The sequence below is a fragment of the Jaculus jaculus genome, chromosome 4 (genome assembly GCF_020740685.1).
Source record: "Jaculus jaculus isolate mJacJac1 chromosome 4, mJacJac1.mat.Y.cur, whole genome shotgun sequence".
In the NCBI taxonomy this organism is placed as follows: domain Eukaryota; kingdom Metazoa; phylum Chordata; class Mammalia; order Rodentia; family Dipodidae; genus Jaculus; species Jaculus jaculus.
This window is the reverse complement of record NC_059105.1, coordinates 144,584,023-144,656,111: the sequence shown is the minus strand read 5'-3', so window position 1 is coordinate 144,656,111 and position 72,089 is coordinate 144,584,023. Positions and strand designations below refer to the sequence as shown.

General features: G+C 37.5%; 1 pseudogene; it reads left to right on the top strand.

Moving 5' to 3' along the window:
* The first annotated feature begins 39,450 nt into the window (after positions 1-39,450).
* Positions 39,451-41,054, top strand: LOC101612970 (annotated as a pseudogene).
* The last annotated feature ends 31,035 nt before the right edge of the window (positions 41,055-72,089 follow it).

Here is a 72,089-nt window from a genome sequence, read left to right as displayed (position 1 = left end):
CTTCCTTCATCCTCTTAAATTCTATCTCTCACCTAATGCAATCTGTAAATATTACCTTCTTTGTGGGCGTCAATTCTTTGAATTCATAAAACAAGAATCTGGAAGGCTTCTAGCTCAGTTGGCATTTTGCATGACTGATGTCTTTTCCTGCCTCCTGCCTCCTGCATATTGCTCAACCAAGGATAGAAATGAGACTCCAGTGGTCTCAAGGCACTCCAAATCTCACTTGTCACTATCATCATAAAATCATTGACTCCATTGAAAACATTATAGATTCTTAATACTCAAAAACTTATAAAGTTCTATTTTCATAACATATGTTGGAGGTTCTACTTACACAGCATATCTGTTAGACTCGGTATATTTTTATGCATATTGACAAATGAGAAAGGGTATTTTAACCTGCATTACATACCCAGTAATTGGTAATCACTGTATGGCACTTACGGAAAAAAATTAAAAAGCAATTTTAAATATACCAGAGTAGGGCTGGAGAGATGGCTTAGCGGTTAAGGCACTTGTCTGCAAAGCCAAAGGACCCAGATTCAATTCTCCAGTACCCACGGAAGCCAGATGCACATGGCACATGCATCTGGAGTTCATTTGCAGTGGTTTGATTCCCTGTCATGTTCATTCTCTCTCCCTTGCTCTCTCTTTCTTCCTCTTCCCTCTTTCTCTCTGTCAAAGAGAAAGGAAGGAAGGGAGGAAGGAAGGAAAAAGAAATATATGTATATATGTGTGTGTGTGTGTGTGTGTTTATGCACATATATATACATACATACACACACACACACACACACACACACACACACACACACACACACATAGTATGTATATACCAGAGTATATGGCTCCTATAGGAAATTTTTAACTGACTACTAAGCTACAGCATAAGCATACACTATGTTATTGGTTTACCTTTAAGTAGATGAACATTACAGAAGCCTGGACCTACTTAAATCTGACTAAATGTGTCTGCAGAAGAACAGAGGAGACAAAGTATGCGAAGAATGTACAAAGGTGAGCAATGGTGTGCATCTGCTGATATTAGGCGATGTAAATAACAACAGAGGCAGGGGCTGTTCATCAAAAGCCGGAATGGGTTAAATATTTTTCTTTAAGAAAATGTTGGCCGAAGTTCTTTCCTTGAAAAGTTCATAGGAACAATTTTATTTTCAGAGTTATCTTGCCAGAGCCTGAGTGATATCAAAAATACATGAGGAGCTTTATGCTGAGTGACATGACACATCAGAACCTATTACTGGCTTTGAGAGTGATTTAGGATTAGGAAGGATATTGTAAAACAAGAAGTTATACAAGTAGTCATTAGTCAAACATAGCTTTAGTGTGATGGAAATCAGATAGCAGGATGCAATGGATATTTTAAGTACATTTATAAATGGAAGCCAAAATATTGATAGAGAATACACCAGAATAAATCACTAGGGAAGAGTGTTTCATAATGGTATAAGTAGTTTCCTCTGAAGAAATGTTTCAGGAAATTGCATTTGCCACATAGTTCAATGTTGTTTTATCTAATAATAGAGATCATTTTCATATACAAATTCAACATCTTTTTAGTATGCCAAAATCGGCTTGAGATGCTCAACAGCTCTATTAAGAACACCCTTCTTTTAAATGATGCCCTTCTGCTAGTGAGAGACAAAACTATTTAGCCAAAACACTAGAGTTTATTAAATAACTAGGGTTATGTGGATTAGTGAATCAAGTTCAAGTCCAGAGTAATTGTAAGGTTTAGGGTATATGCTTACTTATCATATTTTGCTTAAGCTATTAAAGTTTGATACCTAAATATCATTTTCAGAATTATAGTTTTATTGTATGAATAGGAAAGTTAGGATAAAAGTCAAATGAAATATGGCTAACAGGAAATTATGTGACTACTATTTTTATTATATGTGCATTAGTTGGTAAATAAAACCTAGAATAATTAATTGCACTATTTGTCAATTTATATAGTACACAGACTTTCTCTATTATGTCTGTCATGCTATCAACAATGTAATAAATATCTCACAAACTTTCAAAATAATTAATAATTGACCTGCATGAACTAGTGGGGAAGGTACAAAAACTACAGTATTTATGATGCTTTCATCTGATACATATAGGAAAATATTGTGGTGAATGGATTAAAATTTGAAATAAATATCATTAAGAGCAAATTTGTTGTCATCACTTCCTGCCTGTCTGGAGAACGTGTAAAGGCATGGGATTCTATTTTGGAGTTCTCCACAAAATGATCATACTGTAGATATTCAGTACTTTGGTTATTTCAACAGCCTCATCACATTTCCAGAAATTCCTAAGAGAAAATGACTAAGCCCTGCCTTAGCTTCCTTCTACACCTCAATGGCTTTCTCCTTGCTTTACTTGTAAATTTTTAATTAGCTGAGTTCTGAAGCAATAGAGTATAAACTAAAATCCTCAAACTTTCCAGAATGCTTCTGAATTAGAAAGAGAATTATAGTTTTGCGGATGAGGAAACTGAAACTGAGGGAGATCAAATAATGCTCCTAAGAAATTTCTTGCAATCTTGCTGAGGAAAAGTATTTAACTGTACATTGTTCCAACGTTACATTGGAACTATGTAGTGATTTCCGGTCCTTCAAAAATGATAGGGTAGATGAAAGAAGACTGCTTACCATGAAAATATATCACTTGGCTGGAAAATATAATTGGATATGGGAAAAAATGGGTTTAGAACAAGAACAGACATTTTTCAAAGTGATGTTGCATAAATGCAGATGAAACCAGTCCACATATGAGCACTAAAGCTGAAGAGGCCAACATGTACAACCCAGCAGGAGAACAAATATGCTGTTTTTTTAAGTGAAGATGAAATTCCACTGTGTATATGAGTCATCCAGGGCATGTGAGCTACGGAGACCATTTCTGACTCACATCTATCAGGGATATAAAATTTAAATTTAAAGAAATATAATTTGTCAAAGGCCACATATTTAAAGAACAAATGAGAATATTCAAATATATATATCAATTATATATATATGTGTGTGTGTGTGTGTGTGTGTGTGTGTATGTATGTATGTATATATATATATATATATATATATATATATATATATATATATATATATATATATATACACATATACACACATATTGTGATTCTGAACAAAATTCAGTTGCTTTTGGATATGGACAAGTTCAGAAACCCACTTTAGGCATTGCAGGATTCTGCAAGCATTACAAGTAACACTAAACATTAAGGACTGTACTAGATAGTTATTCTAATAAATGAGCTCAAGTATGACAGCTTCTGTCAACTTCTATGAAAGTGTTGATGAAGCTTCCATTAAATTATCTATATGTATTTCTAAATACAAACTTCTTTATTATATAATTTTTATCATAAATTTCAAAACATACATGGAAATAAGAATTTTTCACAAAGTATAAACTATAGTGTTCATAATAACTGGGTTTCTGTGAAAAATGTGAGAAAATAATCTGAATAGTTCTTCATCAAATTTAAAAAATAGCCAGGCGTGGTGGCGCACACCTTTAATCCCAGCACTCGGGAGGCAGAGGTAGGAGGATTGCCATGAGTTCGAGGCCACTCTGAGACTCCATAGTGAATTCCAGGTCAGCCTGGGCTAGAGTGAGACGCTACCTCAAAAAAATCAAAAAAAAAAAAATTAAAAATAGTGAAAGTGTATTTGCTATTTATATTGCATAGTAAGTCAAAGGTTACTGGTGAAAATACAGTGTTGACAGAACAGCATTATTTCAACATGAAATATTTTAATTTCAAAGAAGTAGATTTTAATGTGTTTTAAATTTTAGTTTTAACTAATACAATGATACAAAAATGGTACATATTAACTGGGTACCATGTTATGTTTCAATACATGTGTACTTTGTGTGGTACTTAAATCAGACTAAACCGATCTTTCTTCTTGAGCATCTATTGCTTCTTTATGATGAATATAATAAAAGTGGGTTTTTTATAGCTATTTAGATATACAGGGCTAGGGGTATGGCTCAGTAGCTAAAGGTGACTACTTGCAAAACCTGATGCAAAAATGACACCAGCATCTGGAGTTTATTTGTAGTAGCAAAAGGCTATAGCATACACATAACCTATATTCTCTCTTTCCCTCTCTCTCACTCTCTCTCTCTCTCTCTCTCTCTCTCTCTCTCTCTCTCTGTCTGTCTCTATCTCTCTCACATGCACGTGCAAATAAATAAGTGAATATATTTTCAAAAAGAAATGTGCCACAGATTATTTTCATCATAAAAATCCTCTTGTTCAATAAAACAACACAACTTGAAACTCCCATCTAAATGTAACCTAACACACACTGATTAATTTTCCCTATCCTGTCTTTCTTATGAGCTCAGCCTCTGCTAAACACAATTATACCCTCTTTTCCTATGACTTCAATGTGTTTGTATTCCACATACAAGAGAAGTTATGCAGAACTTATTCTTTTGTCCCTTGCAGTTTCACTTAACAGAATGAGGTTGATTCAAATGTTGCCAGTGAGAGGTTTATTTTTTTTAATTTGTAAAAAAAAAAAAAAAAAAAAAGTGTATTAAAAAAGAAAAATAGGCTTTTCAGGGATAGAGAGATTGCTTAGTCGCTAAGGTACTTGCCTGTAAAGGCAAAAGACCCAGGTTCGATTTCTCAGTGCCCATGTAAGCCAGAAGCACATGGTGGCACATTCAACTGGAGTTCATTTAAATAATAATAATAATAATTTAGTTAGTTAGTTAGTTGAGAGAATGAGGCAGATAGAGACAGAAAGAATGGGTATACCAGGGCTGTTAGCCACTATAAATGAACTCCAGCTGCATGCACAACCTTGTCCATCTGGCTTTAGGTAGGTACTGGAGAATCAAGCTTGGGTCCTTAGGCTTTTCAGGGATGTGACTTAACTAATGAGCCATCTCTCTAGCCCTTGTTTTTATTTTTTAATTTTTATTAGCATTTTCCATGATTATAAAAACAAAACTATCCCATGGTAATTCCCTCCCTCCCGACCCCCAACACTTTCCCCTTTGAAATTCCATTCTCCATCATATTACCTCCCCATCTCAATCATTATACTTACATATATACAATATCAACCTATTAAGTACCCTCCTCTCCTCCCTTCCTTTCTCTTCCTTTTACGTCTCCTTTTTAACTTACTAGCCCTTGTTTTTTTAATGGCCAGAGAATATTTTGTTCTTTACTTTCACCTGCATGTCATAGAAAAAAAGTCTAAGTAGAATTCTCCAATGGTAATATCAAACTTTTTTTTCAGGAAATGCACACTAAAACACTTGAGAAAAAAAATATGTTGGTGTGTATAGTTATGATTTAGTTAAATGAACCTCTTTTCTGATTAATTTTATTTATTCATGAAGTTTAAATTGACTAATAGTATTTGAAGAATCTATTAATAAACATACCTTAATGTTACAAAAGGTTTTTAAAAAGAATTGCATATTAATGTTAAAGACATATTTCCTATTCTTTAGGACAAATATACTTCTGAAAAAAAAATAAAAACACCCAGACAGGTTTTCAGGATTGATAAATTATAAGACATTGTGATCTGGCAATCTCATTACTCAGACCATATCCAAAGAAAATGCTTTGAGTATAGGTAAGTAATATCTTTACTTTCATGTTTATCGCTGCCCTAGTCAGAAACAATGTAAATATCTATGACTAATAAATTAACAAAAATGGTGTACATATGCAACAGAATACTGATTATAATATCTGTTATTTTTAATGATTTTTTAAAATTTTATTTATTTGCAAGCAGAGGGAGACAGAAGAAAGCCAGAGAGAATGGGTGTCCCAGGGCCTCTAGCCACTACAAAGAAACTCCACATGCATATGCCCCTTATGCATCTGGCTTAAGTGGGTCCTGGGGAATTGAACCTGGGTCCTTTGACTTTGTAGGCAAACACCTTAGCTGCTAAGCCATTTATTCAGCTCATATCTCTGTTATTTTGCTAGAAAGAATTGAAAGAGTAGCCTTTAAAATTATTTTGAATGCATAATTTCAATTGTTTCAATTAAAAATAGACAATATGACTCACAAAAAAGAAAATTACAAGTGTTCATCAAACATTTTTATAAATACCTTTACTTAAACTGTACACACCTTTAATCCCAACACTCAGGCAGATGCGGTAGTATCATTATTATGGGTTTGAAGCCATAAGAATGAACTCCAGGTTAGCATGGGCTAGCATGAGATTATGCTTCAAAAGAGAGTACAAAATGATTGAATTTTAGGAAAATTATGTGCGATATATCTAAAGATATGATGCTTAAAATCATAACTGCTTAAGTGATTACTGTTGGTGGTGAAGCAAGTAATCATTGATAAATAATATTAGGACAACACAAAATGTTTTGAAATTATGCTAGGGTTATTAAATATATATTTAATAATAACTAGTTTGTTAACTTGTCAAATATGAACTAATTAAAAACACTGTACAGAGGTTACTGTGATGTAATGTGCTCACATGTAGCAAATAAAATATATTGATATGGAAAATATTAAGTAATGTGCAAAATCTAACATACTTTAGTTTCAAAAGATATATTCCTAATTCAATGCTTGAATATAACTTTGTCTTTCTCAAGTAAGAGTAATGTTTGCACAATCTTATTAAAGTAAAGAGAAACACTAGAATACCCATCATACCTGCATTTTTTTTTTTCTGTTGCTAAGAGGATACCATACACTGGGCAGTTATAATGAAGAGGGATTTGTTTTGGCCTGTAGTACTAGAAGTACAGGACCAATGGGCTGCCTCTGGTGATGGTCTTCTCTTTTGTACAGTCCTGAGGCCATTCAGACATACACCAAGAAATAGGAAGTGCATGAGTGCACACACATCTGTGTTTGTGTGTGTGTGTGTGTGTGTGTGTGTGTGTGTGTGTGTGTGTTCATGTGCAAGCATGTGCATGCATGGGCACATGCACAGTCTGGTTCCTCCTTTTTTTTTTTATAAAGTTTCCAGGATTCAATCATGAGTACCAAACACTGATGTGCTCTAAGAACTTCTTCTACCTACTAGTTAATGGGTTCCATGCTCTTAATTATTCACACTAGAAATTAAATTCCAATCTATGAAGCCTTGTAGAACACACTCAGAATATAACCATACCAAAGGTATATGTCTATGGTCATGATTAGAGTTTGAATGTGTAAACAGTTTCAACATTTCAAATGGAGATCAAACTACTTCCATAAAAATCTTGGACTGAAGAAAAGGCAAAACTGAGAGCTATTGAGAGGAATATAAAGTACTCAATGAAAAATCTGCTATGCAGAAATGAGGTGAGATGTACATGTACTGTGATTTTATTTAATGTTCACTCATTCATAGTCCTGGAGTGCTGGCTTCATGAGACTGAGGTTGATGCGTAACTTAAAGACACACAACACACACACACACACACACACACACACACAAAAAAAATGTGACTATACCACACCAAGTTAAGTTTCCTCTCCCCTGCTGTATGCTAATATTCTTCTTCTTCAATGTAAGCTGCCAACGTTAAAGAGGAAAATTACCAAGTGATAAAAGGTATGGTCCACCATTACCCATTACGATGGACTGTGTCATAGGAAAGGGAGTTCTAAAAATTGTTGTCAGTCCTGACCGAAGCCAAGGATAACAAAAATGCCCTTACTATAAAATTAAAATACACATGGTACTTACTCTTTCTAGATTCCATTCATACTATGATACCATGGCAACATCTCTTCCTGGTCTCTGCACTTCTCCTGCCTAGAGAATCTTTTTGATGTTTCATCAGGTGTATAAAATTCTTCTTTGTTCTTTTTGTTCCCAAAGCTTTCATAGTAGCCTTCAATTCAGGTCATTCTGCCTGCAAGAAGGAGAAAACCAAAACTCTCTAAACATCTATGTTTTGAGATGTTTTCTTCTACATAAGAGAAATTGCATATCAAACTTGATCTACTGGTCATCAACTTAAATTTCAGACTACTTAAGCAGCTCAGTTTGTAAAATTTCTCTGCTATGCTTTCCAACAATGTCGTATGTTCACTTACTCTACTATTTAATATTTTAAGGGAAGTTTTTCTGCAGGGCATTGGTTCCAGTAGCACACATTTTCACCATTTTTCCCCATGGAAGTTTGATATTTACTATCCTGTACATTTGAAACAATTTTCAGATTTCTTATTTCCAATACTATGAATTGACAATGTAAATGGAAGTTACGCTGTGTGTTTGAGAGAATGATGACCAGAAATATTTCACATGTACAAGCACAAGCTTATTTTATTTATTTATATATTTACAAGCAGAGAAAGAGAGAAGAGAGACAGACAGAGAGAATGGTTGCTCCAGGGCCTCCAGCCACTGCAAATGAACTCTAGATGCACGTACCACTTTGTGCATCTGGGTTTATGTGGGTACCAGGGAATCAAACTCAGGACATTAGGCTTTGCAGGCAAGCATCTTAACCACTTTCTTTACAGTCCCCACAGGCACATTTTAAAGGCATTTTCATTCTGTGCTTTGTGAATATATGGATATTTTTAATGCATTGGAGGATATAGAAAGATGTCAACTTATAAATAGTGATGAAGACAGTATCTGTCATTTTTTTTTCATATTAAAGGAGAGGAAAATGATAGTGTCATGGGCATTAGTAAAACATAAACAAAATTTTCCAATTTTGTAAAGCTAAAATTCAAAACTGTAATCATTAAAAGAATATTCAAACTACATTTAGAAAAAAGACACAATAGTGGTAGGCAGAATGTAACTAACAAAGACAGATGAACACAAACAAGTAAAATGATTAATAAATTAGATGACTATATGCTATTAATATAACTTTTAAAATGGAAAATTTAATTTTTTCTGAGGCAAGCATATCAGGCTTTTCTATGAGAAAGAGTGGGAGTGAGAGAGAGACACACAGAGAGAATTGGTGTACCAGGGCCTCCAGTCACTATAATCAAACTCCAGAAGTACACATTACCATGTGTGCATGTGTAACCTTGAGCATGTATCACCTTGTGCATCTGGCTTATGTGGGATCTGGGGAGTTGAACATGGGTCTTTAGACTTCTCAGGCAAGCACCTTAACTGCTAAACCAGCTCTCCAGCCTGGAAAATTTAAGTTTTTAATAAAAACAAATTATGTACATGTTGAAAAGCAAAAGTATTGTAAAAAGTAAATAATTCTGACCTTTGACTATAAATGCTTTAATAGCATCATCATATAGAGAGACCATTAACCTCTACTGACACAGTATAATCTGGGTATGAGATAATCAAAGTTCAAATGAGGAACTAATTTTAAAGGAATCTGAGGTAGGCTAGAAAGAAACTATAGCTACTTACCCTTGCAATCCTAGTAGTTTATATTGGAGACATTTCAAAAGAGTGTTATTTCTATAAAAGTTTCTTCTCATTTTGAAAATTATTAATAAAATATGTGCCCTGGTATCTAAGTTCACATCTAATACACTCTAGAAGAATGAAGTGCTTGTTTTGTCTCCTACAAATTCAAGCTAATATTTATAAAAATTTATATAAAAAATTTATAAAAATACCTCAAATTTATTTACTTTAACCTTTGGTATAATCTTACATTTTATATACCTAATTTTTCATATATTATTATAATATATTATAATTATTTTACTATATAGCTAATAATTTGGATGTACTTTCTCCTATGGAAAAACCTACCTGGAGTTGAAACTGTTCCAAACAACTGAAGCAAACCATATATTTTGAATACTCTATTAGTTTCCTGCACCAAACCATAAAATATTCATTCCCAAGACAAAGCAATAGCTTCAAAACAAAAATAAAACAACATCATTGTTCAATAATTTATTGTTAAGAACTTTATCCAATAATTGTGAAATTATCTCCCACATTAGACATTAACCTTGATGTATATAATCTGAGTTATGATTTTGTAAGAATGAAACTTTGATAAATTAAGGAAACATTTTCAGTTGAATTATCTTTTAAATATTCTTACTTATTTATTTGCTAGCAGAGAGAGATAAACATAAGAGAGACAAACAGACAGAATGAGCATGCCAGGGCCTCTAGCCACTGCAAAGAAACTCCAGATGCATGTGCCACTTTGTGCATCTAGCTTTACATGTGAACTTGAGAATCAAATCTGAGTCATTAAGCTGTGTAGTAAGTACCTTAAACACTGAGCAATTTCTCGAGCCCCAAGTTGAATTATTTAATACAGTTTAATCTGTCTTGAAAATTGGTCTGCTTGTTTAGTAATCCTAACTTATAATCATATTTTGAATTATTTTGACTAAGATTTTTTTTATATAACTGTTTCACTTATTCATCCTATTTTCCTCTTATGAAGCTCAGCGTTAATTTAGAGAAACTGAAAATGTTAACTGAATTCTTCAAAGACCAACAAACTGGCATAAACTGGCTTTTGGATATACCATGTTTAGAATTTGAGGTCACTTCAATTCTGTATTTATAACAAACAGTCCCTTAATTCCTAAGAGAAATTTCCCACTGATTTAAAAAGTATGTGCAGATGTTAAATGAGCATTGAGCCATGAAATGCTATAAATATGAATAAAGTTTAGAGTACTAATCAAATAAAACTTGAAACAAAGTGCATTTAGCACACCCTTAATGGTATGTAAAATCCATACCTGACCACAAGGTAATTGGGTATAAATAGTTAGCAGAAACCATAAAAGACTGCAAATAGTCTTTTAAGTGGACAGTTGTCTTGCTCCTCAACTTTTTAAATACTGCATCATGAAATATTCCTGGTCCTGGTTTACTTCTACTGTATTGATTGAATACTGTTCTTGAAGAGATTTCAACACTCTCTCACTCTCTCTTCCCATTTTGAAGATACATCATAGGTACCGTGTTCAAAAGCACTATAGTAACAAGAAAAGGGTGTAATAATTCAAGACTAGATACTAAATAATATAAAGGAATTATAATTGATTCTAGCAGCAAGTAGTTTTCACCAAAAAAAAGCAGTAAAAACCTTCCTAACTTAAAGTGAGTGGTTGCTTCAGTAACAGCTTACTTACTAGGACAGCTTAAAATGCAGGTTAAAGTTCCAGTTAAGATGGCAGCATGGGAACCATGCCAAAGCAGCCTAGGGGAGAAAAAGCAAAAAAATATATAAATAAATACAAATAAAAATAAACAGCAAAATGCACTCTCCTACTAAAAAGTGAGGTATATAAGAAATTACCAACAGCAATACAGAAATAGGAGAGACCCAGATTGTCTAGAGACCACAGAAGCAGGCAGAAGCAGTTCCAGAAACAGCAGCACCAGGTCTGCGGGGCCACAGCCACAAGGCTTGGCTTGAGTGGCAGGAAAAACCACCTGAGGTCATTCTCCACTCTCACTGGCCTCCACACAAACTCAAGAAATGTGAAGGGAAGATTGCAGTGAAGAATGGAGGAACATCTAGTGAAGAAGAGGATCATGTACACAAGTGAGGAAACAGCCACCATCCACAGCTTTGGAAAAAGAAGAACATGGTGAACCAAAAGTCAGTAGACAGAAAGAAATAATAAGGATTATGGCATAAATTAATTAAACAGAAACCAAAAACACAATCCAAAGAATCAATGAAACAAAGAGTTGGTTCTTTGAAAGGATAAACAAGATTGATAAACCCTTGGCAAATCTGATCAAAAGAAAAAGAGAAGAGATACAAATTAATAAAATTAAAGATAAAAAAGGCATTGTCATAACAGATACCAGAGAAATTCAAAGTACAATAGGGACATACTATAAGAATATATATTCTACTATGTTTGAAAATATGAAAGAAATGGATGATTTCCTTGATTTATATGACCTGTCTAAATTAAATGAAGATGAGATTAACCACTTAAATAAACGGATAACAAGTATGGAGATCCAAGTAGTTATCAAAAAACTACCAACTAAAAAAAGTCCAGGCCCAGATGGATTCACTGGTGAATTCTACCAGACTTTCAGGGAAGAACTAACACCAATGCTCCTTAAACTTTTCCATAAAATAGAAACAGAAGGTTACTACCAAACTATAAAACCAGGCAAAGATACAGCAAAAAAAGAAAATTTCAAACTAATCTCCCTCATGAACACAGATGCAAAAATTCTCAACAAAATATTGGCAAACATACTGTAAGAATATATCAGAAAGATCATTTACCCTGACCAAGTAGGCTTTATCCCAGAGATGCAAGGATGGTTCAACAGACACAAATCAATAAATGTAGTACATTATATAAATGGACTGAAGGACAAACATCACATCATCTCATTAGATGCAGGAAAAGCATTTGAAAAATCCAACATCCCTCCATGATAAAAGTCCTACAAAGACTTGGAATAGAAGGAACATATCTCAACATAATAAAGGCTATTTATGACAAGCCTACAGCCAACATATTACTAAATATGGAGAAACTTGAAGCTTTTCCACTAAAATCAGGAGCAAGACAGAGGTATCCAGTGTCCACACTTTAATTTAATATAGTTTTGGAAGTCTTAGCCATAGAAATGAGGCAAGAGACACACATAAAAGAGGTTCAAATTGGAAAGGAAAAGGTCAAATTATCACTATTTGCAGATGATATGATTCTATACATAAAAGACCCTAAAAACTCTACCTGCAAACTGTTAGAGCTGATAAACACCTATAGACATACAGCAGGATACAAAATAAACACACAGAAATAAGTAGCCTTCCTATATGCTAACAATACACAGAGGATGATATAAGGGAAGTACTCCCATTCACAATTTGCTCCAAAAAAAAAAAAATAAATAAATAAAATAAAGTGCCTTGGAATAAACCTAACTAAGGAAGTGAAGGATCTCTACAATGAAAACTTTAAAATACTCCAGAGAGAAATTGCAGAAGACACCAGGAAATGGAGAGACATCCCTTTTCCTGTATTGGAAGAATCAATATTGTGAAAATGGCAATCTAACCAAAAGCAATCTACACATTTAATGCAATCCCCATCAAAATTCCAATGGCATTCTTCATGGAAATAGAAAAAAATATATCCAAAAATTCATTTGGAATCACAAAAATTCTCAAATATCTAAAACAATATTGAGCAACAAAAATAAGGCTGGTGGTACCACCATACCTAATTTTAACCTGTACTACAGAGCCATAGTAATAAAAACAGCATGGTACTGGCACAAAAGCAGACATGTAGATCAATGGAATAGAATAGAGGACCCAGATGTAAGTCCAGGTAGCTATAGCCACCTAATATTCAACAAAAAAGCCAAAAATACTCATTAGAGAAAAGACAGTCTCTTCAGCAAATGGTGCTAGAAAATGAATATATATCTGCAAAAGGATGAAAATAGATCCTTCTCTCTCTCCATGCACAAAAATTAAGTCCAAATGGATGAAAAGCCTTAATATCAGACCTGAAACTCTGAAACTGCTAAAAGAAAAAGTAAAGTAAGCCTTTCAGCATATTAGTCTTGGCAAAGAATTTCTGACTACAACCCCAATTGCTGAGGCAATAAAACCACAGATTAACCCCTAGGACCTCATGAAATTACAAAGATGTATACAGCAAAGGACACTGTGAGGCAACCTACAGAATGAGAAAACTCTTTGCCAGCTATACATCTGATAGTGGATTAATATCTAGGATACACCAAGAACACAAAAAATTAAATAATAAGAAAACAAACAACCCAATTAAAAAAATGGACTATGTTAAACTAAAAAGAAAGTTCTCAAAAGAAGAAATACAGATGACATATAAACATCTAAAAACAATTTTCTACATCCCTGGTCATCAGGGAAATGCGGATTAACAGTACAATGAAATTCCATCTCACTCCTGTCAGACCGACTACCATCATGAAAACACAGGACCATAAATGCTGGCGGGGATGTGGAAAAAGAGGAATTCTTCTACACTGTTGGTGGAAATGAAATCTGGTTCAGCCATTGTGGAAATCAGTGTGGAGGTTCCTGAGACAGCTAAAAATAGATCCAGCATATGACCCAGCTATACCACTCCTAGGCATATATCCTATGGACTCATCTCACTACCTTAGAGATACTTGCTCAACCATGTTTATTGCCTCTCCACTCACAATAGCTAGGAAATAGAACCAGTCTGGATGTCCCTCAACTGATGAGTGGATAAGAAAGATGGGGCACATTTACACAATGGGCTTCTACCCAGCAGTTTAGAAAAATTAAGTTATGAAATTTGCATGAAAATGGATGAACCTTGAAAGGATTATACTGAGGTTAAAAAAAAAAAAAGAAAGCCAAACATCATGTGTTCTCTCTAATATGTGGATCCTAGCTACAAATGATTCGACTTCTGTGTGAATAGGAAGGAAACTCAGTAGCAGAGGCCAGTAAGATAGAAAGGAGATATAAAGGGAATAGAAAGGGAGGTGGGGGGACATAATAGGACCGTATTGTATATATGTAAGTAGAAAAACAGATTAATGGGGATGAAAAGATCGAAGTGAGACCAGGGGAAGAGACTGAATAAAGAAAAGGTGGAGGGAGGGATAATAAAAATCTAAGAGAATATAAATAAGTCATAGGGAAACCAAGTTTTTTAGGCAATGGAACACTCAGGAGCCTTAGATTGTTACTAGAAAATTTTCAGTGCCAGGAGTGGGATAACCTCCAGTGAGTTTTTGTTCAGGGAGGTCCCTGATGCCAAGACCCTTGGTTTTTCACCAGGAATAGATAGTAAGACCCTATTGCTAAAGACTCTACATACTTGGGCTGCAAAGTCACTAAGAAATCCTGCTGGAGCTGAGCTGAAAACAACCTCCATGTATACCAGCTGAAAGAAAGCAGGAAAAAGCCACACTGCATGCAGTTTAATAGGAGAGAGAAATCACTAGTGAAGATACTCAACAGTGGACACTGCAAGGTTTATATTTGCCAGATAGCCCAAGTGAGGCAATGGGTGCAATAGAGGCACATCTGTCATGGTGGAAACCAACTGACTTCTAACTGGACTTGAGGCCTGCTCCTTGGGAGGGAATACATCCCCGATACTGAATACCTACAACAGGGATAGTCATGAGCCCTAAAGGTGTAATGTCTGCTGCTGTCTGGCTAGATGTAAATACTATGCTTATCAAACTTCCCAGTAAATGAGTGAGATTATGTGATGATTATCTTTCTGTGATTGGATAAATTCACTGAGAATGACCTGTTCATTTTTCTTCAAATTTAATTGTGTAATTTTTTTCTTACTGCTGTGTAGAATTCCATTGTGTAGATATAGATCTTCATATCCATTCATCTAGTGATGGACATCTAGGTTGATTTAAACTCTTAGAAATTATGAATTGAGCTGCTATAAACATGGTTGAGCAAATCTCTCTGGACTGAGGCTTGAAGGTTTTAGGGGAAGAATGAATGTCAGAGCCACACATTGGGTCATAATACACAGAGACATTTACTCCCACCCATAACTGAGGGTGAACTCCTCAATGCATGACCCATATATCTCAACAAGGATGGGCCAGGAGGATTGGGGAGGACAGGGAGCAGGCTAACAATGGTACCAACTTGACTGTATTAACTGAGTACAAAACTAATTATTAATTTTAAAAATGATATTATAAAAAAACTGCCCAGTAAGCACTTTTCTTATGTTCATACCCATTAATTATTAACTATTAATGGTACTCTCACTTTTGGTAGAGAACCTTCTCTTTTCAGATAGGGGTGACCTTGGAATTATTCAGAAGGTACCGTGGCGCTGGGAAAAAGTGACCGACAGTGCTCAGCACTGCAATATATCACACCTCCCAAGGCTCAGAGTCCATCGCTGAAGAGGTGGCAGAAAAAAATGTAAGAGCCGAAGAAAGGGTTGGACTCCTTACAACATGCTCCTCCAGACACAAAATGGCCTGGATATCCATGACCTCACAGTGCTTGACACTGTCTACACAAGACCACCATAATAGGAGGAAAAAGATCATGACATAAAAATAAAAGAGAGACTGATTGAGACAGGGAGGGGATATGTTGGAGAGTGGAGCCTACAGAAGGTTAAGCTTCTCTCTGGACAGCCCCAAGCTTTTAAGTATTCCCCTTGTAATGGTGGTAAAGTCATACACATGCATGCGTGTGTGCATGCACATACAGGCATACCCACATACAAAGCCACATGCATACACAGTACATAACACTTAACCCTGTGGCATGCTAAAGAAAAAGACAGTTTGTCAAGAGTTAACAATGTAGAGTTAGGTTTGTAGTTAAAAGTCTTCAAAAGGATCACTTTTTTTTGGGGGGGGGTTTAAAAGGTAGGGTCTCACTCTGGCCCAGGCTGACTTGGAATTCACTATGTAGTCACAGAGTAGCCTCGAACTCATGGCGATCCTCCTACCTCTGCCTCCCGAGTGCTGGGGGTAAAGGTGTGCACCACCACACCTGGGTCAGGGATCACTTTTTGTCTATACCTCCTTTACATCAAAGTAACAACCAGCCAAATGATTCTCTGGTCTTGACTGAAGCCACACCTATCACCCCATTATCCTAGAAGGCACCAATGAGGATGAAGCTCACTTGAGGTAAAAGCTAACAGGGATGTAGTACAGACTCTGCTGTGGTGGCGAGTAATACTCAAATAAGGGCTGAAGTGAATGGCTGCATTTGGACACAAGTAGAGGATGCCTATTGTACTCACTTGAAAATATTCAAAAGTCTTCCTACATAAAATTGAAGCTGACTTCCTATAATCACACACACATAAATGTGCCTCAAATATATTTTATTCCTATTTTCATTTGGAGACTGTATTACTTTCTCATTGTTGTGAATAAGTACTTGACCAGAAGCTACTGAGGGAAGGAAGGGTTTATTATACTTATGTTTGAAGAGCTATAACATAAATGTATGAGACAACAATACCAGGATAAAAGCTAAGGATGGTCACAGGATTAAAGAAAAACATATCTGGATATAAATACTTGGTTGGATAAAGTTTCTGGTGTAGATCTCTTACATTGGTAGATCAACAATTTTGAAGTCACTATACTTGCATAGTATCATTTGTCAAATTATCAAAGGTGGATTTTCACTGCTAAATTCTATCAAATTTATAATGACCTTATGTTCAAGCAATTTTATTTAGGTACTTTCCAAAAATTAATCTGAGGTTTGAACAGATATTTGTTCATCACTGAACATAGCAGTTCAAAACCTGAGCATTCAAACTTTGTTAAAGTGTCTATTGCCTATGACAAATTTATGTTGAAAAATATAAAAATTCTATTACCGAAAACTTTTATGCTATAAGCTATTTTCTCTGGGCAGGTGGCTTATGTATGTGATATGTGTACTATTTCTCTGTTCTGAAACTTGCAGGAGCTCCTTACCTTGTGGAACTATTCATGGCCATTCGTCCATGGCTTCAAGAAAGCTCATGCTTCCACATGATGTGTGTGGAACAATGAGAATTGGCATTTGATGGAGTCAATTGACTGAGAACTGTGAGAGGATCTGAAAATAATCCTTGTCAAAAAAACATTAAACAAATGCTCTTAACTAAAAAATCTTCAGCAAACACTCCTTGTGGTATGAGGTTAATTCAGGATTTCTTTTGCAGTCATGTTACATGGTTGGAAGAGATGAACAGAATCATGAAAACTGCGACAGATGGCATATTTGAAACACTGTGAAAAATCTAGGTGGAATGCTGCTATTCTGTCCAGTTATCTATGAATAGAACATAGGTGGGAGGATGGTCCTGAAGTCTGTTGATTATAATGATTTCCAGAGGTTTCCTGTGGATTGCATGCTTGGGGCATGTGCTTGATGTACACATGTTTAGGTTAAAATATTAAAAGTGACTTATAAAATAGATACAAATAGGAAAGTGTGTGAAAGACAGGTGACTCACATCATTATAGATTCTTCATCCTGAAAAGCTGTGAAGTAACATGGCATTTTTAAACAAGCATAAGAAAAGAAAGAAAGATGTGCAAAAAATGAGCTAATTAGCACTGGCAAGTGTAACGTACAGCATAATATACTCTGTGAGCTTGAATGAGTGGTGTTTTCTATGTTAGAGAGAACACAAAAGCAGAAATAAAGTTTGGAAAGGTGGGCTTTTGCATAATGAGAAAAAGAGGAATTGAGGACTTCAAGGTTACTGTGATGTTCAAAGTATTGCTTGTATGTTCATGGACATTGGTCTTTATCACTTTGTATTGGGAGAGCCGGTTAGTAGTGTCTGAAGTAGTATGGTAATTACCTTTAACATAAGAGATTTGTGAGCAGTACATATTTGTGTTGTCTTTGTTGAAAAAAAAAAAAACAAGTTATCATGATAAAAGTCTGTCAGTAAACCTGTTACAGCAAATTTCTGTATACAGCAGCGATTTCTTAGTTTTCTGAGGGCTGAATGACAAAGATCAGAGATCCAGGCTTCTGACATTCACCCAAAGCCTATGGGGGACACCTGAATCAAAACCACCACATTCTTCCCCTGGCCTCCATAAAATGAACAATCCATGATATAAAATGCAATGCATTAAATCCAACTTTAAAAGTCCCCATATTTTGTGGGCTCTTTCTCACCCTCATAAGCCGAACCTCTCAGTCCTTAGTTCTTACTACATTCAGGTCTTTCAACTCTGACCAAAATAGTCCATCAAGCTGTACTTACAGCACTGCAAGGAGTCGCTTAGGCCAAGGTTTCAAATCCTTTCACATTCCTCTTGAAAATCAGCTCCAAAATGCCAAAGCCACACAGCCAGGTTTCATGCAGCAATGACACCACTTTTGGTACCAACTCTACAATTGCAGTCACGTTCTCATTGCCGATAAAAATCACCCAACCAAGAGCAGCTCGTGGGAGCAAAGAGGGGTTTTGTTTGTTTGTTTGTTTGTTTTGTTTTGGCTTTCAGACTTGAGGGAAGCTCCATGATGGTGGGGGAAACTGATGGTATGAACAGAGAATGGATATCACCTTCTGTCTAGGTGGACAACAGCAATAGGAAAATGTGCCAAGCACTTTCAAAGAGAAACTGGCTATAATACCCTTAAGCCCGCTGCCAACAACACACTGCCTCCAGGAGGCGTTTAATTTCAATATCTCCATCAGCTGAGAACGTAGCATTCGGAACACCTAAGTAGAGGACACCTGAATCAAACCACAACAGGGTGGTTCTGAGATAAGGACTCACTCTAGCCTAGAATGACATAGAATTCAGGATGTAGTCTTGGGCTGGCTTTGAACTCATAGCAATCCTCCTACCTCTGCCTCCTGAGTGCTGAGATTAAGGTCATGCATCATCATGTCCAACTTTACTGAGACATTTAGTCTGCCTTTGCTTTCCTATGTTTTGCTTTCCAAGAGCCATGCCTCTCTCTTTTCTTGTGCTTTTCTCTCTGAGAGCCAGGCCTCTATACTCACAGCAAATGCATGTGCTTTGGCTTGGTGCTCCATTCCTCACAAAGATAGCTCTATAATTAACAATATCAACAGCCTTCAGCTTATGACTAGTAAGGGTGGTTATAGTTAAGTTAATTTTTAATTTTTTATCCATAAAATTTCCTGAACTCTTAAGATATATCAAAAAAAAAAAATCACATTTTACTCCAGATACCTTCAGCAATTGCCATGCTACCATCACAACCACCATCAATACACCCTCATCATCACTTTATAAGTACTTAGGAAGTATACATATTGTAGCAACCAGAAAACAGTGCCATAAATGTCTTTGCTTTCCTTTACTGTATGGAATTTATAGTGTGTTCAAATAATACACCTTTACCCAGTATATTTTGATTAAAAATATGCTCACTTATACAATGCATTTTTTTTGTTGTGACAGAATGATAAAGATCAAATTATTACACATTTAGTTGTTTCTTGTCTTTTAATAGCAATAATCCCTGAGTATATTCAGCCAACAGCCTGTACCATAATGACACTCATAGAACCACACAGTAATGCGTATGTGCCATTTTCAGGTAGACTATGTATGGGCACAGCACCAGAATTTCACACATGCTGCTTTTGTGGTATACGTACAATTCACAAACATACAATATAAGCATTAAGCCACGTTACACTGGGCCTCTGGGTGAAAGCCAAAGGGGAAATTTGAAATTCACAATTTATGTAGACGGAACGTAGGGCACTGGATGAAACCAGCCCAGAATCAATGTGCAGAAAGTCAGAACAAATTAGGGAACACATAACCACGCAACTGATGGGGTATGCAAAAGAAGAAGCTTCTATGGAAGTATAAGACCCATTAGAACTAGAAGATTATCAACAGAAAGTTACTGTCCAAGACAAGAGTGGTCAAGACAGATTATGATACAGGATTGAGTATAGGGGTTTCTGTAATTAGGATGCTAATGGTGACCCACAAGTAGGTTCACAGAGCTGAAGTGATTTTTCTGTTTCAAGAAGGCCTAGTGAAAAATGCGTTCTCAGATGGTTATGAGCCACATCAAATGTTTTAACTGAATTACCTTTCTTTGTATTTGGTTCATTCAGAAGTAAGCTCCTACCACAATTTCAGTCATCATGTGAGTACCATAATAAAAATATTCTAAGCCACACACACACAAAAAAAGTGAATGTGGTAAGGGAGTGGGCACCAGATTAAATGGAGGCTTCCTGGCTGACAGTATCAAGTTGTGTGTTTGCAGGTGTGTTTGCATGCCTAAACCTAAACCTCAGACATTTTCTTATTTCCAGTGTCCTCTACCCAATTCTTTCTTTGAGACCATGATGCTCTACCTATTTGTCTTTTGAAGATGCTGAAATTCTAGAGTACAAATGTATCTGAGTTTAAGAAAAAAAAATCATAAATTCAGGAGCGAGAGAATAGGCCCAGTCAAAAAATGTTTGCCATGGAAGTATAAAGACCTGAGTTCAGATTCTCAGCACCCTGAAAATGGTTAGTATTTTAACATATGCCTAGTATCCTAAAATTGGGGAGGGAGAGACTGAAGGAGCCCTAGGGCTTGCTAACTAGCTAGTCTAGTTGAGTTTGCGAGCTCTGGGTTCAGTGAAAAATCTTTTCTCCTAAACTATGGTGACAAGAAATTGAGGAAGGCACTCAATATCAACGTCTGGCTTCGTGTACCCACCCATACAAAAGTAGCAATATGCATACACACACACACACACACACACACACACACACACACATACACACACATACACATAGCACAAAATGCATGCAGAAATAGGCTTATATTATAAAATACCTTATAAAATTTTAGTTTATCTTTATCTTACTGTCTTCAACATGTGGAGGTCCTTGAGTGCTTGTTTCACAGGTCTGATCCCTCATAGCTGGAAGAAAGTGTGATATGGCAGACATCCATACCCTTTGGAGTCCTTAAAGGCCAGAATTAGTTGGGGGAACATTTGTCTATCTCTGAAGTTTCTAAAGAAATAAAGATCTTACGCACAATGGGGTATTTTAAAAATGAAACATCTTCATTATCCATGCAGAATACTTTTTACCTAAGCATTTATGGAACCCATTTCCTGAATTTTGAGATAGTAGATCAATATGCAGAGAATCATTCTTTTATTTTCATTGTGATGGAATGACATGATAAATTATTCTAAAACCATTCCTTCTCTATCTACAACACTGCTTGGAATGTGTTCTGGAACATGAGTAAAGTGATTAATTCACTCATCCCTGTACCTTTGATATAATGGCCTGCATATCTCTTAGATAAATGAGTATTCCACATTGAGAGACTGAATCAACCCAAGAGTACCTCACACAGAAGTAACACCCATTAAAAATTAGGTATTTTGACAGGGATATAACCTCATCCTTGAAACTCAAAATATCACATGATTGCTATTCAATCTCACTTTGTATCTATACCATACAGATGCATATCCTATCAGAAACAGTTTTGATGATAAGACCACATAGACAGGAAAACAAACAAATAGTTTCAGCTGAGAATGAGTCCTGATGGCCAGTGGTGGCCACTGGGCAGATACAAGCTGCTCTCTGTATAATTGTGGCTATGTTTCTAGAAGCCGACTACAATGTTCACCTAAGCTACACCTTCTACTGCCTGCACTCTGTGGCATAACCTTTACAGAGGCTCTCACCTATACCCTACTATCCTTTTCTCCAATCTTCCAACTCTTAGTTTTAAATCCATAAAAGATTTTAGAACTTACTCATACTGAAAACACATATTCTATTTAATCCAGTCAGTCAAGCTTCATACTCTATAACTGAGAACCTCGATGCATGAATTCACTATATACCTTAAACTCAGAAGCACCTATCAAAAATCTCATCAAACTTAACTACATGCTATTATAACTTTAAAAAATAAAAACATGGACAATCTCCACAATAGTTACCTTCTTACCGATGGGACAAAAAAAGAACTGACTAGAAACAACTTATAGAAGGAAAGGATTTAGTTTGACTTACAGGTTCAAAGAAAAGTTTCATCATGACAGGGAATGTCTGGCACAGCACACAGTCACATTGTCACATCTAGTAACATCAGCTGGAAGGAAGCAGCAAGATTGGAGCTAATGAGCACTCATAAGAGGACTAGATTAAGGTTCACCATCAGTGATATATTTCCTCAACTAAAGCACCACCTTCCAAAGGCTCTACCCGCTGGTGATTAAGTATGAAGATGAGGCCTTAATCAAAAACACAAGGGCTATGGGAGACATTTTTACTATCCAAGCATCATAATCTATGTGCACAAAATCTGTCTATTCTTAAGACCTGGTAAGAAAGTATGATACTAAGCTCTATTTCTAACCCATCCTTTTATACACATGTGCATACATACAACCAAATAAAGTATTATCAATTCTTCTAGTATATCATGTATTCATGAAAAACTTATTGTGAAAAACCATCTTTAGGAAAAAAAAATGTGTTCCACCCTAAGTCAACACTGAGGGTCCCAATTTAGTTTAAAAACCAGTTTAGAAACATTAAGTTGGAAATATTTTTAAAACCTTAACAAGACAGTAATCAGATAAAAGTACTCATTGCCACTCTTCTACTTCACCAGAAGAAGATGAACTAATAAGCTGTTTTCATAAGCTAGGCAGATCAAATTGGGCCATTACATAGATGCCAATATTAGGCATGTAATTTTGATTAAACTTTATTTGCACCTCTCAACCTATCCTCAATGAGGTTAAATAGGAATTTCATAAAGTTTTGCCATGGTAGCTAGTACATTTCAAACAGAGTAAAAAAAAGGGGTTATCTGAACAACAATGTCAAACTGGTAAAAACTTGAAATTTAACTCTGTAATTGTCATTCATATTTCAGGACAGTAGAGTAATTTCTGTGCTATCAGCTGATTCAACAATTTAACAAGTAAAGACACATATGAACTTAAATAATTCAATTAATTTATTGGAGAATATTCTTCTTAGGCAGTCAGAATCAAAATAAATATCTAGTTAAAAATAAATGTTTTCCAACATTATATATTATCTGCTTCATAGTCAAAATGCCTAGGAGATCCCCAAGGATAATTAAACAGAATCACACTACAGAAACAGGAAGCATATTAAGCAGAAAAAATTTAATACATTTTAAGCAGATACACTCCACTTTTGAATCACACAATATGATCCATCCCAGGGCAGAATTTCTGAATTTAAACAAAACTTTCAGTGGGAACGACTAATGAAGGAGTGATGCTTAGTGCTACTGAGCACAAGGACATGCATAAATCACCATTGCAAAATGCACAAACAGAATGAATTATTCTATTATTCAAGACTTACACTGTTTGTACATTAGTATCCCCAAACTAATGACATCAAGAAGACTCATTCTGTCTAATACTTTCTAACCCATGCAGGCAATATGAATAAATGTATTACTTCCAAATTTCCTTGAGATTTTTTTCTAATTAACTACTAATGTGGGACAACATATTCATAGCATTTCTATCAAACAAAGCTTGCATTTTAATCAAACCAAATTCTCCCCAAAATATGCATTGAATATTTTTTATAAATTAGTTTAACATTTTATACAGAGGAATTGGGTCTCTCACTGTTATGCCTAAAATTCTGCCACAGAGAAAAATCTGTAGAAAGATTTCACATTTCATATTTACCAAAATATTTATAAAGCCCAATAGATAATTAATAATAAAAACTAGTTCATATTTTTTAGACTCCAGGTACAGCCAAGAAGGCCAAGACAGGAAATTAAACACCTTATTGCTAGCTCTTTTTACTAAGTGAGTAATTCAAGGAGCCCTGGCTTTGCTGGGGAGAACTGATGTCTCATCACTCTCATGCACAGTGACTTGTCTTAGAACCCATATATGTGCTGGCCCTGCTAACACCAGATAATAAGCCAGCAGGTTTTGGCACATGCTGTCTGGGTAGAGCTAAGCAGGATTACTTCATCCCTTAGGCCTAATGCCTGGGTTCTGGCCTCTACTTGTTTTCCTTTCTTGCCTTTCAGGTTATTTATTTAAAACAACTGCATGTCTTACCTTCATATTTTATTTAATATTTTCTGTATTCTGAACTGGGAAAATATATTCTCATCTCTCGCTAACATAATTCAAAAGGCTCATTTTATATTATGTTTTCCAGGCTGCAAGAACTTTTTATGCACTTTCGACTTTTCCCTCTACAAAGTTCTCAATAAGGTAAAACATGAGCTATATATTGTTCTCACTATTTAAACATGTCCAAGGTAGCAATAATACTGCTTCTCCAAAAAGAGGTTGAGCTAAATTCTATATAAAAAATTATCTTTTGTTTTATTATTGGTTTAGTATATCTAATGAGAATGGAAAATAGACTCTAAAACACATAATTGTAGCCTTTGTTTGAACGTGGAGGTCTACCCCAGTCTTACTGGTAGATATCCAGCCACTAAATCTTGGAGTAGTACTGTAGAGGGAAATAAGGCAAAATTTAATAAAACGGTAAATGTCAGACTTTCTGTCAAGTTCATCTCTGTACTGCATAGTTTATTTGGGCTTTTAGAGTATAACAAAGGTGTGGTCCCCCATCAACTTAGGTGTTCTGAATGCTAGATTCCAGCTGATGGAGATTTGGGAAGTAATGCCTCCAGGAGGCAGTGTATTGTTGGGGGGTGGGGGGCAGACTTATGGGTGTTATAGCCAGTTTCCCTATACCAGTGTTGGGAACACTCTCCTGTTTCTATGGTTACCTTATGTCGGCCTGGGGGTGATGTCCACCCTCTGCTTATGTCATCATTTTCCCTGCCATCATGGAGCTTCCCCCTCAAGCCTGTAAGCCAAAATAAATTTCTTTTTTCCCACAAGCTGCTCTTGGTTTGGTGATTTCTACCAGCAATGTGAACTTGACTGCAATAATAAAGTGGTAATGAGAAGTGGGATTGCTGCTAGACAACTGACTGTGTGGCTTTGGACTTTTGGAGCTGATTTTCAAGAGGAATGTGAAAGGACTTGAAACCTTGGCCTAGGAGATGCCTTGCAGTGCTGTAAGTACAGCTTGATGGACTATTCTGGTTAGAGTTGAAAGGCCTGAATGCAGTAAGAACTATGGACTGCAAGGTTGGCTTAGGAAGGTGAGAAGGAGCTTTGCTTGGACTGGGCTAGAAGCAGTTTGAGAGGCTTGCTGTTATGCCTAGGTCCTGAGAAATTGTGCAGGGTTTCACTGTGTAGAAATGGACTTGTGTGAGCAGAGGGATATGGCACAGAACAAAATAAAATCTTTGGGCCTAAACTGCTGCCCCTTCACCTGAAACTTGTTTGAGAGATTACAATCATTGAGACTGGGCCATCTGACCTGCACTGGGGCAACAGGAAGAATATAGACTCTTTTCAAGGGGTCTGAGTGCTCTAGGAATATCCTATTCTTCAAAGTATGTTTTATTCCCCCCTGGATTAACAAATTGGCACCCTACCTGGTATTGTGAGGTAGAATAAATGCAAGAAAGACAGGGCCATTGAGTTTACAACATGGTTTTGTGTTTTGGAAATGACCATGGGCAGTGTGAAGGAGGTTTGCTGGATGTGTGCATGGAGACCTGATGGAGCCATGTGGATAGACGTGGATTGCAGTGGAGACCCAGTGGAGATACCAGGACTAGGAGATGGCTGCTAAGGAAAGATTCCAGCCTGAAGAAATGTTCCAAGACTCAGCTGAAGGGGTGGAATTGGAATACCAGAGACTTATTACTGGTTAGAAGTATCAGACTTGGAGGTTTTTCATTGACTAGACTTGTTGGAGTTGAAGTTATAGAGTTTGATGTTTGTCGTGTTTAAATCTTGTATTGGTTGAATATTTCTTTGCTATGCCCAATGCCATCTTTTGCACTGTGAATGTTTATTCTGTGCCACTATTGGATTTTTGAGGGTTCTTTTTGTTTGTTTGTTTTTTTGTATTATGGCTCAGTTAAAAAACCTTGGATTATAGGGATGTATGAACATCATTGGAATTGATAAAAAAAAAAATCTATGGGGACTTATTTTTTTTTATTAACAACTTCCATGATTATAAAAAATACTCCATGGTGATACCCTCCCTCCCCCAACTAACCCCTTTGAAACTCCACTCTCCATCATACCCCTTCCCTATTTCAATCAGTCTCTCTTTTATTTTTGCTGTCATGATTTTTTCCTCTTCTTATGATGGTCTTGTGTAAGTAGTGTCAGGCACTATGAGGTCATGGATATCTAGGCCATTTTATGTCTGGAGGGAGCACGTTGTAAGGAGTCCTACCCTTTCTTTGGCTCTTCCACTCTTTCTGCCACCTCTTCCAATTAGACCCTGAGCCTTGGAAGGTGTGATCAAGATGTTACTCAGTACTCCAGTCACTTCTATCCAGCACTATGATACCTTCTGAGTCATCCCAAGGTCACTGTCACCTGAAAAGAGAAGATTTTCTACCCAAAGTGAGAGTAGTGTTAATATAAAAGTATAAATATTAAGAGAAGTGCTTACTGGGCAGTTTAAGGAGCATAGTATATACATTTTTCCAGACATCAGCAGATGTTACACCCCTAGGGCTCATGACTATCCCTGTTTTAAGTTTTCAGTATCAATGATATATTACCCCCCCAATGGAGCGGGCCTATGGGGACTTTTAAAGTTGGATGAATGTATTGCATTTTACATTATGTATGGTTATCAGTTTATGGGGATCAGGAGTGGAATATGGAGGTTTCATTCAAGTGTCCCCTATAAACTTAGATGTTCTGAATGCTAGGTTCCACTTGATGGAGATTTAGGAATCAACATCTCCTTGAGTGAGTGTATTGTTGGGGGTGGGCTTATGGGTGTTATAGCCAGTTTCCTCTTGCCAGTGTTTGGCACACTTTCCTGTTGCTATTGTCCACCTTATTTATGTTGGCCAGGGGGTGATGTGTACCCTCTGCTCATGCCATCATGGAGCTTCCCTCTCAAGCCTGTAAGCCAAAATAAACCTCTTTTCTCCCACAAGCTGCTCTTGTTTGGATGCCTTCTACCAGCAATGCCAATCAGACTGCAACAAAAGATAAGTGTGTGTGTGTGTGTGTGTGTGTGTATAAGTAGACTTTAGGAAAATACTTCAATGATATATGCAGTATTTCAACATTTGTATAATGCATGTAAATTTTTCTTTTCATACAAATTATTATAAATATGAAAAAAAAACTCATTCTTTATTTATAAAACTAATATTACAACTCAAAGTATGTGCTATACTTGAATGTAAAATGCCCTTGATTGGATCATGTGATTGAATCCTTCAACTCAAACAAATATTGATACTGTTTCAGAAGGTTACGGTACCTTTAGGCAGTAGAGCCTGGCTAGAGGAAATGGTTCCTGGAAGGGGACCTTGGGATAAGCAGGATCCAACTTCCTGCCTGAGCTCTGCTTCCAGACTGTGGATATAATGGGATCAGCCTCCTCCCACTCCTGCCACCATGTCTTTCCTGACATATCTCCTCCAACTATAAGGCAATCAACCATTCCCACCTCAGATCACTTCTTGTGAGGTCTTTGATCATAGCAACAGCACCACCAAATATGTGTAACATTGTATAGTTTGCCAAGACTCTCTATTAAATTTAACATTGAAATAAGGATACCCAGTTGAACCATTCCACCTCATTTGAATGATGCAATATTTGCAAAACTTGCTTGAAGTTTTTTGGCATGAAGAATAACTATGTACCTAAGCAGAGTGGGTGTTCTCTGCCCCTCACCTTCCCCACTCCCATGCCAGTCCAGCCATGGTTCTCCTTATAAGTGCAAAGAAAATGACCTGAGAGAATGACTCAGTGACCCTTGTTCTCTTCTAGAATTTCAAGATTTCACAACCTATATTTTGCAGTTCTGCTCCATTGCTTTCAAACTTTCATGTGATCTGACACTGCCTCTGACCTGCAGGTAACCTGATGGATTTTAATTCTAGAATTTATAAATTGTCATGCTGTTCAACTGTCCTTCACACCAAGTTGTTTTCCTATCTCATTTCCATCATAAATAAGGGTTACATATCTCTCTATTTTTTTAACTTTTATTTATTTCTTACATATCATATAACAATGTTAACTACAGAAGGTCACCTAAAAGACATCAATAAAACACACTTTCTCCATAGAGATTCTAATTACACATAAGTACTGAATTGATCCATCTAATTTAAGGTACAATTAATGTCAAATCCATCTCTAGCAAGGTCATAGATGATAGGCAATTATAAATAATTAGTAAAACCAGTTACAAAATACCTTGACAAATGCTGTGGGCTAGTGTGCTTTATTTCTGTGGACATGCAAACTACTTTTCTAGTTTCTCTTGGCAAGTAGATAGGCTGTATGTTCACATATTCAAATTTTCATTCTGTCTAAAACTACTGCTCATTTCATGATCACACTATCAGAACATGTCTTTTAGTGGCATTGGCACTAATTTGAGCTTAAAAATAAAAGGCCAAGCTGGGTGTGGTGGCACACACCTTTAATCCCAGCACTTGGGAGGCAGAGATAGGAGGATTGCCATGAGTTCGAGGACACCCTAAGATTACATAGTGTATTATTTACAGGTCAGCCTGAGCTAGAGTGAGACCCTACCTCGAAAAAAAAAAAAAATAAATAAATAAATAAAAACAAATAAAAGGCCAAGAAATTAGGTACAACCTGATCTAGTTCCTTCATTTTCCAGTAAAAAATAAAATGCTGGAAACATTGAATCTTTCTTCCATATCACACATCTAACCAGAAACACAATCAAAATTACCATGCATTTTTTCAATTAAAAAAAAAAAACAAGACCATCAACTGTTTTCATAAAGAAAACAATTACTCTTCTTTAAATAACATGGTAAAATCTTATATTTATTCAATGCTTACTACATCCTAAATGCTGACCATATCATCTTCACATACACATATGTCTCTTTTATATGAAACCGCTACAAACTTTTCACTTCAACATACTCATTTTTTCTACGATAACATTTAACAAGTTTTAATAACAATGAAGTTATGAACAATTATGGTGGTTTGGATAGGAAATCAGCCCTAATTGTATTAATGCATTGTGAACTCTATCTGTTCTATAGCCCGTAAAAAACATATCAGTTTTTAGTTTAGATCTACATTTTAGAAATATTTTTATTTATTGGAAAGTGTTAGGCCTTGAGAGGTCCAGGCATGAGGCGTAGTGGAACTTCCTGAGCCTAGCTGAAGTTTGGCTTCTGCCTCTGGCCAGCTATGACTCAGCAGGGTGGCCTGTGGCCTGCTGCTTCCGTAGGAGTGGGAGTTCCTGCGCAGCGCTTGGGACCAAGCATTTCAATAGTCGCAGTTTACTATTGGCCCTTACCTCTCCCCCCATCCTAAAATCTCCACCCTCGTTTTCAATGTTATATAAGTAACTGCCTGTAACAATAAAGCGAGTTCCTGCTTCGACAAGACTCATGACTCAGCGCAGTTTTTCTCTGGTGACTAGGAGAGGTTCTGAGTTGTCTACATTCACCCTCCTCCTCAACCCCTTGGTAGGAAAGAGCGGGCCTGATCCTCCCTCAGCACTACCTGCTGGGGGTGGGGGAGGGAACCCGGGAGGAAAGCAGAGAGAAAGAAAGAGACAGGGAAAGAGAATGAGTGTGTCAGGCCTGTAGCCACTGCAAATGTAGTCCAGATCCATGTGCCACCTTGTGCATCTGGCTTTACGTGGTTAATGGGAATTGAATCCAGATCATTATGCTTTGTAGCAAAATGCCATAACTGCTGGATATTTCTCCATCCCAAGATCTACATTTTCTTAAAACTCCAAAATTATCAACTCCATCTTATACTTGGTCAGGAAACAATTTTAAATTATATTCTAAATTGTTGTTCTCTTCTCCCTCATCTCCACATTGCTGGGGCAAACAACCAGACATAGTTTTGGGGAGGAAGGGATTAATGCAGGCTTTCAGATACAGGGGAAGTTCCATCAATGGTAGAAGAAGCAGACTACATTTTTAGGTCCAAGCAGAGGCAAATTACCAACACTCAGCACCATAAAACTCAGACAGCCAGAACTTAAACTGCTCTCCACACACCTTTGGGCTGGTGTGAAAATTCACCCAAACACACCTTAGGGCTGGACTCATATCTACCCTGTTTAACACCTCCCCACCCAACAGGAATTTGTCTGGCATGGGATCAAGAAGGAAGTTTAGTCAAAAGTGACTGAGGGCTGGAGAGATGGCTTAGTAGTTAAGGCAATTGCCGGTGAAGCCTAAGGACTCACGATTGACTCTCCAGGCCCTGTATAAGCCAAACACACAGTGTGGCACATGTAGATAAGGGGGTGCACACATCTGGAGTTTGATTGCAGTGATCAGGGGCCATGGTGTGCCAATTCTTTCTCTTTCTCTCTTTCTCATTAAAAACAAACAACAACAACAAAAAAGGGCTGGAGAGATTGCTTAGCAGTAAGGCACTTGCCTGAAAAGCCAAAGGAACGCAGTTCAATTCCACAGGACCCACGTAAGCCAAGGGGGTGCATGATTCATTTGCAGTGGCTAGAGGCCCTGGTGCATCCATTCTCTCTCTCCCTCTCTCTGCCTCTCTCTCTCTCTCTCTCTCTCTCTCAAATAAATAAATAAAAATAAATTTAAAAACAAAAAAGGTCAGTCTGTTGGGCTTGCCTCAAAAACACAAAAGTGGCTGGGTTTATGGGGCCCAATATTCAAACTACAACATAAATAATAGCTATTCCAAATACAAACTGTCTGTTGCAGTTGGGTTTGCATTGCTGGTAGAAATCATACAACCAAGAGCAGCTTCTGGGAAAAAGAGATTTATTTTGGCTTACAGCCTTGAGGGGAAGCTCCACGATGGCAGGGGAAAACGATGGCATGAGCAGAGGGTGGACATCACCCCCTGGCCAACATAAGGTGGGACACAGCAACAGGAGGATGTGCCAAACACTGGCATGGGGAAACTGGCTTTAATACCCATAAGTCCGCCCCCAACAATACACTCCCTCCAGGAGGCATTAATTCCCAAATATCCACCAGCTGGAAACCTAGCATTCAGAACACCTAAATTTATGGGGGACACCTGAATCAAACCACTACATTCCGCCCCTGGCCCCCATAAACTGATATCCATACATGATGTAAAATACAATGCTTTCAGTCTGACTTTAAAAATCCCCATAGTTGGGCTGGAGAGATGGCTTAGCGGTTAAGCGCTTGCCTGTGAAGCCTAAGGACCCCGGTTCAAGGCTCGGTTCCCCAGGTCCCACGTTAGCCAGATGCACAAGGGGGCGCATGCGTCTGGAGTTCGTTTGCAGAGGCTGGAAGCCCTGGCGCGCCCATTCTCTCTCTCTCCCTCTATCTGTCTTTCTCCCTGTGTCTGTCGCTCTCAAATAAATAAATAAAATGTTTAAAAAAAAAATCCCCATAGTTTTTATCAATTCAATGATGTTCATACATCCCCATAGTCCAAGATCTTTTAACTGAGCCATAATACCAAAAAATAACCTCAAAAAACCCATAATGGCACAGAATAAATATTCACACTGCAAAAGATGGCATTGGGCATAGCAAAGAAACATTCAACAAATACAAGATTTAAAACAACCAGGGCAAATATCAAACTGTAGCTTCAAGTCCAGCAACTCTAGCCAGTGACAAATCTCCAAGGCTGATAATTCTAACCAGCAACAAGTCTCTGGCATTCCAATTCCGCCCCTCCAGCTAGGCTATTCACAGTCCTGGAAAACTTCATCAGGGCCGGCAGCTCCTTGGAAGCCATTTCATGGTCCCAGCATCTCCACTGGGTCTCCACTGCAATCCACGGTTCATCCTCATAGCCCCATGGGGTCTCTATGCAGGCAACCAGCAAACCCGCTTCACACTGCCCATGGCCATTTCCAAAACACAAGACTGTGTTGCAAACTCAATGACCCTCTTTCCAGCATTTCTTATACTCCACGATACCAGGTAGGGTGCCAATTTGTTAATCCAGGGGGGAATAAAGCAAACTTTGAAGAACAGGACACTCCTTGAGCACTCAAGCCCCTTCAAAAGAGTCTACATTCTTCTTGTTGCCCCAGTGCTGGTCAGCTGGCCCAATCTCAAAGGTTATAATCTTTCAGTTGCAACTGAACGGGCAGCAGTTCACCCAAAGATTTTTCTTTCTGTGCCATATCTCTCTGCTCATGCCAGTTCATTTCTACGCAAAGCAACCCTGCACAACTTCTCAGGACATGGGCATAAGAGCAAGCTTCTCACACAAACTTCTAGCCCAGTCCAAGCAAAACTCTTTCTTACTCTCATAAGCCAAACCTCACAGTCCATAGTTCGTATTGCATTCAGGTCTTATAGCTCTGACCAGAATAGTCTATCAAGCAGTACTTACAGCACTGCAAGGCATCTCTTAGGCCAAGGTTTCAGCTCCTTCCACATTCCTCTTGAAAATCAGCTCCAAAAGGCCAAAGCCACATAGTCAGGTGTCTAGCAGCAATCCCACTCCTCGGTACTACTTTACTGTTGCAGTCCGGTTCGCATTGCTGGTAGAAATCACACAACCAAGAGCAGCTTCTGGGAAAAAGAGATTTATTCTGGCTTACAGGCTCAAGGGGAAGCTCCATGATGGCAGGGGAAAACGATGGCATGAGCAGAGGGTGGACATCACCCCCTGGCCAACATAAGGTGGGACACAGCAACAGGAGGGTGTGCCAAACACTGGGATAGGGAAACTGGCTTTAATACCCATAAGCCCGCCCCCAACAATACACTCCCTCCAGGAGGCATTAATTCCCAAATATCCACCAGCTGGAAACCTAGCATTCAGAACACCTAAGTTTATAGGGGACACCTGAATCAAACCACCATACTGTCCAAACTGACATAGGTGCTATTACATTTTGATTGCAACATATAAATATGTGCCTATAATCTCCAAATTACATAGAAGAATTTAATGGAAAAAATTACATTTTAATAATAGCTTTGTAAAAGTCACTTTATAAATATCAATGTGAAGAGATAGGTCAGATAACTCATACCACAGTCATTGCATAGATAAGAAACTTGAGGTGAATAAGTGTTAAACAGGTTGTCTCAGTTCATATAGGTGGAGAAGTGGATTTGCATATGAGCAGCTGAGCCTCAGAGTTCTTGCTAGTATTCATTATTCTCTACTCCCTCACAGCTCTGAACTTTATCACACCAGAGTAAAGCAATGAAGACTTTTTAATAGGTCAACATACCTAATACAACCAACTAAATGCTATTGCTTGAGTCCTTACAGTAGCAAAAGAAAACCCGGAAAAAACTTGATTAGCTGTTGGGTATTCCTTGTTAGGTCCAGATTGTATATATAGAAAATGTTATAGGCAACAGATTATTGCTAGATTGTCACCCTAGTAAGGTTCTCTCTTCAATGATAGAACACTTTATGTCCAATTGAGGACAGGAGCCACATGTAATTACTGAGAACTCAAAATGCGGCCAATGTGATTGAGGAAATGATTATTAAACATTTTAGATACTTAATATATTATGTCTAAGGAAAATAGTGACTTGTAACTAGAAGCCACCATGAGGGAAATCTCAGTATTAGAAAACACTTAGGTCCTCATTTTTACTCTCCAATTACTACAACTAAAGTAAGATATATACTTCATAATTACAATGTCTCATAATCATAACTAGTCAGGGAAAGTTTTATAAATTTCAACATACATGCTATATAATGTGAAATTTCAATTTCATTAGCATGCATTTTAAATGTTTTACTTTTATTTATTTATTGAAGAAAGAGAATGAGTGGGTGTGCCAGGACTTCTAACCACTGCAAACAAACTCCAGACACATGTGCCACCGTGTGCATCTGATTTATGAGGGTTCTAGAGAATTGAACCTGGTTATTAGGCTTCACAGGTAAGTGCCTTAACAACTAAACAATCTCTCCAGACCCCTAGCATGATGTGTGTGCATGTGTATGTGTGTGTGTGTGTGCGCGCATGTGCTGTATGCGGAGGTCACAGGACAATTTTCAGGTTGGTTCTTGCCTTTCCAACTTATCTGAGGCAAGAATTCTCTATATAGCACTCAGCTGTTCTTTGCTAAGCTTGCCATGAGATGAGATTCTGGGAAATTCTCCTCCTCGCATGTACCATCTTGCTGTCAATATGCTAACGGTATAGAAGCCTGCCAGAATTAACAACAATTTACATGAAAGTCAGGGAATGAAACTCAGTTGTTCAGGTTTGAGCAGCTAAAATTTAACCACTGAGCCATTGTCTCAGTCTCTTATTGGTATATATAAGCTATGCAAATTAGGTGCTATCTACCTATATCCTTTAAATCGAAACTTTTCTTCCTGATTGGAGGAGGGAGGCTCCTAAGATCATCAACCTCAGACAGCTATAATATTTATAAAGTATCAGTTACTTTCTTGTTGCTTAGAAAAATAATCCAACCAGAAACCACTTAGGAAAAGAACAAGGTTACTTCAGTTTACAGTTCCAGAAGGTAGACTCCATCAGGGCTGGGAAGACAAGAGAGGATCAGGAAGGCAGTGTTAGTCACATCATCATGTCAGCAGGGAGAGAAGGAGAACAGCATGCATGGCTGGCTGCTAACATTTTAAGGCCCACCCTCAGTGACACGTTCCCTCCAGAAATGCTCCACCTTCTAGATGTTCTATAACCTTCCCAAACAGCTAAGGCCATGTGTTCAAACACATTAGCCTCTGAGAGACATTTTACATTTAAACCACTACATTCAATTTCTGGTTTTCATAGACTTCATGGCCATTTCAAGATGCAAGCTATATGAGTACAAACCAAACTACTTATTTTAGGTAGTTTAAGTGCAAAAATACCCCAAATAGCCTCTTGTGTTTTGAATACTTAGTCCCCAGATAGAGGACCAATTCCTGATAAGGTCTTTCTTTTCATTTGAAACCTCATGAGACAAGTTTTTATTGTCTACAATTCTCTTAGTCTTTTGGACTTCCAAACTCCCACCAGGATGGCCCATAAATCCTTGCTCATAGCATTTTAAGCCTTATCTAGTGCAAAGTCAGAAGTCCTTCTATAAACCAGCTCCAAAAGGCTAAGGACTATATGGTCAGATTTATTGAATCAATGACTCTACTTCTCAGCACCAATTTCCTGTATCACTTACTCATTGCTAAGACAGAATACCCATCCAGAAGTAACTTAGATAAAAATATAAAGTATTTATTTCAGCATACAGTTCCAGATTGTAGAGTCCTTCAATGTGGGAAAGCATGGGAGGAAGAGGCCAGTGTTACATCAGTAAAATAGCATGAGTGTGTGTACTCCTCTCTATTGAGAAGAAAAATAAAATAAAACAAGCAGGGCCAGGGTACAACATCTCAAGCTCTACCACCAATGTGACCCACTTCCTCCAGAAAAGATCTACCTACTAAAGTTTCCATAAACTTCCCCAACTCCTGGGGACCAAGTGCTCCATAACTTTAGCTTATGTGAGACATTTGACATTCAAACCACCACATACCTCTCATAGTTTATATGTGCAGCAAGCAATACTGAGAGAGAGGACTCTTTCTCATGCACGTGCCCACACATTGGGTAGCAATCACTAGAGATACAGATTTTGTAACTTTTCAGTCAGGATGTAATAGGCCTTTTGGTGATGCAACTGCCTTAGAATCACCAGGCTCCTGTAAGTATCCCCAAAGTCTCATTGTTTCTTCAAGCTAGACTTGGATGGAAGACCTTCTTTGGTCTACTTCAATACCTTCTGTTGGTGAATAGATGTTTGTTCTCATCTCTTCAGGAAAATTTATGCAACATAAGTGACTTCGTTATATAACTTTCATTCAAGCATTTATGCATTGAAAATACATAATTTTAGAATATATTATTTTAATAGGCATTTAAACTAACAAGGTCTTCTTACATTTAGGATTTAGTGAAAACTTTGGCTAATCAAATTGAATGACAATTGTCTGATGGTTGGCAAACTCTACAAAAGGGTTTATTGTGTGGTAATGTCACTTTCATTGGCTTATTTTATTCAGAGAAGTGGATGGCATTTTCAAGGGTAGACACAAATACACAGAATGCTTTTCTCTTGTATTTGTGCTACTGGAGTTAGCAGAAAGATAGGAGAAGGGATTTTTATCCTAAAAGCAGAAATGACCTCAGGGCTAGATTTAGTTTCTGTATTAAGGAGAAGTGATGGATTATACTTAAACAGGTTTCTGGATATCTAAAGAGCTAAGAGGGTGGATGGATGGGAAAGAATAGGTAATATTGGACCAGAAATGCATGAAGAGTGACCAGGGATACTTAAATCTGGAAAATATCACAATGGATTATAACAAAATGTGCATAAAAGGACTGTAGACAGAAGGAAACCATAGAAGGGAGCCTGAGGCACAGAACAATGTCAACCTCATCAATTTTGGGAAATAAAAGAGGATGCCCCATATCACAAACACATTTGCTGACAAACACATGCACACATCTTGGCGAATGGGTTATCTGGCTCTCAAAATCACAAAGGGATCAGTATATTTTTTGACACGATAAGCTTAGGAAATTCTAATGCTTGTTTATGATATCTGCTGATTGATTTTGTTTTTTTTAAATAGTATTTGAAAGTATTCACAAGTAGAATGATTCAGGCTCTCCTGTGTTATCTCTGGCAGATGGGAAAGAGGTACAGGCCAACATTCTCTTCAAGGTAAGAAATAAGAACATTTGGGGTGGAGAGATGGCTTAGCGGTTAAGCGCTTGCCTGTGAAGCCTAAGGACCCCGGTTCGAGGCTCCGTTCCCCAGGTCCCACGTTAGCCAGATGCACAAGGGGGCGCACGCATCTGGAGTTCCTTTGCAGAGGCTGAAAGCCCTGGCACGCCCATTCCCTCTCTCTCCCTCTATCTGTCTTTCTCTCTGTGTCTGTCGCTCTCAAATAAATAAGTTTAAAAAAAAAAGAAATGAGAACATTTATATTGTTATATTTAAATATACCATTTTAATTGGGGATCAAGCAGGCATTAGCAAGCATAAACTGACTGAACACAGTTCTGGACTCAAGATCCACTGCTGGGAACATACCTTCAGCAGGGCTCTGCTATGTAGGAAAATCAGTCACATCAATCTATGGGAACAATGCATTCAAACCAGCACAATATTACATTACAGCGAAGAATCACCCTCCATTCCGCCTACGAATTGAGAACTTGACTAGGATAAGCCTAAAAGTGTAGATTACAGAGGAAATTTCAAATCAGAATAGCACTGAATTTATTGCATAGCCTCAGATGACTTCTTTCATTCAGATGTATAGTGCAAGAGAAAAACAACTGAAGCAAAAACACATAAAAATATGGATTCTGACAGGAAGAGAAATGTGCGAAAGATTTCAAAAGGAGACTACAGCTTATTTATAAAAGAGATTAGCACCATTAAAGAGAAACTTGTTGCTGTGCACTTGGGCCCTAAAGATACAACCCCACATGCAATAAGAATGTTCTATTTTTATTTTATTTCTTATTATTAGACAAAGCAAGAATGAAAGGAAGAGAGAGAGAATTGGCACGTCAGGGTCTCAGCCACTGCTACCAGATGCCAGATGCTTGCGCCACCTAGTGGGCATGTGCAACCATACACTTGTCTCATCTTTGCATCTGGCTTACAGGAGATCTGGAGAGTTGAACATGGATCCTTAGGCTTCGCAGGAAAGTGCCTTGACGTCTAAGTTATCTCTCCAAACCCAAGAACTTTAATTCTTTTAAAAAGACCTAATGATTTTGGGACTGAGAGTGGATGGGTAGGGGAGGGAGGGAAAAGCGGCAAAAGAGGGATTATTCTAAGTACTGGAAAATTCAAAAAAAACAAACAAATGACAAACCAAAAAAAAAAAAAAAAAAGACCAAACCAAACACCACGTCCTCCCGGGGATCGAGCGCAAGCGGCAACTCTCCCCAGGCCTTGGGGCAGTTCTGCTGGGGTCGAAGGTAATTGAATCATGCAAATATGAAGATCATCTAGGTTTTGTATAAGAGGTCCCGGATATTTCAAGTGGCCATTTTGGAACTATAATAATTTTGGGGGGGGGGGTAATTTTGCTCCAGAAGTTTATTCAAATTGGCAAGAATCATCTCTCAAATGAAGTGATAGTAATGAACACATCCGGCAAGACCCAGTTGTTTCTTCGATCCTTCGGTTCGAACAGATTATATAACTGGTTAAAGTGTTGCAGCTGGTGGTGTGTGCGCCTCACCTTCCCCAATCCCTCTCCTGGTGTTGGCAGTTCTTCAGCCCAAACTGTAAGATATGTTTGATTTGTGTAACGAGTAGTTTCAGCAGTTTCAAATTACTGTTTAAACATTGCTGAAGTTTTATGGCGGTTTCTTTTTACTTTTATTAAAAAGTTTTAGAAGGTTTTGACCTCAGCTCTTTTCATGTTTCAATGGGACAGCTTTTCTAAATGAAGACATTGAAGGAATACAGATTTTTTTTTCTTTTTATGTTTTATTTACATGGGAATTTGAGATGTTCCAGTTTCCCACCAGCATGGTAGTATTCAGATAGCTATCTGTGTATATGCTGATGTTTGGAAATATTCTTCAGATGTGAAGTTTTCTTTTTGTTTCTGCTTCTTGGGTCCTAAAATTGGATATTTCATCTGGAGTGGATAAGTACAACAGCGACAAGCACATGGAATAATAAAGAAGACTTTGCTCTTATTCCAAGGAACTTGGCTAATTCTGGAGGTAGCCATATGAAAACTTGAAAACAGGAATATGGGTAGCTGACTTGAAATAGCTCTATGTCAAATAGTCATAGTTTAAGTATCTTCAAAGAACTTGGATATTATTGCAGAGGATACAACATTAAAAACCAAACTGGAAAACAACGATCATAGAGAGAAAACCAGCGCCTTCTTGCACAGTCCTGTTGGAATTTGGACTTGACATGAGATGTTGAAGCCTTGTTTCACTGAGTTGGAGAGACTGGATCTAAATGGCACAGCATGACTTTGCTCCAGCCTGGCTTAATTTTCCTACTCCACCATCATCAACAAAGTCATCATTGAATTTTGAGAAACATTCAGAAAATTTCTCATGGACAGAAAATCATTACGATGTGAGTTGTCGACGACACAACTCTTCAGATGGCTTTGATTCTGGTATTGGATGTTCTAGTGGAGGTAATTTTGGGAGGAAAGAAAAAAAAAGGATGGCGTACGCATGGCAGAAATGGTACTGAAAACATAAATCATCGAGGGGGATACCATGGTGGAAATTCCCATTCTCGTAGCAGTATTTTCCATTCTGGAAGGAGCCAAAGACTACAAGAAAACAACATACCTGACAATGAAACTGGGAGGAAAGAAGACAAGAGAGAGCGCAAGCAGTTTGAGGCTGAGGATTTTCCGTCTTTAAAACTTGAATATGAAAGAGAACCAAACCAGAATAAGTCTCTAGCTGCAGGTGTGGGGCCTGCACGCCCAGACACACACATACCCAACCAAAAAAATCTCCCAAGCTCCTCTCTTAGAATACCCTCCAAACCCTCCGTCTAGAGCACCAAGGATGCTGGTCATTAAGAAAGGGAATGCAAAAGACTTACAGCTCTCTGCATTCCCAGTAGCAGAAAACCTCCAGTCGCAGCCAGTTAAGAATGGTACTGGTCCAAGTGTTTATAGTGGCTTAGTCCCAAAACCTGCACAATGGAAAAGCCAAACTAAAGAAAATAAAGTTGGAACTTCTTTTCCTCATGAATCTACATACGGTGTTGGCAACTTTAATGCTTTTAAATCAGCTGCCAAGAGCACTAGTCCATCAACAAACTCAGTGAAAGAGTGTAATCGCTCCAATTCAGCTTCACCTGTTGACAAACTTAATCAGCAGCCTCGTCTAACCAAACTGACACGGATGCAAACTGATAAAGAAGAGCGACTTTCTGAAAGCCTTGAAAAGAGACAGAGTGGAGGAGGAGCAGGAGGACGAGAGAGCCGTGCTGGTTCAGGGAAGGATGAAGAGTCATTTAATTTGCATAACAGCAACAGTACTCACCAAGAAAGAGATAGGAACAGAAACTTTGATGAGAATGAAGTTCCTCAAGAGAATGGCAATGCCTCAGTCATTTCCCAGCAGGTCATCCGGTCCTCAACCTTTTCACAGACCGATGTTCTCTCCAGTTCACTTGAGGCAGAACACAGATTATTAAAGGAGATGGGCTGGCAAGAAGACAGTGAAAATGATGAAACATGTGCTCCTTTAACTGAGGACGAAATGAGAGAATTCCAAGTTATTAGTGAACAGTTACAGAAGAATGGTCTGAGAAAAAAACAGTATTTTGAAAAATGGCCTGATTTGTGACTTCAAGTTTGGACCCTGGAAAAACAGCACTTTCACACCCACGCTTGAGAATGAGGACACAGAGACGGAGTAGCAGTGACACTTCGGATGAGACGATGTGTGACCGACGTCCCAACAGCTTTAGACGTGTCAGTGTGATGCATCTCATGTGGTTTGGGGTGAATTGTAAAAATGAAGAACTATAATTTATGTAGTGAAATACCTCATTAGAAGATGATTTTTGGGGGGGGGGAACTTCAATATGAAGAAGACCAAGAATGTTGTGTTGGGCTGCATTGAACATTATCTCTTGTACTGAATGTTGTGACAGGAGGACTTGGGCTGGTCCAGCACTGACTTTCTCCAGCACTGCAGCATTACTCTGACTCGCAATGTGACGATGCAACAAATGAGAGTTTCTCATTCAATAATAAAAAATTGTGTAATGTTTTGCAAAAAAAGAAAAGAAAAAGAAAAAAGAAACAAAAAGGCCTAATGAAAGAATACTGAATTTCTCCTGAAAACAAAACACTTAATGAAGTGTTTCACCAAGGTCACCCTGAAAGTTATTTAGAGGCTGCTACAACTGTGGTCCAAGGCTAGTCTTTATCCTAAAGTGACAGCAGTATTTGGCAGCATTGACCACATGGTACTGGTTTTGTAGGCATGAATTTCAAGATTGAGTGATTGCTGTGGATTTATTCCCCCATAATTCCAGAGACCCATTGAAGTCAAGAAATGTTAGCAGGTTCAGAATCCCTCTAAGAAAGCACTGAAAGACCACTATGTGAAGCTTTATTACACTCTAAATTGCCATGGAGTACCCAGATTGGCGTAGATTCCAGGATCAGCAGATATCTGCCAAGGAAGCTGAGAGTGGATCTGTCCCAAGAGAGAGGTGCTAAGGGCAAAGAGCTAACCTGACAGAGATGCTTAATCCCTTCAGAGAGCAAAGGATTTTAGCATAAGTCTCGCCTATCAGACATGGAGCTGTAGGAACTTGTGTTTGCCATGCTGGATTTGTGCCTTGTTTCAGTCCAGTCTACACTTGCAATGCCTTCATTCCTCCCTTTTGGAATGGAATGTTTACTTTGTGCCATTAAATGTTGGAAGCATGTAATTTTTTTTTTAATTTTGCTAGTGGTCACAGTTAAGAAATTGCCTGAGTTTGGAAGACACTTTTGACTTTGGAATAGTATTGGGACTGAAAAAGATAGCACAGACCTTTGAAGTGGAGCTGAATGTATTTTATATGACACTTCTGGGTAAGATGGCAGTGTAGGAGTCTCATTAATCCAGCCTACAGAGGGATTGAGTAAAACCACAGCAAAATACACTCTTCTTCTGAAAAGTGAAGGTGTACAGGTTTTTTTTCCTGCCACAGCAGAGAAGCCAGAGACATTAAAATTTATCAGAAAAGAGGAAATCAGCCAAAATCCCACCAAGGAGCTTGCAAACCCAAACCATGGGACCTGTGGGGATCTGGGTTCCCATTTGGCATCCAGCCACAGGAACAGAGACCGAACAAGGGGATTTTCCAACCTCATCAACCTCCTTGCAAAGTCAAGAAACCTGACAGCATAGAGGGACACGGCAGGACGAGCTGAGCAGTTCCAGTACAACCCAGGCTTCCTGCACTCTCCCACGCCCCAACTAACAGAACCACAACCCTCCGAATACACATTCAGCTCCTGGTAGCGGGGCATCAAGCGCAGCTGGTCAGAGCACCAGAGTCACAGCGCAACATGAAGGAATCAAGGTGGGCACTCAGCATGGATGAGATCGGAAGCCACCCCAACAGGTAATGGGGCCAACTGACAAAAATACAGGTACATAGGCCTGCACTGACAGTGATAATCTCTTTCCATATCAGGGCAAGTTGTGGGCTGCATATCTTTGGTGGATTTATTATTCTCAATTAAGCTGTATTTGGGGGTTGACTATTGTTGCCTTTAATGCTTTCAGACTCTTAGGGCCTTTGTCTTTTTTTTTTTTCCCCATTATTATTGGGAGCAGGGTCTGATTCAGACCTAGGCTGAACTGGAACTCATTTCAGGAAAGAAATCTCAATGTCCCAGGTGACAGGATTAGACCCCTTAGGGTGTGTGGCTTTATAAGGTTATCTGTTTGTTTCAAACCCCTGTGCTGGTTTTGGATTGTGCATATTGTGCAGTTGAATCTTAGAAATTTCCAGTAAAATGCTCTACCCAGCCCACTAGAATACTTGAATAGCGGCAAACCCAGCACATATGAGTAGTTCTGTGGCTGGATTGTAGTACAAGAGCTACACTTGGAACCTTAAATTTCTACTCTGAAAGTATATAAAGTTGGACTTCCAAATCTAAAAGCACCACAGATTGTTAGAAAACCCAAGCATCAAATCAACTCGGAATGCAAAAACTGCAACATTATAATACACAAAGAATTAGAAACACAAAGAATCAAGACAAAGAAAACCCACCAAAAATTATAAATACATCAGAAATAGCCCCCAGTGAGACTGTTTTAGATGAAATGCCTGACAAAGATTTCAAAACAATGTTTCAATGATTTTATCTATACTCAAAGAAATAAAAGAAGAAATTGAAGGAATCAAAGAATAAAACAAAGCAATTAAAGAAGAAAACAAACTCCTGAAGAAAGTCCAGGAGAACACAGGAAACCAGCTTAATGAATAAGGAGGGCATTACAAGATATGAGTAAGGAAATAGAAATACTGAAGAAAAACGAGGCAGACATTCTAGCTCTGAAAAGCACAGCCAGACAAATAAAATAATAAAAAATAAAAATAAAAAATAAAACTCCGTGGAAAGTCTCACCAGTAGAATGAATGAAGGAGAGAACAGAATATCTAAACTACAAGACCAGATGGCCAATCTAATACAGTCCAACAAAGAATAAGAAAAGCTAATAGGAAGGTATGAATGGGAATCTCAAGATATCTGGGACAAATATAAGAATTCAGGGTATAGCAGAAGGAGAAGAATTTCAATCCAGAGGCTTAGTAAGCATTTTCAACAAAATCATAGGATAAAAATTTCCCCAAATTGGGAAATACCTATGCAGATACAAGAAGCTTTTAGAACACCAAATAGACTAAACCTGGAAAGAACCTCTCCTTGGCATGTTATAATTAAACCACTACACAAACCAAAGAAAGAATATTGAAAGCAGTTAGAGAGAAAAATAAGGTCACCTACAAAGGCAAGCCTATCAGAATAACAGCAGATTACTGAACACAAACTTTAAAAGCCAGAAGGGCTTGAAATAATATACTCCAATGTCTGAAAGATAACTTTCAATCAAGATTATGTTATCCTGAATGTATTTTGCATGATGAGATGACCTTGTGCCTTTGGGGAACAGTGTAAAATGTGGTTTAAATGGAAAATGTCCTCCATAATCTCTTGTTTTTGAACTTCTGGCCCCTAGTTGGTGATACTTTTGAAAAATTCTAGAACTTTTAGGAGTTGGAGTATCGTTATAGGAAGTGGGTCACTAGGGATAGCCTTGTGGTTTTGTAGTCCAGCCCCACTTCCTGCTTGTCCTCTGCCTATTGTCTGAATGTGTTCAGCTCTATTTCATGCTCCTGTCACCTTATTTTCCCTACTATGAACCTTCCCCTCATAAATGTAAGCCAAGATAAACACCTTCTTTCCTTGAGTTGCTACTAGTCAGTAAATTGTTCACAGCAACAAGAAAGAAAGTAATACAGTTGTCTTAATGTGTATCTCAATTTACTGTTATCCTCTGTTCAAGTCAGAATTTGTCATATCTTGTTCAGTTTTTCACAGTATTTTGTCAGTTTTCTCCTCCATTCTTGATATGTCCCCACTAAAACCAATGTGTTTTAATTGAAACTCATGTGTCAAAAATTACTTTGTCTTGAGTGTTAGGTGTGTGCTGCCAAGATTATAAATTGTCTCTATGTCTGCATGATTGACATCCATACTAAATAAACTCAGTGATATGTGTTCTTTTATCATTATGCAGCCTCTTATAAAAATTATAGTCTGTTCATTCTTGCATAAAATAACTCATATCTCTCTGATTCCCTCATAATCTTCCAAAAACAATTAAAATTATTACTTACAGATGAATAGTCATTATTTATTGAAAAGCCCTGTGTATTCTGTGATTTTCATTTGTGAATATGACTGTAAAATGTAAATAAGAGAAGAGATGCCTAATCCATTCAACTTTGAATAAACTTCATCAAAGTCACTATTTCAGACCTGTTAGCAAAATAAATTGTAAGTTGTTTGTCTTCTTTTACACAGTGTTGTAGAAGATAACTATCATTCAAAATAATTTAATGTTATTTTCAAGTATTTATTGTTTATAATTTCTATTAGTTATATAATACATTATCTAACATGAAAATAACAGCTGAAGTTTAAATTATATTCTACATATTCCTATTTTTATTCTTTATATTTCAAAATATAAATAAGCTGTGATTCATTCATTAATTATTGAAGTGACATTGTGCCTTAACTGAAGAAAACAGTTTCTTCAGATACACATTTCTTTTCTTTCCTTAAATTATTTTAAAAAATGTGAAATGCAAACTAACCTGTGCCAGTAAAGAATTTGCTATTAGAAAGAAGTATATATAAAATGAACTTTTTTTTCCAGATAGCATGAATTAGATATATATGGGAATCCCTGAATCTGTTTCTTCCATGCTCCTGGACTCTGACAGAATAAGTCTTCATAAACAACTCTACCCTTAGTCACCTTTGAGGAAATAAAAATAAATAAATTGAGATAGTTTTCCAATTTAAAGTACTTTATAATTTGTGCAAAATTGGCTATTTAGAGGAATGAAGGCATAAAGACCAGATGTGAGTTTCAAATGCTCTTCCAGGAAAAGAAATAGCCGTGATGTGCTTTGGATGTGGTTCTAAAGGTATGTCTACCAAGTTGTCACCTGTGAAGGCTCATCAACCTGAAGAATACAGATGCCAGCACAGACGGTTGCCATCAGGACGAAAGCTTATGTGCAGTGACCCACTACCATTGTATGCTGAATCTTCCTTATTATGAGTTCATCTTTTATTTACTATTTCAACTTCACATTTTCTGCCATGTCCTTGTTTTTTATTACAAATATGAATAAAATTCTTGCAACATCACATTTTGGAAACAACCTCTGTCATAACACAATAAAAAGATTATTATGCTGTCTTTGAACCCTGGCTAGGAAGACATTTTATGCATATATCTAAAAAGAAAATCAGATAGAGAAAGTCAGTTTTAACAAAAGTTTAATTCCTTATTATATAGATATCCCTATCACAATTGCAGGCTGAATATCAAACAGAAATTGGTGACATATGTCAAAACGCATAATTTGTCACAATAGAAATTTAGCAGATACATTTTAAATGGATTCTTTATTAATCAACACAAGGAAAATAAAAGCAATTCAACACTGCTGTGTATCTTTTAAGCTGACATAAATTCTAATAAAGCTAGAATCCCAGAAGGCATCAGGAAGGGAGCAATCTGATTTACACTGCAGAGTTTAAATATAAGGTAAGTAAAATACAATAATTTCATTAAAAGCATATTGGAAGCACTGTTTTAAGATTCATACCTAGGAATCTATGAGTGAGTCCAAGGAAATACTATTCTAGATGGCCAGAATATTTATCTTCTGAGAGCTAGCTGATGGAGATATTGAATAAGCCCACCAGAATAAAGGGAGTTTGTTCTACTACAATATAGTTGCTCAGATGACCTATCCTACAGGATATTGAAAACACCTTTTGTCGTTTATCCACTTTAGATTGTTATAGAACAATAGCCAACAGATGCAGTTGCATGCAGTGAAGCCTGTTTCCAAATTCTAAATTATATTATATCAAATCCCATCTTTTATTTTAATTCAAAACAGTTGTAAGAATTCTACAACTTTTGCATCTTGGTTGTTAGATTCATCCTTTATAAGTTTTAAATATTTTAATGTTTGATTCTAAAAGCATGTATTTAGATCTCAACAGCATAACTATGTCATTACAGTAGAGCCACATAAACATATAGAAAAAGTGAAAAAACAAAAACCAACAAAAATAAAGGTAAAAACCTCATATCTAGAAATGAAGAACATCAGAGCACATCATGCTTGCTCATGTCTCCCAAATTACATGAGCTGGGCATTTGTCTGGATGAGACACAGAATGACACATTCACTCTCAAATTTCATTCCTTCTTTGCTTTCATTGATCACTCTCTTTCCTCTCTCTAAGAGTCTCCTATGAATCAGTGGTTCCCAGACCTAAACTTTGGAAATGATTGTGTCCCCTGGTGCTGCATTATTTAATAGATATTTCCTATTTTCAAAATCTAAATTGAGAACTAGAGAAGTTGCTGAGTGGTTAAGATGCTTGCATGTAAAGCCTAAGGACCCAGGTTTGATTCCCCAGTGACCACATAAAGCCAGATACACAAAGTGGCACATTTATTTGGAGTCCAGTTTGAAGAGCTAGAGGCCCTGGTATGTCTGTTTTATGTATTGATAATTTAACACATCTTTAAAGTATTAATAATATCTTAATTATTTAATTATGGGGTAGAAGTCTATTAATTCTATTAACTGAAAACTCTTGGCTCAAAATATGTCTCTGTAATTTTAAAATAATTAGAAGAAAAGAGACTCACTGTCCCTTTCCTAAGTCTGACTTGTGAAAATGTGAGTGTGAAAGAAGTAAGCATGGGTAAGGAGATGAAGTGGATAATAGCCATGGGTGACAGTAAGACCCTTGTTCTTTGAATTGATGGAAAGACCATAGATTTCAGAATAATGATGCCTATCACAGCAACCAACTGTCACAGTATGTCTTATGCATGGTACAATGGATATCAGCAGTTAATTTAAGTTAAAATATTTAGTAAAGATTCATTAAGATGCAAATACATTACTTGAGATAGACAATTCATTAAGTCACAGTACATATTAATAATTTAACATGTATTAGGCTATCCTGAGTTTTTCATAATTGATCTTGTGACACAGCTCTTCAAAGATATATTCATTGAGTTTTTAATAATAAGCTTCTCAAACTCAAGATTATTCTGCTCAATTGTTGATCTCTATTCTCTGCATCGTATTTTTCCCTAGATAGAATATATCTTGGTAACCAACACTAAAATATAGTTAGTTTCTCTCGGAAAGACACAAGGAATCTCCTTTCATTCCTTCACCATTTCCAACTTACATCTAGGCCAACAGAGATCCTTCTGGACTATTTTCTTATTACTCTGCTGATAAAACTCTTCCAATGCCAAGTAGTTGTGTGCTCTCAGCTGTTCACTGACCCTCTGTTTACTTGTACAACAGCCACTTACCTTTCCTCTCTTTCACCTGTGTACATCATAATAACCCTGTTTCTTCATTACCAAATCATCCCTTGAGGAAGTTTCTGTACTTTCCTGTCCTTCAGGAGCTTCTGGGGCTCCTCCTTCCCTTTCAGGCTTCTCCATGTCCAGACCATCACCTAAAGTAGCCCCCCAAAACAGCATGACTCAATCTATACTTGTGGGAGGTGTTATGTTTTCTGAATCATTTGTACCATTTTACTTATTTGCATGCATAATTTCTCATTCACTCCATAACATACATCCATAGGTTCTGAAGATTGTCTTTCTTATCCTTTGATGTTTCTCAGTCCACATAACACAACTTTACTATTTCAGATTTGAGTAAAGAAGTAACTTAAAACAGCATATTAAGAAATGTTACTACATTTAATTCTATCACACAGTCTATAGAAACTTTGGTAACACATTATGCATAATATTCAATGGAAAAATCATAAACCCAGTTAAATATAGAAGTATAATCACTCAGACTTATGAACAATGCATAATCATATCTTGCCAATTCTTCCTTAAAATGCATTCAAATTGTCCAATGCCTTTGGAATTTTTGAATAGATACAAGGAAGAAATAACATTTGTAAATGTATCCCACATGAAAAATTTCAGCTGAATATACTTATATTTTCAGTAAAAATACATTTATAAATATAACTGTGACAAATTTAAACAGGCAAAAATTGTATTTTGTATAATAGTACCCTCCACACACAAAGATTAGTGATTTTTCAATATTAGTTGAAATCCTAAAAGCATACATTCAATGTCCATAAGTAAGAGAAGAATAAATTTTAAATGAAGAAGACTGGCTCTGTGCCTCCAGGAATTTTATGAATTGTATGAAATAAATTACTACAAAATGCAATGGCAATGCACTCAGATGCAGATGGGTACATAAGCAGATAACCATACGGGAGAAAGATCTCAGTGTTTGAAATGCTGTGGAGAAAGAAAGGGAAGATGACATGACGTTCATGGTGAAAGTGAATAATGAGCTGAGTCTTAATTGTTGACTAGATATTAATTAGACAAAATATAGGAGTGATTCTAAGTAGCAGGTCAAGAGGGGATTGTAAAGGGGAAAAAAAGTGAGCCATGAAAGTATAGCAGGTAAGAACTGATTAGGCACTGCCTTATTTGCCCTGTTAACTTTGGGCATTGAAAATCTATTTATTCTCTCAACAAACATTTGAGTGTTATGCATGGACCACACAGTGTATATCAGAATGTCAATCATCAACTGTGCACCATATGTGGGAGCAAATGATCTCATATGTTTCTTTTAGGACACATGATTCCAGTGTTTATTATGGAGAGAAAAATTAAAACTCTATATAAGTGGGGAGACTGGCTAGAATCTCCCAAAAATGTTGAGTAATATTGTACATTAGGTAAGCCATGAAAAAAGATGAGACAGATTTAGGAAACAGCCAAAACAAAGCATTCAGGCTGGAGAGTTGGCTTAGCGGTTAAGGCATTTTAGTGTGAAGCCCAAGGACCTAGGTTTGACTCCCTAGGACCCACATCAGCTAGATCCACATGGTGACACATGCATTTGGAGTCTGTTTATAGTGGCAGGATGCCCCACCCCACCCATTCTTTCTCTCTATATCTGCCTCATTCTCTCTCAAATAAATAAATAAATAAAAATAAAATATTTTTTTAATTACAAAGCATTTGATTTTATAAGTGAGAAGTATTTTTTTCAGCATAAGTATAAACTGAACAGATTTTATTAGCCTTTGTTTTCGATCAACTCCTTAATAGCTTGAAAAGCAAAGGGTTATAAAAAACCTTATGTTCTCTCAAGTTCAAATGCTTCCACTCCACTTCCAAAGGGCAGAACAAAAGAAGTCTATTTCTGAAGTTCTTTTTTCTAGTTGTCTTTGCTCTTACCTCAGCCCCCTAGACCTACTTTCCATGAGGTGAGCTTTTCTTATGCCAATGGAGATTTCTGGGCTCTGTATCTTCAGATACCACAGACTAAAAGGGGAGAGATGAATTTCCACTTCCATTTAATTATAAACTCTGCTCTATTCTCATAATAGCCACACTCACATTTTAACATTCAGGAATTACCTTAGCTGAAGAGGGACCAAACAGAGGCTATTTATTCTAACCTCTGCTCTTAGAATGAACACTAACAAAAAACATCTAAGATCATATTGGTTTAGAATTAATTAACACCACTACCAACAAGAGGAAAAAAAAAAAAGCAACTGAGCAATCAAAGTTAAAATACTTGTGCATTTAGAAGCATGTGTTCAATTTGGGGGAAAAAGGTTGAGACAACAGATTAAACCCAAGACCTTGAGCAAGCTAAACAAAGATTTTCCCACTAAGCTAAATCTCCAGCTCAATATTTTAATATTTATGAAAGAAAATTGTTTATGAAGATAGAGATGAACTTTTCCAATCTGTTACTTGAGATACAAAAAACTCACAGTATTTAATCAGAAAATTTCCATAATTTTAATATATGAGATCTCATCAAATATCATAATTTTATACCAATTTCTAATTAATCAGTTAGATTAAACTTTTACTTAATTCATATACAAATTGTGTTGCCTATTCTATCAACAAATATGGTAAATTTTACAGACATTAATGCACTGAAATCTTAATGAATGGTTTGAAGAAACTAAGAGATCACTGAAATTCAAGTTATGTATAATGGCTATATTGTACATTCTTACCTTTTCTGCAATGACAGAACTATATGTTTCTTGTCGTTTTTCATTTAAGAATACTCTAAGGAATTTCTCTTATTTGATTTAACTGTTTAACTTCTATAGGCCAATAGGTTGTACAAGTAGATCTAGAGTTTGTTTCCAATAAAAACCTGTCAAGATATTATGCTAGATAATTTTTAAATGGTTAAAATGAAACTACAGGTTCACTATTCAATATGGCATCAAAACCTATAATTGATATTGCCTGTAAAATGGCTATTAAATATCTTTTCTTATTATGCATTTAATCGTGTGCTTGATAGTACAACTTTAGCTTTGTAATAACAGTAATTATAGCACATGTTTTATTTTTGTTTCAGATGCTGTATAACAATAATTTATTCTTTAAAAGAATGGTAAGGAAATACATTGATATATAGCATAAAAATAATTAAAATTGCAGTAGTAAAGATTGTTGACACTCTGGATCAGATGTGGAGTTGCAGGATGACTTTCTCAGAATTTTATTTAAAAATAAAATGCATTAAAACTTTTTATACCAGGCATGAGCAGGATTTTAAACATAGAAAGATGTCATGCCACTCAAAAGAAAATAAATATGTATACGCAATCTGTAATAATGTATATGCTACTTAAAATTTTTGCAATTTTAATAGAAATTTAGTTTCCATATTAACTCAACAAAAGAATTTTATTCTTTGCTTGTGTGGTGCTTGTACTTTTCATTACTGACACTCCCTAAAAATATGGCCTTCACACATTGTGTCAAGATAATGTCTGCTTGCTTCCTTAGCCTCCATGAATGGGAGAGAAGATAGTGATAGCAAAAGATATGTTTTACATATACACACCAGTAGTATCAGTCTACAGGAATATCAAAAATGTCATGTATTACTTGGAACATTGTGTCTCTTTAATATAACAAGAAGCAATAATGGATAAAGTATATACTAACAATATGCTTCTCCATGGATGTAAGATGTAGTCACAGTTGATATGAATTACTTGTTTCAGATTTTCCCTCAAAAAATAGGGGTTTAGATAAAAAAATAATATTATTACCCATATAAACAGGTGTTTAAAAAAAGAAAAAAATTCCCAGTGCTTGGTGGCACACACCACTCAGGAGGCAGAAGCAGGATGATTGCCATGAATTTGAGGCCAGTCTGAGACTACATAGTGAATTCCAGGACAGCCTGGACTAGAGATCAAGACCCTACCTCAAAAACAAACAATAAATAAATAAATAAGTAAATAATTCTGCATGAAGATATAAAAATAGCTCAAACTAATACTGCACATCTTAAAATGAAAAAGAAAGTTTACATATGAAGGACTCAGGAACCAGAAGAATGCCATGACAGGCTTCAGAGTTACCAGTAGGCCTAAGTTTCTGTTTCCCAGCAAGGTTTAAATAAGATTTTAACAGTTACTGAAAAAAGATCACAAATTGCTTATGCCATACATTTCTATAGTCATAAGACAAGTTGCTTAAGTTCCTCAAACACACACAGCCAATCACAATAAAGGTTACCTAATCTGCTTGCACTTCCCCTAGCCCCCTGCCCACCAGCTCTGCCCCCCAGCATCCTAAGCCTATCAGAAAAATACAAGTGCAGTTACTACTTAAATCTACCAATCATGTAACCATTCCCTTACTTCTTTGTTCAAATCCTATTAAAAAAAAAAAAAAAAAAAAAAACCTGCCCCCTGCTGCTCAGGGCTCTTGTACGGATCCACTGCGTTCATGAAGAGTCCAAGCTTAAGCCTGAAATAAAGCTCCTTGCCTTTGCATACATGTTTGGTTCTCCTTGGTGGTCATTGGGGGCACCGAGAACTGGGCATAATATATACTATAAGTAACATGTCAATGGAAATTGGTATATATACTTTTATAAACCTGATATTTTATGGCACCATCTTAAGTGGAGGAATCTGGGGGATTTAAAAACACTAAATTATATTCTTATTTGCCTTTGTGTTCTACATATGTGTCACATGAGCATGCTAAAATACCTGCTACTGTGTTATTTTCTTATTAATTAATAGAATTCAGTAATAATAGTTTTTCAATATTTCACAAATTCCTATGGATTAAATACCAATAAGTTCACTTAAGCAGTATTTCTGTGTAAAGTTTCATTGATAATTCATTCCACAATAATGTAATAGAAAAACGCAAAAGAAAGTCCCATTGTCATCCCATGGGTATTGTATAATGCAAATTTTATTACTTGTTTTCTAAGGCAACACATAAAGCTCTTACCTATTAAACATGATAAATTAACATAAAAGTTACAATGGAGTCCAAAGACAAAAATGGAAGAGATCACATTACACACTATGAAGTCCAAAAACAATAGAGGAGCTTGAATTATTTTTACTCTGTTTCTCCTTAGCAATAAAACAACTATAACTGATATAGGAAATTCATCACACATCTTCACTCTATTGGTATGTTTTTTGTTAGAAAAAAATGTATTCTCTCATATGTTAAATAAATTTCATTCCCCTAATAATGCCAAGATCCAGTACATTGTCTAATTTTTAATAGTTAGTAAACAATTTTTTTTGTTTGTTTTATTTTGTTGTTGTTTTTGAGGTGAGGTCTCACTCTAATAGTACAAATTTTAATGTGATTTTTTTATAAAGGGTGTTTCAATTTCTTTAAAATTATAAGTATTGTTTCTAAATGTCCAAAGCTACATGAATGGACAATTAGAAGGTAATTCTATCCAATATCACAGAAACAAAGAACCCGTTTGGTTGTGCTGGTATGGCTAGGACCTCAAGGCAGAGGTGAGTTATTTCTAATAGGAAACAATACAGACATATTCGGGCCTAAGTTTTCTATTTAAAATCTAACCAACATTTATCATCTGATTTAATCATTTCCCTCAGCAGATTTGTAGGCAGGAGCTTGAAATTTCCTCTGAGTTGAAACATTTCATCCTGGACGAAAGCTCATTAAACCTTAGAAAGTTCTCAAGCTCATTAAGGCTTAGGAAATAAACAAGGCTAAAGACTTCACAAGTTTCAGGAAGCTCCTGAAGCTTACAGGGTCAGGAGATACCTGCTCAAGCTTTCGGAAACAGTAAACAGCTGCTGGGAGGGAAGACCCTGACCCTTACAAGCTGTGCAGTGTGCTTGAGAGAAGATGGGGTGAGTCTTTGCAGTGAATTGGCAGTCTTTGAGTTGTCCAGGCTCCTATAAGTATCCCAAATAAATTCATTGGTTTGCCAAGTTAAACGAGTGTAATTGTGCTTTGATCTGTTTTTTGAGCTGTATAGGTAGTGAATAAATGGGTGTTTGAAGCACCCCAGGGAAAATGTTCCATGTAACAGTTTTATACAGAATGACAGACCTTACATCACAGACAACTGTTTTATTTTTTAATTAAGAACATACTTTGTATGGATCCATTATGTGTTAGTGCCATTATTGCCCTTCTGCTGAGGACCCTTGCCTCAAGGTGTGTGGGTTATGAGATGTGAGAGCTGCTGGCAGTCAGTCACTGTAAGGGAGCCTGGGCAATGCCTCTGGACACTCCCTTTCACTCTGTGGCTCTTAAAATCTTTCCTCCTCTTCTGCCAAATTCCCTGAGCCTTAGGGTGTGTGTTTTAAATCTACTTTAGTGTGCTCTCAGCAGGTCATACATTTCTACATGTTTTTTTTTTGGGGGGGGATTATATATAAAATTGGCATGCCAGGGCCTCAGCCACTGCAATTGCACTCCAGATGTTTGCGCCACCTAGTATGCATGTGCGACCTTGCACTTTCTTCCCTTTTGTACGTCTGGCTTATGTGAGATGTGGATAGTCAGAACATAGGTTCTCAGGCTTTGCAGGCAAGTGCCTCAACCACTAAGCTATCTCTTCAGCTCAGGTCCTAGATTTCTGCTCTGGTACTTTTTGAGTATTCTCAGTGTCTGTCTCCATGCCCCTAACTGATTGTTAGACTCACTCTATGTGGTGGTTTTATCCAGGTGTACCCTGTAAACTGAGGTGATCTGAATGCCAGGTTTGCAGCTGATGGAGATTTTGGAATTAACACCTCCTGGAAGCAGTGTATTGTTTGGGGCAGGCTTATGAGTATTATAGCCAGTTTCCCCTTGCCAGTGTTTGGCACACTCTCCTGTTCCTATTGTCCACCTTATGTGGGTCAGGAGGTGATGTCCACGTTTTGCTCATGCCATCATTTCCCCCTGCCATAGTGGAGCTTCCCCTCCATCCTGTAAGCCAAAATAAACTTCTTTTTCCCACAAGCAGCTCTGGGTTGGGTGATTGCTACCAACAATACAAACCTGACTGCAACACTATTGAAGCAACACTCTTGCTCATCTTCCTAATTCCTCTGTGGTTTCACCTGAGTCCTGGCTGATGTGTGAGGGATGGGTTATCTCCTAGTTCTTGCTGCCTTGTGGGGGGAGGGGAGAAAGCAAAAACAAAACAAAACAAAAATACAGATTCTCTGACAGAGAATTAAGTCAGCATAGGTTAAATAGTATTATCATTAATAAGGAACAGAAATCATGCTAGATAAAGTTTAAAAATGCATTCCTAAGAAATACTTGGTTTCTACAGGCCTACTTGAGCTAGGGTGTCTTGTCTTCTATCTGGCCTTCAGACTGAAATTTATACCCTTAACTGATTCTTATCACTGACTTTCCACAATCCCTTGAGCCAATTATTTTTTTAATATTTCACATTCATATATTTATTAGAGAGAAAGCGGGGAAGAGAGAGAGAGAGAGAGAGATGGGTGTACCAGGGCCTCCAGATGCTACAAATGAATTCCAGATGCATGCACCGCCTTGTACATCAGGCTTACATGAGAATTGAACCTGGGTGGGTTGGCTTTGCAGGCAAGTGCCTTAACTGCTTAGCCATCTCTCCAACCCACTTGGACCAATTCTTTATAATTCATTCTCTCTATCACTCTTTCCCTCCTCTCCACTATACTAGTCTCTGTATCTCTCTCTTATTTTATGTTTTTTTATAAATTTATTAGAGAATGCAGGGGGGAGAGAAAGAGAAAATGAGGCATGCAAGGGCCTCTAGCCACTGTAAAGGAATTCCAGATGCATATGCCACTTGTAGATGTGGCTTACATGGGACCTGGAGAATTGTACCTGGGTACTTAGGCTTTGCAGGCAAGGGCCTTAACCATTAAGCCATTTCTTCAGTCCTTATTTTATGCTTCTTTAATAAACTTTGACTAATAAAAATACAAATTTGCAAGTCTGAGATATAAAGAAGCATTATAATATATGTTAAAATATCTGAAGTAAGGGAAGGCAATAAGAATATGGGACATTTAAAGATACCAGTTTGGGGACTGGAGAGATGGCTTAGCGATTAAGTGCTTTCCTGTCAAGCCTAAGAACCCCGGGTGGAGGCTGGATTCCCCAGGACCCACGTTAGCCAGATGCACAAGGGGCACATGCGTCTGGAGTTCCTTGGCAGTGTCTATCTATCTATCTGCCTCTTTCTCTCTCTGTCTGTCCCTCTCATATAAATAAATAACTAAATAAACAAAGAAACAAACAAAATACCAGTTTGGCTACTTTGTGTAATAGTGTATATTGTCAAGTTGATACGACCTAAAATCACCTGTGAGGGATTAAGTTAGCTTCTTGGCAGGCCTAATCTCAATTAGGTTAAATGAGGTAGGAAGACCCACTTTAACTGTGGGTGGAAGGCAGTATTTCATGGACTGGGGTTTTGGACTGTAAAAAAGTCAGATAGCAGGCTGAGCACAAATATTCATCACACCCTTCCTGAGGACTGAATTTAGCCAGCTCTGTTTCAAGCTTTTGCTGAAAGAGAAACAGTAGCAAGGGTGTTTATTACAGACAGTTAAAGACAGATACCCAACAAGGAGGTGCTATTCTGTGTGATCCTTTCTCAACCACAATCGCTGCCAGCCACACTGTACAGCAGGAAGCTCCTGCTCCTTTCTGAGCTCAGCCAATCAGGCGCACCTGAGTCTGATAGCAACCTTACTTGAATATCTGATCCACAAAAAGAAGTTTTACCACATGGACCAGCTCTGTTTCTCTCTTCGCTGTGACCTGGAATGAAATTGCATGTCAGTCTATGTCCCTCCTTGCCAGGCTGTGTAAAGGAGGAGCACTTCTGCTTTTCGTCTGTGTCAAGCTTTGGGTGCCCTCTCACTTTGATCATATGTACGATTTTTAAATTTTTTTGTTTATTTTTATCTATTTATTTGAGAGTGACAGAGAGAGAAAGAGGCAGATAGAGAGAGACAGAGAATGGGCACGCCAGGGCCTCCAGCCACTGCAAATGAACTCCAGATGTGTGCACCCCCTTGTGCATCTGGCTAACGTGGGTGCTAGGGAATCGAGCCTCGAACCGGGGTCCTTAGGCTTCATAGGTAAGCGCGCAACTGCTAAGCCATCTCTTTAGCCCATATGTGTGATTTTTATTGGATCCCTGCGTCCTTCACTGTTTCCTAATCCTCTCTGGTTTGTTATTTGAAGAGGGCATTTTGGTTCTTGTGCATTGCCTTTCACCTGTAGGTGCAGGTGCCTCCTCAAGAGCCCCTTATTCTCCTCAGAGATTTTTCGGTGATGACAATTCTTTCTGACTCCCCTCTCCCATTCTAGCCAGGCAAGAAGGAAAATTCTCATCTGGCGTCATTCTTTCAGCTAGCCTCCTCCCTGCATCTTAATTCCTCCTACAATAAACCTCATAACACATGTCTTCTTTCTAAACTTAATAACTCATAATGTACCCTTCTCAGAGTCCATTTATGAACTATTTGTTAACATAGGTTAAGGTGGGGTTCACAGGCCTACATGGACCCCTCCTGAGCCCTAAAATCTTTTTTTTTTATTAAGTATAAACTTTGTATGGATAGGTGATGTGTTGGTACCACCAGTTGCCTCATCCCTGTCCCCACTCCACTGAGGGCCCTACTTAATGGTATTGCTGGAGTTGTGGATTATGAGTTGTGAAAGCAGCAGCCATTCATTGTGAGGAGGGGTGGACCATGCATCTGGATCTTCCCTCCTAGCCTGTGGCTCTTATATTCTTTCTGCTTCCTCTTCCACAAAATTCCCTAAGCCTTGTTGGCTGTGCTTTAAGTCTACTTTAATGTTGAGCTTTCCGCAGCTTCTGAATTTCTTCTTTGATGCATTTTGAATATCCTTAGTGTCTGTCCCCATCACCCTGTTGAGCCCCAAAATCTTGATTCACTGTCAGCATGTCTTCCCTGCCATGATGGACTATAACATGGAGCTGGGAGCTGAAATAAATCCTTCTTCCCCTAAACTGGTTTCTGTCAGGTTTGTCTCAGCTATGTGAAGGAAACTAATATCTATGTAAATAAAAAATATATTAACCAAAATCAACATTATATAGATTACTCTTGTGGCTGTGCCAAAAAAAGTGACAGAGTCTTAGTAACTGTAAGAAAGGTGAGAAAACAGATTAATGCAGTGTAAAATATACTGAGGAATAGGAGATGGATTCTAAATGCCTAATAAGCACTCATCAAGAAAACCGAAAGAGAAGTGAGAAAAAATGGGAAGCAGACAACATGTAAAAGATAATAGCTGGGGGCTGGAGAGATGGCTTAGCGGTTGGGCGCTTGCCTGTGAAGCCTAAGGACCCCGGTTCGAGGCTCGGTTCCCCAGGTCCCACGTTAGCCAGATGCACAGGGGGTCGCACGCGTCTGGAGTTCGTTTGCAGAGGCTGGAAGCCCTGGCGCGCCCATTCTCTCTCTCCCTCTATCTGTCTTTCTCTCTGTGTCTGTCGCTCTCAAAAAAATAAAAAAAAAAAAAAAAAAAAAAAAAAAAAGATAATAGCTGGGCTGGAGAGATGGCTTAGCGGTTAAGCACTTGCCTGTGAAGCCACGTTAGCCAGATGCACAAGGGGGCGCAGGCATCTGGAGTTCGTTTGCAGAGGCTGGAAGCCCTGGCGCGCCCATTCTCTCACTCTCCCTTTATCTGTCTTTCTCTCTGTGTCTGTCGCTCTCAAATAAATAAATAAATTAAAAAAAAAAAGATAATAGCTAAGAATATTTAGAACCTGTGATAGCTATCAAGCTACAGAATAAAAGTTCTTACATTATCCTGCGCAAGACAAATAAAGTTAATCCACACATAACAATGACAAAATCTTAAAAGAAAAAGGAATAGGGGAATGACATAATCTTAAAAATGAGTGAGCTACATGAAGAGCTTAAACATAAAATATAAAAATTAAAAAAATAAAAAAAAAACAGTAACAAAGCTTGAAAATCAGTATCATGTGCCAGGCATGGTGGTTCATGCCTTTACTCCCGGGACTTGGGAGGCAAAGTTAAGAGGATCACCGTGGGTTCAAGGCCACCCTAGGACTACACAGTGAATTCCTGCACTACAGCGAGACCCTAACTCAAAAAAAAAAAAAAAAAAAGTAGTATGATGTGAAAAAAAAAAAAACACCCAACTACATCCTAGGAAAACAGAATATTTGAGAAATTTCAATCAGTGTTATGAACATTTTAATACATTTTAGTAGCATTACTGGGAAATATACACTAATGTAGTGCATATGCAGGTCAACATAAAGACTCATTTTAAAAGGAAGGAAAATTGGATTGACTTTTAAAACTAATAAACATTTAAAAAAATGACTTACAAAGAGATAATAAATAATAAATCAAAAACTTGCCAGCCAGCCCCACTTTTATGTAAGGTGTCCATAAACAGACTGCTTTGAAAATACAAGAACTCAGGAAATAGTATTCCCATAAGTACTTCTTGAGAAACTCTTAGATAATTGCCTTTGCTCAATTTGTGTAGCATCACCACAAGGTTTGCAGACAATTGTTAAGTAGCAACTGTTCAACTCAGATTAAATCATTGAGATTAAGAGCCTAAGTAATAGGTAAATATTATATGGCTAGATAACTGCATCACTCCCATCAAAAATAATGAAAAAATGCAAAGTGGTGAACCCTATATTCCTTTTTAACCCACTTCAGACCTAAGAACATAGAAAAACAATGCAGCCTAGTAGCCCAGGATAATCAACCTAGTAATGCAACCTAGTAGCCCAGGATAATCAACCTGGTAACGCAACTAGTAGCCCAGGATAATCAACCTGGTAACGCAACTAGTAGCCCAGGATAATCAACCTAGTAACGCAACCTAGTAGCCCAGGATAATCAGGCTGGAATAAGATGTGGTGAGCAACAGGTAGAAGAGGCCAGTCGGTGCATAATAATTGCTCAAGGTGAAAAAGGTGAGTGTGGAGTGTAGATCACTTGGATGGAAACTAGAGTTAGTCTTCCTCTGTGGTTCAGGCATGGAAAAGGAGCCTGTTACCTTGCCAGGAAAGTTGAAACTGTAAAGAATGAAAGGAGAAGGTCTTCTCAAATTATCAGCAGCTAAGTACCAAAAATTTTCATTTAATGCATTTATCAGCACTTTTTTACAACATAAAACGAATTTCCATGAGTGTCCTTATGTGCTTACTTTGAGTTTTTGCACATACTACATTGAAAATAAGTAATGACTGGATAAATGAGTCTTGTTCTCTACAACACGTAGAATTGGCAGAAACTATATCTATATTTTAAAAAAGTACACTTCTCTAACTTACTTTGTTTAACAATGTCTCTAGCTACAGTAGTAATTGCAGGCCAAGGGACTTTCTTCTTATTTATTTATTTATTAACAAAAAATTAACTTTTAAAGATAAAATACTATTTTATTTTCAAAAATGCAGTTTCAAAAAATTAGCCAAAAAAGATTTTTAAACACATATTGCCAGGCATGGTGGCGCATGCCTTTCATCCCAGCACTTGGGAGGCAGAGGTAGGAGAATCGCCATGAGTTTGAGGCCACCCCAAAACTACATAGTGAATTCCAGGTCAGCCTGGGCCAGAGTGAGACGCTACCTCAAACACACACACACACACACAACATACATGGTGTGAGTCATGTGTTCATCATTGAGAGGCTCACTATTACCTTCTACATTCCACAAAGTGACATAGGGTCTAGTTCAGTCTCCAGGAAATTATTATAGGGAGTTTGTAGAACTTGACAGTTTGATGGTAAATTTTAGTATAACAAAGAAAATGTTTAAATAACATTTTCAGGTAGAAGTATAAGGAGAAATATATCATAAAATTATGTTTTACAAACATCATATTTGTGCTCAAGTACAAGTAAATAAATTGAGTAATTCACAATATTATGCCAAAATACAATTTCAGATCACAGTGCAAATCATGCATTATTTGAACATTTCTGGTTTCTATTTATGAGTCATCTTTATTTATTCATAGTTTGCAACTTAAGAATTTCATTATGTTCTTTGGTAAGGTCAAAGAATCTGCTTGATTTCATATGTTGCTTGGTGTTCTTTAACATAGTATTTGTTGTTTATTTTTTAATCCTGACTGGATACCTTCCTCATCTAGCTTTTTTTGTCACTCCTTCCTTAGTATCAGATGTCTTATTTTATATACATGATTAATTTTGATTGAGAACTGACTTTGTACAGAAAAATGGTTAACATACACATGGCTCTTAAAATGTTTTCAAAGAATATTTATAAAGCCTGACAACATTCCCAAATCAAAGTAGTCTAGTTAATGTCAGAACTTTTGAAGCTAGGATTACTTTCAGGAAAGACTACAGAAAGTGTGTACCTTGGTAAAACCTTCATGATGTCTCTTAGCCCATCAGTGTTCACATGCCTTCAGTAATATCTAAATTTCACCTTTTATCCTTCTAGCCAAAATATACCATTCCAATTGTTTCAAATCCAAGCCTTGTACATAAACTAGATCACCAAAGGCATAGATATTTACTTTTCATCTCACAGATCCTAATATGTAACTCTTGATGTTCTTGAATGACATATATCTTGCCTTTATAATTTTCCAATTCCTGTTTAATTCTTCATGTGGTTTTATTCAAGTTATCAAATCCACTGATTTAAGAAGGAGAGGTCTGATAATGTGCTTATGGACCTTAAAACCATGTATTGTAACATTCTATCCCATTTGAACTATTCTTTGTAATTATACTTAAAGGCTACAAGAGTCTGTAGTCTAAAAATTGTCTGTATTCTTCATCTAAGCCTGTTTAGTTCTGCTGTGGCATGGACATCCAAACAACACTGTTGCTAATATAAATTGATGATTCAGTTGAAAGATGGACAATTTCTACAAATTTTAACCATTGGCATTGCTACCCAGGTCTACTGATTGGTTTCTATGGAAAAATGTGTGCTACAACTTCTTCTGCTGACCTCTTCATTTTCTTAAAAACCAATTTACTTGCAGATAGGGACAGAAAGGCAGGGTGTGCATACTGGTGAGAATTATGAAACAAAGATTAATGAATGGTGCTTGTCAAAGATTTGCTGAAGTCAAGTCTTTTGCACAGGCTGCCTGATACAGCAGTCATGCATTCATTCAGTCCACATAGCTTAAGACATGAAAATGGAATCATGCCTGATGAGTGAGCTTAGGAAATGTGAGTATGTGAATGGTAGCAATGCACCCCACATACTTCAACTTAATAAAGCCTGGCAAGTCACCCTTCCTAGACCTCATTTTTCCCTCTGTCAGCTGAATATGAGGAACGTTTCTATGCTAAAAAAAAAAAAAAAAGGATAGGGATACTATGCAAAATACTTCTGTCTTTAATTTACTCAGCTTTCTGTTTGACTTTCCAAGCATGTTTGCTATGGTGTCAACCAGCAATTTAAACCAAATTAATCTGTGTTTAAAAGAAGATTAAGTATAGATAAAACTAAAGTGGTAATATAAATTGTAGTTACAACTCACTCACCAGAATAATAGGCTTCTAGTATTTGTAGAGATTAGATAAATCATTTTGTGAACACTGGAAACTAAGTTTTAAAGTTTTCGTTGTACTTGTTTGCTATGTGTTCTATATACCTGATGGTAACTACTTTTGAATGAGACTCTATTTAAAATACTAGTGGCTTAATTTGAGTATGAAGTCCTTACATTGGTACTCCAGTTTTCAAGCAACTGAAAGAGTCATAGCACATCTAGCTGCACTGTTTTATTTTATTGGCCAAAGAAATAGGAAAGATGCTGGTCAGCAGATTTTTCCCTTATAAAGCAAAGCACTTGTTTTGAGTGGACAGTACAATTTCAAGATAAGAGAATTAGATTTGAACTATTCTATTTTAAGATATGTATCTGCCAGGTATGCAGACGTATTCAGTTCTGTTCATTGTATATACTTCAAAACAATCATGTTTTTAAGGAAAGATCTTCCAGCCCATTATTTTAATAAATTGAAATTTTGTTTTAGTATTTTTATTAAACATCTATATATGATAAATAAATGGTGCTTAATTTGGAAAGGTTTATGATGAGAATGAAATTATTAGCCATTAATGATTAAATTTGAAAACATTACCTATGGACCTTTATAATTGTTGTGGTATAGTGGATGAAGAGCTTGCCTAGTTAAAGAAGTTCAAAAATGTTCAGTGGCATTTTTGTTTTGATGAAATTTCATCTATTCTTCTTGTTTTTACTTTTCATATGAAATAAAATTTGCTTATCAAGAATAATACATATCTATATTGACATAATTCATCAGGGGCTTTTTCTAAACTTGTAACATTGATCAAGAATCTTGAGAATGCTTAACAATGACTTACTTGTTGTTGGCCCAAAACACCCAAACTGAAGTATCCTGCTTGTAAGGAATTTATCTCGGGCTTACAATTTCAAGTCAAATTTTCACCCAGGGAAGAGGGGGTCTCCTCTACATTACAGAAGGGAAGGAGTGGGAGGAAGCCAAGATGGAGAGCAAAGTTGCCACAAGCACGTCTGTGATACAAGTCCCCAACACTTGCTCCTACTGACATACCTCCTCCAGCAGGCTCCAATTCCCAAAGGCTCTACCTTCTAGATATTAAGTACGAGACTTAATCAGCAATACAAGAAGCTATGGATGCGAACTTCCACAGGATAGAAAAATCAAAATGGAATTTTCCAGTGACCAGCATTAAACTGGCCTTGTTGAACATTTCATAAATATTTATAATATAGGCATCATCACTTAGAGAATCCCTTAATGCAACATTTTCAGTACACCTGGCACAGAGGCGGCAGTCATCATCAGAAAAACAGCACAAAGCTACACAGTGAACCAACACACTGGCAATAAAGTTCTCAGCCAGGGTCAAAGAACCTCTACTCTAATTCCACAGGAAGCTAAGACACACAAAATACCGCTACTCATAGTCAGTTGCCTAAACTTTTAATGAAAAACAACACAAATATAAACAAATATGCTTACATTGATTCACTTACGTACTCAACCTCCGTTCACACATGCTATCTGAAAGAAAGGAAAGAATAACTAGATACTGTCTTTCAAATCTAAGACCAAAGCTAAAAGTGACTTTTGCTTTATTTAAAAGAATATGAAAGCCAGGCAGGGACTTGCTTTTATTCCTTATCTCATTGACTTGTGATAGCATTATTTAAGTTTTCAACTGTAATCCTTGTTAGATGTACCTTACCTGTCTCCAAAATCTGTTCTTTCTCCCCTCATTGAGACTACCTCAGTTCACACCCTCAAAGAATGAGGAAATTGGGGATCTGGGGTGTTTCCTGGAACCCCAAGACTGAGTTTATATCTGTAAACTTACAAAAGAATTGGCAACTTCAAATTCAAGAGAATGATTTTTAAAATACCACATTTTGTTTAGATTTTATAAAGGAGTGCAGAGGGGAAAAGGCTGGGAGGTAAGGGGAAGTAAAGTGGAGAGAAGAATACACCACATGGAGCCCAAAAGCCCATGTGGGCCAACTGTAGCCCAGAAGCCTATGTGACCAGATACATATCTGGGGAGTAAAGTGTGGAAAGAAAGGAGAAAAGAAGGTTCAAGGAGCTCCTGCCATGTGGAGAGCTGGAGGGGATAAAGAACCTATGTGGAGAGTAAGGGATAGGGGCCCTCCTAGCTGGACCTCAGCCTATACCTAGGCTGAGCCATCCCTGGCCCAGCAGAGGGAGAAATTCGCCCACAGCTGGAAGTTCCCAAGTGATCAAAGAGAAAGCCTGTCCTCCCCTTGCAAAGGTATATAACCTTAGGGTGGTGGGCTGTCTTTAGGCCCAGGAGAACCAGAGGGCTAACGGGTTGGTTGGGGCTAGGGACTGTCTCAGGAAGAGACTAGCTCTGACACCAAGTTCCAGAGGCAGCTGAAGTTGACTGACCATGATATTTTAATCCTATGAAAGACCTTTCTCCCAGGAGGGGTCCTGACTGTGGGAACACAGTTCTACAGAACTAGGCAAAAGATAAGAAATCAGATCATCTTTGATTTCTAGGAAATGCAAACTTTTCTGTCCATTTTACCCTCAGGGGCCCAGTCACCCTAACTATACCCCCCCCCCAATACTTCATTTCTACCTCTCATGAGAAGTTAGAGGATGGGGGTAATGATGTCATATCGTTAACTATTTCATGTTGAAAGGGACATGAAGTTATTTGTGGCAGTTAGTAAGTGGCAGTTAGTAAGTCTCTCCCAGAGAGGAGAACTATTCTGAAGGGGTTTTCTGGGACCACTATGCCTTCTCTGCTTTATGAGAGTCTGGAATATGCCCCCCCCCCCATTTGTGAATGTTTCAGAATGGTCTAAGGACTAAAGGTTATTATTTTAAAGGTAATCTTTGGTTTTATTACCTTAAATATAGGTATTGTACCCTGTTCATATTAGAGAGACAGAGAGAGATGAAAGAGAGTGTGCCAGGGTTTCTACCACTGCAAATAAACTCCAGACAAACACATGTATCATCTTGTGTATTTGGTTTACATGGGTGCTGGTGAATCGAACCTAGGTCTTTAGACTTAACAGGCAAGCACCTTAACTGCTAAGCCATCACTTATTGATGTATTTTTTTATCATATCTATTCATACCCTAATATACACTTTAGGTAAGCCTGATGCTTGTCTTATGTAAAGAATTTGTAACCTGATCAAGTATGTTGACTCAATTTATCTATTTGTCTTTTTATAAAAAGATTTTAAAAATTATCTTCTTGTCTAGTGAGAAATCTCATTTGCTAGAGATGACTTTAGGTGTTCAAAATTTTGAAAGGAAGTATAAAGAGAAACAAAGTATATGTTGTTTGTCATTCTGCTTTCCTTATCAGAGACAACTGGCCATTTTGTCTCTGAACAGGGTCTGGGGAACACATGTCTTAAACTTGCATGTGGTCTGAGATAAAGGGAGTGCCATCTCTATTTCCAGAGTCCAGCTTGCCATGACTTTAAATAGCATATAACAGTAAGCAAGAACAAAAGGAAATGGCAGAGCAGAGAGCTAAGAATCTTGATATCTCTTGTCTTACTCTGAAGTTGTTTGTTTTTACCTAGGAAATATTTTTTCCCCATAGGTAGGTGATACATAGTATGTTAGGGTCTGGTCTATGTCTAACTTGGATAGACCTCCTAAAAATATGAATTACATCTGTGCTTATGACATGGTGACCCACCTAGCCTAGGACATCACCTGTGTCTAACTAATATAAGCTGTATTTACATTAAATCTATGTCCCAATATAAAACTTTTAGAGCATCTTTAAGAGCCTACAAACAGCTGAAAACTCTTTAATTTTAGGCATGGTGTTTAGGTTTAGCCTATAAATTAGCTTTTAGTTTTTTTTATAAAAGGAAATTAATTTTAGGCAAAATTTGGTCCATTTAGATCTCCTACATCCTTTTTATACATGTATATCTTTATCCACATACTTTAACATTTTGATCTAAGTTCCGTTCAAAAAGGTATTTTTAACAAGCATTCGATGTCCAACATTGAATAATTCATTCCCAATTCCAATGATCTCATCTTAACCCATAATTAACCATCTTTCTTATAAGAATATTAAGAGAAACCACACCAAATTGATTACCCACTGACAAAGAACCAAGTAGTCTAGCTTCAAAAAGTTAATCATGTTACTATTGGAAATTTGTAGAGAAAAAGCCTTCCTTAGTATTTATGTCATCAAAAATCTCTCCCTGACAATTAGATTTGTTTTATAATACCAGTATATATACCTATAAATTTTATATAAGCCACTGTAGCAGACAGCTTCAGGTTCGCTGAGATCAACTTCCAGACCAGACATAGTTATGGAGGAAGGGATCTTTATAGAAGCTTACAGATCTAGGGGAAGTTCCATAATGGCAGAAGAAGCTGGCCTGCCTTCATAAGTCCAAACATACACACACACACACACACACACACACACACACACAGAGAGAGAGAGAGAGAGAGAGAGAGAGAGAGAGAGAGAGGGGTGGGGAGAGGAGGACAAGCCAAAAAACCACACAGCACAGCACACTTCAGGAACTTCAGCTAGGCACACTTTGCATATCTTTAGATTGAAATCTCAAACCCACCACCACACCTTAAGATCCACCCAGTGACACCACCTATGTAGGGACAGAATTTGGTAGTTTGAATATATGGCCCCCGATATATGTAATGTTTTATTAGTTTGCATTTTGCATCCGCAGCCTCCTGGCTGAAGGCAGCGTCACTGGGCAGATTTGAGATATCTACTATTAATAAACTCCATGAAATGTACTTTTAAGTTATGTCTATGAATACAGGCAAAACATGACAAAGATTTTGGGGTTAATCTTTATCAATATCTCTAACACACTTGGAAGCGTTTTTTATTAGGAGTTATAAAGGCAAATTTGTTTCTGCCCTGAGGCAGGCTGGTCTCCTCCTTTTAAGTAACAGGACATTACAATCTTTTAAAATAGATGGCAAATTTTGAGCCACCACCTTAGAGAGAATTTTGTTGCTTTAAATAATGCTCTATGTAAGTTGAAGTTGACCTAGAACATATCCTCAGTAATTATCAGTTCACCATAGGCTTTAGTTAAATCTGACTTTTCAAAACTAAAATAACCTTGAAGTAAATTAAATGTAAACAAAAACTTTAGGAGAAATCTTTTGGACTAGTTGGATTAATAAAGAAACAAAAAGGTATCTGCAAAAAAACATCTTAGTTGTTTAAAGCCCAAACAAAAGAGAAAATATCAGGCACATTTCAAATTAAAATTATGTACTTATTTTTACCAAGCAATTTAAAAGTCATGTGGTCTTTAAATGCAGGGTCAGGCTATCATTGGTGATCGTCCTGTCTCAGCTTTCCAGGTAGCTAGTATAATAGGCCTGTGCCATCAGGCCTAGCTCATTTTATGTTTATAATACCTGCACGAATAAATGCCATGCAGTTATATAAAGATATATTTGACATAAAACACTTTAGCAGAAACTCATAGTAGTCAGTGAGCGCTGTCAGGCATGAATGCAGCATGTGGTTGGGACCCAGGCCTGTTCAAAATCCATTTCCAGCCAAGTGCTTAGACTCAGGGCTTGGCTGGAGCATTTTAGTTTCCCCTTTGTTTAGGTGGCCAGAGAATCACAGGCTTTGGTTGGAGGTGAGGTGTAGGCCTGTTCTACAGGATAGGTGGTGTCCACAGCAGGAGTCAGAGCTCCATCCTCTCACCCCCACAGACAGCCATATGTCTTGTGGCATAGTGGCTTGTAACAAAAAAAAGAAAAAAATAAATCCTAGAAGATATCCAGGACAGAGGTCTTTGGTTTCAGGTCTCCATGTGTCTATGAGGCCCCTCCCCCTCAGCTCAGCAGAACCAATTCACAAAGTCTGGAGGAGTTGGGCCTTGGGGTAGCTGCAAAAGTTGTCACCTTTACAAAGCAGCCCTATACAATATCAATCAATATACCAGTTTGGCCTCAGGCAATAGAATGTTTCAATAGGGCTCCAATTCCAGCAGGGTGGAGCAGGCCATGCTGAGAAGCCATAGTGTGTAGCTGAGCCTGCATTCCAATGCCATTACTATTAAGAACAGTTGTCATGTGTCGCAAATGCCATCTTAAATCAGCAACATAGTGAACCTTGAAGCCAGTTGCCAGGTGATGACCATGTTGTTTGCCAGTACCATGGAAACTCCAACTTGGAAACCAGTTAGGCATCTTTACCCTCTCATTGGAGTGGAGCAATCCTGTATAAATCCCCTTAAATTAGTTATAGAGATTATTAAGTTACAGTACAGAAGGAGAATCTATCATTCCATCTGGGAAGACCATATGGTGGGCACCATCTTTAATGGAGGAAAGGCCATGTGGTGTGTACCATCTTTGATTAGGGAAAAGACACAAGGTAGCCACCATCTTTAATTAACCATGTGTTCACTGGTACATGTTAAAGCATACATCTTAGTATTCCAGAGGAAAGGAAGACATTCTAAATTTAAATTTTAGAGAAGGAAAGATGATTCAGGAGTAGGTATGGAATTATTTATATAATTATAGATCATGGCAGAGTTAGTCCAGAGAAAGAGAGAGAGAGAGAGAGCACAAAATGCAAATCATCAATCTGACTTCTGTTCAGCTTCTAGTTTCTTCAGTGTGAGGCTATAAGAAATGAGTCAAATTTTAAAGGATCTGAAGTACCCTTGGAATGGATGGGAGCAGCAGATAGAGTGTACCAGCTGCTCATAGAAGGAATTTGAGGATATTGAATAAAAATGTGGCTATTTGTACAAAAATAACTCTCAAGATATTTGGTGGAACATCCACTATATAATGGGGAAATTGGGGTACTGCCATGCTTCCTGGAGCCCCAGGTCCTGAGTTTATATCTGTAAACTAACCAAAGAATTCGCAATTTCAGATTCAAAAGAATGATTTCTAAAATACCACATTTAGATTTTACAAAGAAGTAAAGGAAGGGGAAGGCTGGGAGGTAAGGGTAAATAAAGTGGGGAGAAGAAAAGTGCACTACATAGAACCCAAGAACCCATGTGGGCCTTGTGTAGCTCAGGAGTTCATGTAACCAGATAAAGATCTTGGTAAGGAACAAGGAAAGAAAAAAAGAATATTCATGTTTCCCTGCATGGACCATGTGTGAGTGGGTTCAGTGGTCTGGAGTGAATAGGCCAGACAACTGTTTCCTGGCTCATCCCAACTCCCTGGTCTGGGTTCCCTGCCTAGACAGTGAGTAGGTGGACTCTGTGGTATGGAGTTAGTAGGCCAGACACCTCCTTCCTGGCTCCTCCCAGTTCCCTGGTCCTGTCTATGTGATGGAAGGCACAGCTTGGCCTAAGTAGGCTGGATCACTGCTCTCTGGATCCTCCCAATCCCCTGGTCTTCCTAGGTCCCATTGTGGCTTTCTTGGGGAGGCCTGGTCCCTGGGTGAGCTGTGGAATCAGGTCTTTTGCTCTTGTATCCTGACTGACCACCTAGTACCAACATCTCTGTTCACAGAGTCAGAAGGGGTATGGGCCAAAAGACAAAAACTTGCTTCCTCCTCAATGAAATAAACAGTCTTCCTAAAACAGGTAGACAACAATGCAAAAAAGCCAACGAAGGTCAGAAAACTGAGAGATCTCCACCAAGGATGCCTAGTCCTACAATGGACACCACCAATGAATCATAGAGAAATCAACAGAAATTCATTCCCAAAATGAAAACAAAACAAAAAACATCAATGAGACCCTGATCAAAAAAAAAAAAAAAAAAAAAAGGCACTGAAACGGAAGCAAACCATCAAAGAACCAACAATCATATCAATTAAATTGAACAGAATCATCTCCTAGAGCATTCAGCTTTTGAAAGTAAGCTTAACTTAATTGAAGAAAACGTTAGAACCCTCCAAAGAGATATGAGTAAATTGAAGGTGAATCAAAAAATGGAAGATCCATCCAGGCACAGTGGTTCATGCCTCCTTTGGAAGGCAGAGGTAAGAGGATCATTGTGAGCTCAAGGCTGGGAAAAAAAAAAAAAAAAAAAAAGGAAGAGCTCCAACTGTAGAGATGGCTTAGCTGAGCCACATGGCCCCAGTTCTCACATTAACCAGATGCATAAAGTGGTGCATGCATCTTGTGGTGGTTTGATTTGGGTGCCCCCATAAAGTTAGGTGATCTGGATACTAGGCTCCCAGTTGATTGAGATTTGGGAGTTAATACCTCCTAGAGGTGGTGTATTATTGGGGTGGGCTTATGGGGTTATAGCCAGTTTCCCCTTGCCAGTGTGTGACATACTCTCTTGTTGCTATTGTCTACCTGATGTTGGCCAGAGGTTGATGTCCACTCTCTGCTCATGCCATTGTTTTCCCTGCCATCATGGAGTTTCCCTCTTGAGCCTGTAAGCCAAAATAAAACCCATTTTCCAACAAGCTGCTCTTAGTTGGGTGATTTCTACCAGTAATGAGAACCTGACTGCAACACATCTGGAGTTAATTTGCAGTGTCTGGAAGCCATGACATAACCATTCACACCCCCCCCTTTCTCTTTCTCTCTCTCTCTCCCACTCCTTATTTCTCTGTGTATAAATAAATACAAAAATTTATTTAAAAAATGGAGTATCTCAACAACCAGTTCATTAAGCTGAATGAAGTCTTTATCAAATGCAAGAAATAATTCTAGGAAGCATCAAGAAAATCAGAACTTGAATTAAAATTGTACCTCAAAAAATGAGAAGGACACAGTGCAAACTAACACAATGAAAAACAAATAGAAATTATAAAGACCTCTTTAGAGCCCCTCACCAACAGAGTTATTCCTGTGGAATACAGAACCTCTACCCTGGAAGACAAGATGGAAGAAACTGACTAGAAGGCCAAAAACTTTGGTAAATTTAAAAAATCAAGTGAACAGAATACAAGAGAATTATGGGATAAACTAGAACAACAAAACATCCAGATCATAAATACAACAGAAAGAGAGAAACTCCAGGCCAGAAGCATAGAGAACATATTCAACAAAATTATTGATGAAAACTCTCCTAGTCTCTCAAAAGAGAGGGCCATCCAGATACGAGTAGCCCAGAGAACACCAAACAGACAGAACCAAGGAAGAAACTCTCCAAAACACATCATAGTTAAAATTCTTAACAACAAAACAAAGAGAAAGAAGCAAGAGAGAAAGAATTCACAACATACGAAGGCAATCCCATCAGAAGTACATCAGATTTCTCACTAGAAACCCTGAAAGCCAGAAGGGCCTGGAATATATAAAGAAATAAAAGGGATTTAAACTGGAAAGAAAGAAGTCAAGTTAGTCCTATTTGCAGATAAAATGATCCTATATATAAGT